Below are 72,089 nucleotides of genomic sequence, written 5' to 3' on the forward strand. Positions count from 1 at the left end.
CATCTCGAATGAAAGAGTGATAACCACTTTATTTTCTGTATACAATATTTGGTGTCCACCTTAATTTCTACACATAATCGTGAATACATAAACTTGCAATCAAGAGCTACCATTAAATTTGTTTCATGCAATTACGTAAAAAACATTTGAATTCGCTATTTAGCTCTCTTGCAAAATAACAATTTGTACCTCACGAAAATACAGTGGTTAGTTTGTCGCCACAAAAATCACAAAGATATCCAAAACAATAATCACCACTTTTATTTCATTCTCTCGTAACATTTTAGTTCCTTACCCCTCCATGTAATACAATTACTGTTCTGAATATTCCCAATTACAAGTCATGATTTAATAAATTTTAAAGTATTAAATTCTCAGATAGCATAAACATATCTAAAAATAGCATCTTAATTTAATTTTGATGCTCAATATAGATCTTATAACCTTTAACTTAATGTTTCATCTAAGATTTTTTTTCATCTAACATAAATTTTGAAAACTCTGAAAAACTCATGATAAACAACTGATGTTAAACAACTGAGAAGTATTAAAAGTGAAATAAGGAGTATTACGTTGTACATGATGAATAACATCTGATTATCAGATATTTTTGTTTTATTATTTTCTATAGTAATTTTAATTTTTTAAATAAAAAAACCAAATGTCATTCAAATTTAAAATGAATGAATATCCATAACTGAAAAATACTGGTATTTGATAATTTCTTAATCATACATCACACACACATATATTAACACATATGATAAAAAAACACAGTAAACTCGGGTACCCCTGTCAATAAAAGCCGAGCTTATAACAAAATTAACACACCAATTTAACAAACACTTGGGTCATTAAATGATAATAGTTACAACAAGTAATTAAAGCATGGAGTCAATGTTAGGTGAGCTTTATTGGTCTCCCAGACTAATACTTAGTTTTGGCCTGAAGAAAGATTTTCTGATTGATCCCGATATACTAGTACCTGTAATAATTTAAATAAGACTCCTCAAGTACATGTGCCTCCTTCTTGTTTTAATAAAGTCAGTTTTTCGTTAATAACAAATCTACTTATAAGTATGTTTAAATCATATTATATCTCAAACATACAACCTTGTCTAAAATGTTCACAATAACACGGGTTGGGATGTTCAATATTGATATGTGTAAATGCTTTGTATTTTGTACAGATTCAATAATCAGAATTCTAATAACACTTGTGTCCTTAGACTAACAGATCTGTATCTTATAAGGTTTTAGTGTCCCAGTAAATGCACTGCCAGTATATAGAAAAAACAAATTGAGATTGTGATTAATAATCAAACACAGATAGGAGACCGAATACTGTGTTCTTACCAATAAGCACTGATGTCCCTTTAGGTACTTCCTCCTTTTCTCTATATTTTGGACCAGGTACATATGTTAGGAAACCTAGAAGTGCTTCTAGCTTCTACCCATAAGGAGTTTAAGCTACCAGTAGATGATAATAAAAAAGAGGTTTTAATTTCAAAGCATTTTTATAAATTTTAGAAATATATTCATCAGTTAAACTGTCTAATGCTCTAAAGTTTCTGTGAGTTACTTGCACTGACAAAAGACCAATGCCTCCACTGCTTTCAATCTTGTGAATAAAGTGTAAAATGAACGAGTTTCTCCCAGAAATAATACTCCAGTAACTATTCTAAATTTTCTTACGTGCCCTGTGTGCTTATAAGGTTGAACATGGTAAATATTCCAATCCCTTAGACTGGTGGGTTATTAAAATGAGATTATTCTCTCAAAGTGTCGGAGTAGTAGTTAAAAACTGTAAATAAATAAATTATATCTTGGCGGGGGCTGTTAGTACTGTAAAAGTCATCAGGTCACTCAACATTTCATGCTGAAATCATACTTAAAAATCTAGCTTTATAAATAGCTTATAACATACAGGTTATATGTGGTTGTCTTGTCTCCAGACAACAAAAGCTTCAGACATAGAATATACAACACCTTTACTGAATGATTTAGGGCACAAACAAAACAGTTTAGATAATCTAACAAATACCTCATTATAATGGACATTCAAAACAACAGAATTCATTGTTGATAGTAAAAACTTTGGGCATTATCAACAACAGCTTCAGACACCCATAACAGCATACCTAGTAGGATATTGTAGCTAAGGATGACCTCATCCACAAATTAACTAAACAAGCTAAGGTTGACCTCGTCCACAAAATAACTAAACGAAGTATTTAATCATGTATATCCGAGGGAAATTCTCATGGATTACGTAGAGATGCATGAGATAACAGAAAGAATTCTGATGTAGTAAATAGCGTAACTTTGTAGTTATTGGAAAGGTTTTCCGACATTTCTCCCAATACTATCCATGTACAGTGTTTACATTCACCTACAGACATTCCTATACCATACAGTACCAGCAAGCTAATGAAAAGTCAAAATCCATCATAGACTTGGGATCCTTACTACACTGTCATTCTATGAGTCAGGAAATATAGTGAAATGTTTATCAGAAAGAGTACATGTCATTAGTTTGAAGAAAGTTGTTGCAGTTTGTTAACATTAATATAATGTTGCATAGACTAGGATATAAGTTTGTATGACGAAACACTGAACACTCTTCATCTGTACGTCCTGTTAATGTTTCTTAGTCTTGTGTTTCTGTGGAAATCATAAAAAAGCTCATTAACATTTCCCAGTAAATGTTGACTAATAAAAAGAAGAAGAATAAAACCTCTCATCATTTGAATATATTATCAATCTAGTAACTATGCTACATCACAATCTTGATGTGTTTATAATTATGAAATACCTATTATTGAAATAACAATAAGTCTACTTTTCATGACCATAATTTCATTGTCTTTCTCATTTTATTGTTCTACAGATCATCGTTAATCTTTCAAATTTCAACCAAATATTTGAATTTCTCATTTAGTAAAGCATTATTTATTAATATTTCTATCCAAGAGAATGTGTCGATTTTGGATAATCTACAAAGACTAAGCAATGAACCAATCATTCTAAATTCAAACAAAGAAATGCATACAGGGTCCATGCATTCAAACCAAGCAAAGTAAAGTAAAATCTGTGACGACCGACTCCTACAATATTGCTATGGAATGGTTAATTTGTTGAAACCCCAGATTCAAGCTTACCTCTAGGGCCCGAGTACTAACAGGTTCAAGATTGCCTCATCAAGAACCATAAGTATAGTTGTATAAAGATGATGGAATCGCAAGTCTAATTCCTGGTCTTTTACGCCTACCTTATACATAAATATGCAAATGCCCTTTGTCACTCTGTTTATAACAAAACTAGTTAGTGTTTGTTGAATAATAGTTAACTTTTTTTTTTTTTTTTTTTTTTTGCATTTCATTACGATCAGCCAAGGGTCATTAAAGGACACGCCAGGTTTAAGAGGTGCAGGAATATACCAGAGAACCCATAGAAAGTCAACACCTGCCAATGCCTTATGTGGTTTTTTATTCACTAGCCAGAGATGAAGAATGCTGGTACCACCAGCATTCTTCTTAGTCCAATAACTTACAGTAACAAATAAAACAGATTTATAATGTAATCAAAGATTATTTGATGTGATTGAGAGAAAAAAAATCTGCATCTTGATTAATTTTCATTTTCAGCACAGTACTACTTATATTACCGGTATCAGAATATATATAACTACATTACTGCAAATTACACAACAGCCATTTATAAACTTTATGTTGCAATGTTATTATTTTTCTTTTTAATTACCAGTGATATTATAGAAAGTTATTTCCTCATGGATGGAGCTTTTAATTGTTTCATCATTAGTTTTCGAGAAAACATTCATAGGAACAAAAATCCACATGGACACAAGTGATCAAACAATCAAGAGCTGATACTAAGGAGAGATAACTCTGTCAGAAAAAAAAATATCCATTGAAACTAATTACCAGGTACAAACTATTTGCAAAAATGAAAAAAAATAATCAAAGCAAAATTATTAAAATCACAGCTGCCATGGCACACTCAAAATGAATGGCAGAACTACTGGAAAAGCTTTCAATTATATATCCATATTTCATTCAAAATCCTTATATCAGGCTCTGCTCTCTAAATATTGTCGCTCACACTCAGCCATATTGCAATACTACAAGTATATTGTCATACATACATATAATTTATACTGGTAGATGCTTTAATATACAAAAATATTTTCAAAATATTAAATTTCTTAAATTTTACTACACCATTATGCCAAAAATATTATTAATGTATCCATATATCTATAAACTCGGTTATATTAATTTTCCTTATTATTCAAACAAAATTCATTTCAAAATTGTATGACTATCAGTTTCTTATGAATATAAAAGTGCTTGATACAAAACAAAGCTTTCGAGATACATGTTTCTACAAATACCAAAGCAAGCAAACTAAGACAAGTCTCTAGTTTGTGCTCAATATGAACATTGATTGAAATCCAAACTAAGGAATGAACATAAGGGATCTATGAAAACAACATGCTCATCATATCAACAAAGAAATAGGAATACTTGACAACAGGTGGTTGATGTGAAAATTCCATTTACAAATATTTCTGAAGTTTAAATAGTGTAAAATTATCTTGTTTTACCAAATCAGTATTTAAAACGAGAATCTGTGAACATTTTTCTTCCTGAATAAGTCATCCATGAAGAGATAAAATCAAACAAATCTTTGGGAAAAAAAACACCTATGTTAGCTTTTGGTTGATACCACTAAACTAGAATTACAGTTCAAATTTTATTGACAACTGGTTACCCAACTACAGGTTGTCAAGGCAACAGGTTACCCAACAACAGGTTGTCGATGCAACGGGTTACCCAACCACAGGTTGTCAAGGCAACCGGTTACCTAACCACAGGCTGTCGAGGCAACAGATTACGCAACCACAGGTTGTCGAGGAAGTGAACATATTACAATTAGTAAATAAAGTAAATCACTTGTATTTCTATATTGATATATTTTTAACATGTAACTTTGGGATTTATAGATAATTTTTGCAAATTTTAAAATATCTGCTGTAATACAAATGACAGGTCTAATGACTAGAATGCTAGACAAAATGAGAAGAGAGAGGGGTGTGTTATCTGGAAGTCATTCTTACAATACACCGTACAGAATTATTGGCTTTGAAGTAAAAATGGATGATACAGTATTCCTAAATGTACTCTCCTCCAACTGTATTTCCTAAAATTTTATGCTTGGGGAAGCAGTTTATTTATTTCCTTATAAACACTATACATAGTTCTGACCTGAATCGTGTAGACATTCAGATCTAGCTGAGATCCCCTGACTAGACCCGTGTTTCCTACAGATTGGAAAGGGAGGATATACTAGAATTACTGACAGAGAAATAGGAGTGATTTACTTTGTAGTACTGTTAGTGTGGATAAGAGAGCAGTGAAAGAGATATCAGTCTTCCATGCCTATATTTCGGAACAGATAAGACATGGATTCATTGTTGTGTATCCGACGGATCGCCTCCACTAGCATCACACTGATGTCCACAGTACGAATCTTATGACATTGCATCTTCTGGACCTCATGAGGAACCGTATTGGTCACAACCACCTGTTAACAGATAGAATTCATATCAAACAGATATAATTCATATCACATGTAAAATACACCATTAGAAAAATGAAACAGATAGAATTCATATCAAATGTAAAACATATCATGTGAAAATGTAACAGATAAAATTCATATCACATGTAAAATACATCATGTAAAAATGTAACAGATATAATTCATATCAAATGTAAAACATATCATGTGAAAATGAAACAGATAGAATTCATATCACATGTAAAATACACCATTAGAAAAATGAAACAGATAGAATTCATATCAAATGTAAAACATATCATGTGAAAATGTAACAGATAAAATTCATATCACATGTAAAATACATCATGTAAAAATGTAACAGATAAAATTCATATCAAATGTAAAACATATCATGTGAAAATGAAACAGATAGAATTCATATCACATGTAAAATACATCATGTGAAAATGTAACATGTAATTCATATCAAATGTAAAACATATCATGTGAAAATGAAACAGATAGAATTCATATCACATGTAAAATACACCATGTGAAAATGTAACAGATAGAATTTATATCAAATGTAAAACATACCATGTGAAAATGTAACAGATAGAATTTATATCAAATGTAAAACATATCATGTGAAAATGTAACAGATAGAATTCATATCACATGTAAAATACACCATGGGAAAATGTAACAGATAGAATTTACATCACATGTAAAACATATCATGTGAAAATGTAACAGATAGAATTCATATCACATGTAAAATACACCATGGGAAAATGTAACAGATAGAATTTATATCACATGTAAAATACATCTCATATCACATGTAAAATACATCATGTGAAAATGTAATTATCACAACCACCTCTTAACGTCTACAAGGACATATTCATTCAGATCCCCCGCCAATGGAGATATCAAAGCTGAAGTAAGTTTGATTGTGGAGACTTATGTGTATGAAAAAAAACCCAGGAAAAAGGAAGTTGAGCTAAAGAAAGATGGAGTATAATTCAAGTAGAGCGGGGCTGCAATTGTTGAATCAGGTATACAGCCTTGACATTTATATTAGACTATATACACAAAGATGGGTGGAGTTTTGCAAAGTAACATTTACCATTTACCATGATATTTTCAGCAATGTTTCCATGATAACGGAAAAAGTGCAAAAAATGAAAACCTAAAAATAGCAAAAGGTACTACTAGACCATAAAAAGAATGTGTCTATGAAGTTTCGTGGAAATATCTCTGCTGGTTTTTGAGTTATGCTCCGGAAATGAACCTGCTACAAAAATATGATATTTTCAGCAAAGTTTCTATGGTTACAGAAAAAAGCACAAAAAGTGAAAACCTAAAAATAGCAAAAGGCACTACTAGACCATAAGAACAATGTGTCTATGAAGTTTCATGGAATATCTCTGCTGGTTTTAGAGTTGTGCTCCAGAAACGATTCTTACACAAAAATCTGCCATTTTCAACAATGTTTCCATGGTTACAGAAAAAAGTACAAAAAGTGAAAACCTTAAAATAGCAAAAGGCACTACTAGACCATAAGACTAATGTGCCTATGGAGTTCCGTGCATATATCTCAACCGGTTTTCCAGTTATGCTGCGGAAACGAACCTGGTACAAAAATATGATATTTTCAGCAATGTTTCCATGGTTACAGAAAAAAGTACAAAAAGTGAAAACCTTAAAATAGCAAAAGGCACTACTAGACCATAAGACCAATATGTCTATGAAGTTATGAAATATCTCTTCTGGTTTTAGAGTTATGCTCTGGAAACGAACCTGGTACAAAAATATGATATTTTCAGCAATGTTTCCATGGTTACGGAAAAAATGCAAAAAATGAAAACCTAAAATAGCAAAAGGCACTACTAGACCATAAGACCAATATGTGTGTATGAAGTTTCCTGGAAACATCTCTACTGGTTTTAGAGTTATGCTCCGGAAACCATTCGTACGGACGGACAGACGGACGGACGGACGGACGAATGGACGGAACCCATTTGTATATCCTTTGCCAACTTCGTTAGGCGGGGGATAATAATATACAGCACAAATGTTTTGGACCGCTAGAGGAACTGCATTCAAAAATGAAACAACAAAGATTTGTTGGTTTTGTTCAGCAGGGACTGGAATTCCTTGTGAACATTGACTAGATAATGTCACATATGAGAAATCATTTACATGTATAGCAAGTTTGCAGACAATCAGTAACTACAAATTATCAGAGGATAAAACCAGTGAGGAATAGAGAAAAAATAATCAATGTTCACTGAGGAATACTGATTGACAGAAAATATATTGAAACCAGTACAATGACAAAATGTAAATAGTGACCACATTAGATGTAAGCAAATGATGTAGCATCAACAAGAGGCCCAGAGGGCCTGTATTGCTCACCTGTTTTTGTTTTTTGTAATTATCACTAAGACTCGCGCGGATCGTACAATTAGGAAAATGAGTAAAATTGACTACAAAATTTGTTTAATTTTGAGACACAACCATATGATGATGCTATAGATACCATACAAATATGCTATCCAATACAAAGGTTCAGAGAGGAAGTAATTTATATGAAAAAAATAGCCTAATTGACCTTTTTGGCCCCACGTCTAAGGCCCCAGGGAGTCAGCCCTATACTTTTTGTACAATTTTAAATCCCCATCCTATAAGGATGCTACTATTGCATTATGAGTGCTCTTCCATGCTGAGTTGCAGAGAAGAAGTCGTTTATATATATGACAACAGCATAAATTGCTCCCTTTCGACCCTGCCCCTTAGCCCCTGGGGGGATCAGTCCCATCATTTGTACAATTTTGAATCCCCACCCTATAAGGATGCTACCATTGCATTATGAGCGTAATCCCATGTTTAGTTACAGAGAAGAAGTCGTTTATACGGAAATAGTCATATTGACCACTTTTGACCCCACCCCTCAAGCCCCCGGGGGGTCAGCCCTATCATTTGCACAATTTTGAAACCTCACCCTCTAAGGATGCTACCATTGCATTATGGGTGCTATATATATATATCCCATGCTTAGTTGCAGAGAAGAAGTCATTTATATGGAAATAGCCAAATTGACCCCTTTTGACCTCGCCCCTCAGGCCCCTAGGGGGTCAGCCCCATCATTTGTACAATTTTGAATCCCCACCCTATAAGGATGCTACCATTGCATTTTGGGTGCTATCCCATGCTTAGTTTCAGAGAAGAAGTCGTTTATATGGAAAAGCCAAATTGACCCCTTTTGACCCCGCCCCTCAGGCCCCCGGGGGGTCAGCCCCATCATTTGTACAATTTTGAATCCCCACCCTATAAGGATGCTACCATTGCATTTTGGGTGCTATCCCATGCTTAGTTTCAGAGAAGAAGTCGTATAAATGGAAATACAGTAAAACCCCTCTAACTCGAACCCGGATTCCTCGAATACCCCCTATTCATCGAACTGGTCGTACGGTCCCGACCGTCTCTCTATATAATCTAAGTAACAAAACCCCGGATAGCTCGAACAGCTATTCGTCGAATACCCCTTATTCCTCGAACAGAAATATGTCCCTGTTGCATCAAATACATAGTATTTACCCATGTATTCGTCGAACAGGTGTTCGGCCCTTGAGATTTTTTTACCTGTGTCACACCTGACTGCACCGACCAACATGGATAATTGCTCACGATCTTGTGTTTATACAATTGGCGTGTCAAGCCTTTAGGTAATTAAGGGATTAACGGTGTCATTATTACCTACCTACACGATCGCAAGCCGTTGTTTAATGCTAACTTTATTTAAATATTTCAGAAAAGGCATTAAGTTATTAATGTTTCTCTCGTAATAATTTTCGTTGTAAATACGGAAGTTGTTGATCTGTGTCAATAGAAAGTACGCATTGTGAAATGACAAAAGAGGCGGAAGATATTGCTGACGTCCGCCTAATTATAAAAGTTTTTTTTTTTTTAATTTCTTCGTTGGTTTCATTCGACAGGCTAACACAATGTTATTTGCCGAAAGATGTAAACGATATCAAACGATATATGCTAAGTACATTTTATCAGTGCGTTCCGTATCTTTTCATGTAAATTGTATTTTGTAACTTTACTCGTAAATACTAAATAGACATCTATAGATATCATTCCTTATGTCCGTAAATATGCTGGTTAATAACTTTATTGTGAGTATGTATTTTGTAAATGTTTTAAATAATTTGTGATAATTAAATAATAGAAAATACTCCTTGTTGACCAATATGGATATTGTACATTAACCTAGATGACGAGCGCTTACTCTGATGTGAATGACATTTGATTTAGGGCTTTCTCATTAGCTTTTCCAAACGCTAAATTTATGTTATACATTTTTTCAACTTGATATTGCTATCAATACAACACTTAAATAAAGAAATCCAAAATGCTGAAAGATAGGGTAATTAAAATGTCATTGCCGTGCATTGTTTGTCATAGTTTGAAACCGGACATTTTAACTGTCGATCTTGACCAACCTCGGATGAGTCGAATACCCCGTATTCCTCGAACTATTGACCTGGTCCCCTGCAGTTCGAGTTATAGGGGTTTTACTGTAGTCAAATTGACCCCTTTTGACCCCGCCCCTCAGGCCCCAAGGGTGTCAGCCCCATCATTTGCACAATTTTGAATCCCCACCCTATAAGGATGCTACCATTGCATTTTGGGTGCTATCCCATGCTTAGTTTCAGAGAAGAAGTCGTTTAAATGGTAATAGCCAAATTGACCCCTTTAGGCCCCGCCCCTCAGGCCCCTGGGGGGTCAGCCCCATCATTTGTACAATTTTCAGTTAGTAGCCCATAAGGATGCTACCAGTCAAATTTTGTTGAAATCCGACCAGCGGTTATGGAGAAGAAGTCGATTGTTGACGGACGGACGGACGGACGGACGGACAGACGGACGCCGGACGCCGGACGCCACGGTATGGCATAAGCTCACCTTGGTCCTTCGTACCAGATGAGCTAACAATAGCAAATCTTTTGTTAATTCACTGGAGCTTTGTACATAGGCCTGTTGGTTTTACCTCGTCTATACAGGAGTCGTCAAGTAATCGGGGAGCGTCTGACGACAGTAGTCCGTGTGTAGCCATTACGTACACTTTGTAGGCCCCACGGTCCTTTAACACCTCCGCAATATTGACATAGGATTTCACATCATCTATCATGTCGTCCTGTAACCAGATAAATGTTGTTCAAGATGTATGATTGGTAGGTGTCTCAGGAACTCACAGCAATAATAAAGACTTGCCTCTCTGTCAACTATTGGATATCAACCCCTAACCCTCTGCCCTGACCCCTAATCTCTAACCCTAACTTTAACCCCTAACCCTAACCTGACAGGGTCAGTCAGTATTTTCCTCAGACCATAATTTGTTAGAATCAATTCAGTACTTATATGATTTCACTGTACCAAATGAAAAGATAATGTTGGTGATTTATGCAAAATCTGTTTCACTGCCATTTTGACTAAATTTTGTTAAAATTCAATTAGTAATTTAAGTCCAAAACCAATTTTTTGCCATTTAAAAAAGTATCTAAAACATTTGAATTTTTACATTTCATTAAATCAGCTGATTAGGATTGACTGGGACAAAATTATTTCAAGTAAAACATGATCAGTCTACACCTAACAAAGGTAAATACAGACAGGCAAGCTTTCTGTAGGGATATCATACAACACATTAAGTGGAGTTCCCCAAGGCAGTGTTTTGGGGCCCATCTTGTTTCTCATCTATGTTAATAACCTTCCAGAAGAAGAAATCAACAACAACATCAAAATGTTTTGCTGACAGAAAAATCTCAATAAGGTCAATAACAGGACCATTAAGTGGCAAATGTCACTTAATAAGGAAAAATGTAAATATATGCAAATTCATCAGGGGAATAATACATCTGACCATCTCTATTCAATCCCAGGATAGCAAGACAATAATCCAGAAAGTAAACTTGGAAAAGGACCTCGGTGTGAACTTTGACAACAAGTTGAAATTTACAGACCATATCAACATACAGGCGAAGAAAGCAAACAGAATTGTCAGTCTCATTTTTAAAACATTCCTCTATATGAACAAGGAGATCTTTCTAAATTTGTACAAATCCCTAGTAAGACCACATCTGGAATACTGTGCTTCAGTCTGGTTTCTGATGTTTAAGAAAGACGGAATAACCCTCAAAAACGTACAACGCTGTGCCACAAGACTAGTGCCTGAACTAAGAGATATGAAGAACGTCTAAAAAGCCCCGGTTTACCATCTTTGGAGTACAGACGTGATAGAGCTGACATGATAAATCTATACAAGATCTGCAATGGATCAGTTGACACTAAACCAGATAACCTCACTATCATGTTAGGTCAAAACGACCAAACTACTAGAGAGCACAGTAGTAAACTGTATAAAAAGAGGATCAGAACGAAGCTTTGTGAAAACTCTTTCTCAAACCGTGTCACAGACAACTGGAAAAAATTATCAAAAACAGTTGTAACTGCCCAAACCCTAAATTCTTTCAAATCACGTCTGAATAAAGCCTAGAAACAACACCCTTCAAAGTTCAGTCCATCATGCTACAATGAAGGAACTATCCGAGCAGCCATACAAGTACAACCAGTAGTTGAAGAAGATACATCAATAGTAGTCCCAGACTAATATATGGACGTCAACAACGGTGAGTTAAGGAACGGTGAGTTAATAATTTAGTTGGATTAAAGATGCTCCACCGCTGACAAGTGATACTTTTTCTCTATCAAAAACAGGAGCAGAAAAATTAGTATTTGTCTTCAGTTTACACCCTTACCACCATCGAAAAGTTTGAGCTACTTATTTTACTTTAAGATAAAAATATTCAAAAATAATTAATTGCTTCCCGAAAAAAGTCAATGGCACTATGTCCTATGTGGAATGAAATTCACTAAAAGTAAAACAAGTTATTCAATATTATTTTTTGTGTTAATTAGGCATATATGTATATGATTAATATGATTAAACACCAATTGTTGTTCAAATGATGAGTTTTGTTTATGCTTTGTCGGCTGTGGAGCATCTTTAAACTCTTTTCTATTTCATGGTGCAGAATCTACTGAGAACCACTTACCACTATTATAGCTATCCTCCCGCCTACATCACCAACAACATTTAACGGGGGCTTCTCCTTCGGCAACAACACTGTCAACAAAATCATAGAGATTATATTACTGACAACACACCTACCAAAATTTAGACAAAGCCTAGTAATAGGATATGTACAAGAGACCCATAGGGCCTGTATTGCTCACCTGGTTTGTGATGGCAAGAAATGTTCTGAATACAGATTCATTATTTCTTTTTTGAAGGAATTTACCTCTTAATTTCCCTATTGGGACCCCACTTTTTCTGCTCCAGGGGGTCAGACCCAAAATTTATACTAATTCTGTTTCCTATCCCCAGACAATATTTCTGGCCAAATTTGGTTAAAATCCATGCAGAACTAGTTGCAATTTTAAGAATTTACTTCTATCTATTTCCCATATTGGGCCCCACCCCTCCTGCCCCCCCGGGGGTCATAGCCAAAATTTATACAAACTCTGTTCCCCTTCCCCCAAAAATGTTTCTGGCCAAATTTAGTTACAATCCATGCAGAACTCTATGACAAGTAGCGATTTACAGGATTTGCCTCAAGTTCTCCTATAAGGCCCCACCAATCCTGCCCCCGAGGGTCAGAGTCAAAATTAATACAAACTCGGTTTCCCTTCCTCCAAGGATGTTTCTGGTCAAATTTGGTTACAATCCATGCAGAACTCTATGACTAGTAGCAATTTTAAAGATTTGCCTCAATTTCCCCTATTAGGCCCCACTCCTCCTGCCCATGGGCGTTCAGAGCCAAAATTTATACAAACCCTGTTCCCATTACCTCAAAGATATTTCTGGCCAAATTTGGTTACAATCCATGCAGAACAATTGCCTTGATTTCCCCTATTGGGCCCCATCCCTTCTGCTCCCAGGGGTTCAGAGCAAAATTTTATATAAACCCTGTTTCCCTTCCCCCAAAGATGTTTCTGGCCAAATTTGGCCTAGTTACATCAGGCGAATATCCGACTGACTCAAATCGTAAAGAAATCGAACGTAAATTTAGAGGACTTATTTGAAATAGGTTAAGTACAAGCCATTTCTTAGTTATAAAACAATGTTAAATATCGACAATGAATAACGGAACACATTAAATAAATCAGCATGTTTTATTTTGCCTACCGTAGCATACGAGTTGTGGCTTCAAAACCACTCTTTACGAGTTATCTTTTTGTGCACATGACGTTCGCGACCAAACATTATTTCAGTCTTCGATAGGCATAAACGGTCTTTAAAACTTCCATCCTCAAGTCGGCAACCATATTTGTACCTTAAGTGTTACGACCGCTATGTTATAAACCATACAGTGGTGTATAAACAATTCATAGCTTGGGCTTCAGTTACAGCTGCCATTTGCTTACTTAGGGAGTTAATTACCGGAAGTAGGTCAAAGGGACGCTACTACACACACACACACACTGTACTCGGTACTCGAAAAGTCTATCTCGGCGACCGGTCGTTAGACAACTTTGACGGGACTAAAATGACCGGTCGTTAGCCACATTAGACAGGTGGTCGTTATGCACAGTGCCATTATATAGTAAAAATGCACTAGGAGTCTAAAAACCGGTCGTTATAGACAGGCGGTCGTTATATACAGGCGGTCGTTGGAGCAGGTTTGACTGTAGTTGAATTCTATAAGGCAATAGTAGCCCAACATTCTTGCACTCAAATTTCTGGTATAAATTTACACCTAAGTTTAACCTAGCTTTTTATACACATTGGAAACCTTTATGATATGTAAGCCAGACTTACCCGGTAAAATCTCGAGACCAAATTCCATTTTATGGTGTGCCTGTCTTTGTAATGGTGGTGAATTACGTCCGTCTTCGGAGTCTGTTTCTGTGATCTTATCATCCCCATGTATCACGGCGATCCCCAGGTGTAGCCGCTCAGCATACGAGGTAGCTCTCTTTACTGAGTTTGGATTTCTAGCTACTATTATGGCATTTCTGTAATCTGGTATCTGAAAAAATTCATCTTACATATACATTACTTATAATACATAAATGAATTTTGCAACCACACCAATGTCTAATAAATCATGAACATATCATTCCAAGACCTGTAAAAACTTTCAGCTTTACATGACAGTAATAGCCTAGATCCTTTGGTAAGCAATGATATTCAACCATAACAGCTCAGACCAGTACATTTCTCAGTTTTTAACATATACATGAAATACTACAGATAGTCACCTAGGATATACAGGCCAATGTTCAAAATGAGGTTATAACCTGGGACAATTAGGTACCACTTACAGACTGCTCAATGTAGTCTATTAGAAAGGGTGAGGCCCTGAGATTCTCAACTGGGATGTCAAAAAAACCCTGGATTTCCTTCTGGTGCAGATCCATGGTGATGATATGTGTCAACCCTGAGAGGAAAATACGGAAAGTTAACATGTGTCAACCCTGAGAGGAAAATACGGTACGTAAACATGTGTCAACCCTGAGAGGAAGATACGGTACGTAAACATGTGTCAACCCTGAGAGGAAAATACGGTACGTAAACATGTGTCAACCCTGAGAGAAAAATACGGTACGTAAACATGTGTCAACCCTGAGAGGAAAATACGGTACGTAAACATGTGTCAACCCTGAGAGGAAAATACGGTACGTAAACATGTGTCAACCCTGAGAGGAAAATACGGTACGTAAACATGTGTCAACCCTGAGAGGAAAATACGGTACGTAAACATGTGTCAACCCTGAGAAAAAAACCGGTACGTAAACAGATTGTTCAATATACACTTAGTGATAAAATCTGTGACTTTAATACCATAAATTGGATCCTAGATATTCCAAATATTTGAGTCTACAGCCCAAATCATCTGGATTGTGAATTTTTTCGACTGCCGTATTCCGTTTAGTTTAATCAAATCTGTTGCCAGACATTTCTGTCAGGATTATGATTTTTCTGAATTATCTGTATCAGGATGATCACAGGTCCACTGTATACAGTAATACCAAATGCAACACAAATTCTCTACACACAGAAAATACATCACAGACTTGGCAGTAAACAAAAACTAAATTATATTAATTTATTGATGTTTAAGCTTATGTTGAGCAACTTTTCTCAGACTGATTCAACAAGCAGATTAGAGGCAGTTGTTAAAACAAAATGAAAATCTTCGATAATTATGTACCTGCTTTTCCAAACATGGTGGCCATGAGTTTGCACACTACTGATCCTCGTTTCCTCATTTTGCTCTGTTTAGAGTATGGTATGTAGGGGACGACCCCCACAATGGTGCTAGCACAGCTAGTCTTACAGGCATAGGAAATAATTAGCAGCTCCATCACATCGTTGTTTACATCCCTGTAACATACATATTTAGTCAAACACCCTGTAACATACATACTTAGTCAAACATCATGTAACATACATTCTTAGTCAAGCACCCTGTAACATACATACTTAGTCAAACATCATGTAACATACATTCTTAGTCAAGCACCCTGTACGATACATTCTTAAACAAGCCTGTCTATAAAGACCACCTAAAGGACAGTGGAATAATGGTCTTTATAGCCAGATGTTCTTTATTACACAGTCTATAGGGATAATGTATCTTATTTTTTTTTTTTTTTTTTTTGTATATTTTATTTAAGGCAATTTAAGTTGTTAGTGGTGAAATTGGTTATTTGGGATACTATAAAAGTGGTCTTATTAAGCAGTAAGTCTTTCAACAAAAGTAGTCACTAAGGCAATTTAAGTTTTACTGCATCACACTTTTCTTCAAATAATACATAACAAGAAATTTGAGTTTGATATAGTCTACTTTTGTAATGACATATGTATCCAAAAAAGCAACCTCGATACTCCAGGAGTTTACCTGCAGAGGTTTCCTATGACTATTACAGAGAGCGCAGTCGACATTGAAAGTCCCTTAGATGTGAGAAATTGGGTTGTTCCCCTTGTTTTCTATTTTTGTGTTAATTTTAGGTGAGGGTTAAATCTACTGGCATTTTTAATTTCATTAAATATATCTTACAAGCTACATGCTTTTGTAGTGGCTTGTTTGAAAATATCAAAAATATAGAAGTTAAATTTGATTAGTTTAAACAATTGAAACTACTCTACTTACTTGGTGCCAGTTTGAATGATGTACACATCTTTTCCTCTCACTGATTCCTTAATTTCGACATTTGTTTCTAAAGAATAAAAGGAAAACAATCATCATTCATTATAAAACTATTTATATTATCCTGAAAAGAAAATCAATAACTTAGTAGCATGTTTGACAGTAGAGGACTAGTCCCTCACATTGACTAATTTCACATCATGATTTAGAAGTAAGCTGGCAAAAACAGTAATCATTGATGTAACTTCACTTTCAGCACTTGATAAAGGGTAATCCAAATTCAATATTCAGCATTCAGCAGGGGTCACACAGTACAGCCACCCTGACCTAAAATGTTTTTTTGTTTTTATCAATAATTTAACTAAATATACTTGTTGCAATCTAAATTAAATTATGTTATAATACGTGTTGTACACAATATGTAAACAATCACTTTTGTACTGATGGGTCATTGACCCAAAGTCAATAAAAGAGTTGAAATAGCTGGATTGTTCACCCCTAAGACAAATTTGGACTCTTTTTATTCTAAAGCTGGAACAGTTCATAGTGAACTAAAGCAATAACTGTGCCACGTACTGTATGCTTACTTCATAATTCATTTTATTGGCTTGTTATGAAACACTGGAATAAATACCTCTGTTAGATTTATGGTAAACTGTCATGTCCCCAAGTCGAATTCCCATCCGGCTGAAACAAATGGAAAATAAACAAGGAGTTTCTGGATAAATAATTACCAAGCTAGTTCTTACAATGACCCGTTGTTTTAATTGTTTTGGTATGGTTAGTTTTACATCCGTCTGACAGCCAGATTTGGTGGTGGAGATGGGATTTAAACTTGCGACCCAGAGGTGGAGGGCTTGTGGTAATGTATTGGACATATCAACTTCTCAGCCACCGCTCCAAACCCTATCCCCTCTGCCACCCCCCCCCCCCCATTTATTTTAATAATGTTTCAATCATAATTTGATTTAAAAGAATATAAGATTATAAATATAATATACAGAATATTTTCTACTATCACAAAAAGACATAGAAATACTGCTGTCTCCTAAACACCATCCTAAATATTCCGGGGGTTATAATCGCTGACGTTATATCCACCCCTGGACTATCTCATAGTAATTATGGAGGCAACGGAAAGTTTACATCCGGGTCCTTAAAGGTACAAACACAGTATGGCGGCTAAAGAAAAATACACTTTCATACTTGCAAATTCTGATTTTAAATTGGTTTGTTATTGTTTCAGAGGTTACAGACATTTATATTTTTATATTTACAATTGTTTATTGCTAAATAATGTGTAGATTTAGTGTTGAAGCAAGCTTGCGGAACGGTGTCGACCCGTCACGCGCATCCGTTTTTTCCTCACATGTAAAAATCCATGTTGTGCAAAACTTATGAATAGATAATTGATTTTATTGTGTCATGTTTCTGTTATACATAAAAAAAGCTGTTCACAACACTATTTAATATAACGAAATGTGAACCACCTGGAACACGGCCGCTCGTGCATGGCTTCGACCTTGCTGGTAGATCACCTCAGACCACAGTCCATTGTTGGGGAAGTAATATTATTAATACGTAATTACCAACACATATCTCAATAAGTACTTGTAATATATATATATATTTTGTTCTTAACCATGTGTATCTTGTTTTACAGGAATGCTATAAACCGCTGTGTTACACATACATGCAGATCTACACAATGTATATGTGTACATACACATTTGGCTGCCGATATCTCAAAAATCAAATGGTGAAATCGTTCAGTTTTCATGCTGTAGAGTTTACTTTTTTTATTTTCAATCGCTTTTATTCCATGAGCTGCTGTGTGAATTCTCAAATTGAAGTGATATTACATCTAAATAATTTGAATACATGTCAGATAGACCTCAGATTTATAAATACAGATCGTAATACATGTACTGTAAATGCCAATCAGGACACATTGCGCACGACTTCGAGAATTCTAAAATACTCAAAGTTTTATTTAAAAATATGATAAAAAATAACTATAAACTGACTTATTTGCATGTCATCAACTATATTCCACAATTTCTGACAAAAAATTCATCTGGAATATGTGATTTTGTGACTCTGAAAAAAGGACGAAATTCGAGAGTTCGGCAGTACTATATATACAATACTGTACGTAATGGCTGCCGTGCGCTTGGGGTAATCTACGAAAGCAAATTTTAATTTGGTCATAATCACACATCGTAAGCTGTTTTACCAAGTAAGACTTTGAAAGCAGTAATCGGTTATTAAAATGTCAGTATGATATTTTGGGGGACTTGGAATTTAATCTATAATTTCAAGCTGAAATTTGCAATATTCTGTCAATGTTTAATGGGCGACCGTGTTTTTTCCCCGTGGAGGTCGAAAATGGAGTATAAACATAGTAAAATATATGAATACCATATCTTTATTTAAGGAATGATTTTCATTTTTTGTTGTTTACTGGTGTGTAAACTGCATTTTTTGTACAGATATTTTAAATGACGCGCGTCAGCGCGTCATGTTGAAATATCTGTACAAAAAATGCAGTTTACACACCAGTAAACAACAAAAAATTAAAAACATTCCTTATATTTACATTTCGACCGACCATTTCATTTAAATTTAGTGTTCCGGTGAAATAAAACTTCGTTTTTTCAACGTTATATGATTGATGGATTAGTTGAGTAATTGATGGAATCGCGAAACAGCTGGCTCCAATTTGGCGGGAAAATGTTTAAAGTTCCGGGAGTAAATAAAATATAGTTCCACAATAACTTTAGCGTTTTTAATCCATTTATTCCATATGTTTTCATTTTTTATGTTTTTGATATTAACACAATGCTTTCCATTGCATTCAAACTGATGTTGATATCGAACCTTTGTCATGGCATATATTTTGGTCTAACCGGATGCGCATTCACATAAGGGCGGAAGTCAGTGTTTCGGTTTGTGTTCTTGTGCAGCAGCCCCTCTGCGTTTACGCAAGTGTAAACGATTGCCCGGTTAGTAAGGTTATATAGGAAGGTGAAAAAGGAAATGTAAATATATCTATATGTTATTGTTACATATTTTTATTTACACTTTTTGAAATGAAAATAAAGCAACAATTCTCGAATTGCCGTACTATTTATTACAATAAAATGTAAACAAACATCGCAAGCGGCTGTGTTCCCACTATGTTAGTGTACAGATATACGGAGTTGTACCTTTGAGCACCCGGATGTACCTTTGTGTGACGTCATCGCCATCTTTCCTGAAATCTCTTATATCACCTGTTATAGAAAATTGTGTGAAATATGTTGTGACTTTCAAATTATTATTTTGCACATTTATTTTACAAGTGCAGTAGCTACAAATATTTATTTTATCAACGAAGAAGAAGCATATAACGTTAAACGGTTTTAACAATAAGCACATGCATATTGCTCATTACTCACCTTGCGATTAGCTGTGCTAGCTCTGGGTGTGAATTCCCAGCCAAGATAACCATTGGACATTTCTTTCCTGCCGAGGCCGCCATGCTGCTTGTTTGTGTGTGGTCAGGTGGCCTTCACCCTCAACATTCAGGATCCTCAAAACCAATATCACGTAGTTGGTAAACTGACTGCTCCTAAACAATTATGAGTTGATTTTAAGTGGAATTTGAGACGACACTTAAGTCTATATTTAATCAATTGATAAATAGGAACACAGTATAAAAAAAGATCTGCAGTCCAAAACGAAAGTAGAAAGTAGATATATTTAAATTTCAAGTCTCCAAAACGTTTGCAATGAACGAAAAAATCAAACTGAAAACGAAAGTAGGATTCGGAACTCCTCTAATATTTCGCGGGAAATAATCTGTTACGTAAACAAGTTATAGAACTCAGCGTGTTTGATGACCAGAGTCGCTTTTCTTGTTAACAAGAAGACAGTATGTCGAGATTTAACTGATACATACAAACGACTGGCTTCTGTTACACTTGGATCGTCGAAAATGGCAGATCATACTAATTCTCCATATTTTCAACAAGGGCGGGTAACGAGATCAAAACTGTTACAGAGCAAATCAACGGCTTGTAACCCTAAATTGAAATCGTCATTACCACATGATATCATGTTAAATATTAAACAAGAGCCTCAGGACCAGGACTATGATCAATCATCCGGTACTTTTACTATAGAGGCTAGTGAAATGAAACAAGAACCACCAACTGATCTACACAATGACAATGTATGTAGTGCTGTTGTAACTAAGACTGAACGTGCTGTTGTAACTAAGACTGAATGCAAGTCAAGGAAACGGGGTAAACAGACTATAGGGTATGAACAATTACAGATTAAGTCTGAAGAAACGGACTCAGATTTTCACATCAAACTAGAAAATGGCCAAAAGAAAACGAAGTGGGAGCCATCAAACTGGAGAACCCAACTTGATAATATTATTGAAATGAGAAAAGACAGAAGTGCACCAGTAGACACCATGGGTTGTGATGAAATTAGTGACAGGGATTCAAAGCCGGAGGTTTGTATCTGTTTATGACTTGACATCATTGATATATAAAGAGTCTATTGTCGAGGACTTTATTAATTTTGATGCATTGAGGCGTCTGTGATGTTGACACTATGAAAAAATATTAATGTATGGTAGAAAAATTATATTATTTATAATCAAACATGGGTCTATCAGGTGGACAGAGATAGCTCCAACCTGACCAGCCAAAATCTTTCACTCTGGTGGAGATATCCCTGTTCAGTTGACAGACCTGTGTAAGATTCTAATACAAATCTGTACATGGGTACTGGTGATTGACCAAGACTATACCAAGTTCATTTTTATGAAACAAATATCATAAAATGTAAAACTTCCAAATTTCATATTGATTTTGTAAATTGTCTTTATACTTTTATTATCCTTCATATTCCAGGTATATCGCTATCAAGTATTGCTATCATTGATGCTTTCGAGTCAAACAAAAGATCAGGTGACATCAGCAGCTATTTCCAGACTTAGGGCACATGGTTGTACCGTCGAGAACATCCTTAAAACATCTGATGAGCAGCTTGGAAAACTTATATACCCTGTAGGCTTCTGGAAGGTAAGAGTTTATACTGATTATATACCCTGTAGACTTCTGGAAGGTAAGAGTTTATACTGATTATATACTCTGTAGGCTTCTGGAAGGTAAGAGTTTATACTGATTATATACCCAGTAGACTTCTGGAAGATAAGAGTTTATACTGATTATATACCCTGTAGACTTCTGGAAGGTAAGAGTTTATACTGATTATATACCCTGTAGGCTTCTGGAAGGTAAGAGTTCATACTGATTATATACCCTGTAGGCTTCTGGAAGGTAAGAGTTTATACTGATTATATACCCTGTAGACTTCTGGAAGGTAAGAGTTCATACTGATTATATACCCTGTAGACTTCTGGAAGGTAAGAGTTTATACTGATTATATACCCTGTAGGCTTCTGGAAGGTAAGAGTTCATACTGATTATATACCCAGTAGACTTCTGGAAGGTAAGAGTTTATACTGATTATATACCCACTAGACTTCTGGAAGGTAAGAGTTTATACTGATTATATACCCAGTAGACTTCTGGAAGGTAAGAGGTTCATACTGATTATATACCCAGTAGACTTCTGGAAGGTAAGAGTTTATACTGATTATATACCCTGTAGACTTCTGGAAGGTAAGAGTTCATACTGATTATATACCCTGTAGACTTCTGGAAGGTAAGAGTTTATACTGATTATATACCCTGTAGACTTCTGGAAGGTATTTACGAGTTCATACTGATTATATACCCTGTAGACATCTGGAAGGTAAGAGTTTATACTGATTATATACCCAGTAGACTTCTGGAAGGTAAGAGTTTATACTGATTATATACCCACTAGACTTCTGGAAGGTAAGAGTTCATACTGATTATATACCCACTAGACTTCTGGAAGGTAAGAGTTCATACTGATTATATACCCTGTAGACATCTGGAAGGTAAGAGTTTATACTGATATATACCATACCCTGACGTTTATACATAGACTCTGGAAGGTAAGAGTTTATACTGATTATATACCCACTAGACTTCTGGAAGGTAAGAGTTCATACTGATTATATACCCTGTAGACTTCTGGAAGGTAAGAGTTTATACTGATTATATACTCTGTAGGCTTCTGGAAGGTAAGAGTTTATACTGATTATATACTCTGTAGGCTTCTGGAAGGTAAGAGTTTATACTGATTATATACCCAGTAGACTTCTGGAAGGTAAGAGTTCATACTGATTATATACCCTGTAGACTTCTGGAAGGTAAGAGTTTATACTGATTATATACCCTGTAGACTTCTGGAAGGTAAGAGTTTATACTGATTATATACTCTGTAGGCTTCTGGAAGGTAAGAGTTTATACTGATTATATACCCTGTAGACTTCTGGAAGGTAAGAGTTTATACTGATTATATACCCACTAGACTTCTGGAAGGTAAGAGTTTATACTGATTATATACCCAGTAGACTTCTGGAAGGTAAGAGTTTATACTGATTATATACCCAGTAGACTTCTGGAAGGTAAGAGTTTATACTGATTATATACCCTGTAGACTTCTGGAAGGTAAGAGTTTATACTGATTATATACCCACTAGACTTCTGGAAGATAAGAGTTTATACTGATTATATACCCTGTAGACTTCTGGAAGGTAAGAGTTTATACTGATTATATACCCACTAGACTTCTGGAAGGTAAGAGTTTATACTGATTATATACCCACTAGACTTCTGGAAGGTAAGAGTTTATACTGATTATATACCCAGTAGACTTCTGGAAGGTAAGAGTTTATACTGATTATATACCCTGTAGACTTCTGGAAGGTAAGAGTTCATACTGATTATATACCCAGTAGACTTCTGGAAGGTAAGAGTTTATACTGATTATATACCCTGTAGACTTCTGGAAGGTAAGAGTTTATACTGATTATATACCTAGATCGAAGGTAAGTTTACTGATTATATACCCTGTAGACTTCTGGAAGGTAAGAGTTTATACTGATTATATACCCTGTAGACTTCTGGAAGGTAAGAGTTTATACTGATTATATACCCACTAGACTTCTGGAAGGTAAGAGTTCATACTGATTATATACCCAGTAGACTTCTGGAAGGTAAGAGTTTATACTGATTATATACTCTGTAGACTTCTGGAAGGTAAGAGTTTATACTGATTATATACCCTGTAGACTTCTGGAAGGTAAGAGTTTATACTGATTATATACCCACTAGACTTCTGGAAGGTAAGAGTTCATACGGATTATATACCCTGTAGACTTCTGGAAGGTAAGAGTTCATACTGATTATATAGCTGTAGGCTTCTGGAAGGTAAGAGTTTATACTGATTATATACCCTGTAGACTTCTGGAAGGTAAGAGTTTATACTGATTATATAGCTGTAGGCTTCTGGAAGGTAAGAGTTTATACTGATTATATACCCAGTAGACTTCTGGAAGATAAGAGTTTATACTGATTATATACTCTGTAGACTTCTGGAAGGTAAGAGTTCATACTGATTAAAGAGTTTATACTGATTATATACCCAGTAGACTTCTGGAAGGTAAGAGTTTATACTGATTATATACCCTGTAGACTTCTGGAAGGTAAGAGTTTATACTGATTATATACCCACTAGACTTCTGGAAGGTAAGAGTTTATACTGATTATATACCCAGTAGACTTCTGGAAGGTAAGAGTTTATACTGATTATATACCCACTAGACTTCTGGAAGGTAAGAGTTTATACTGATTATATACCCAGTAGACTTCTGGAAGGTAAGAGTTTATACTGATTATATACCCTGTAGACTTCTGGAAGGTAAGAGTTTATACTGATTATATACCCACTAGACTTCTGGAAGGTAAGAGTTCATACTGATTATATACCCTGTAGACTTCTGGAAGGTAAGAGTTTATACGGATTATATACCCAGTAGACTTCTGGAAGGTAAGAGTTCATACTGATTATATACCCTGTAGACTTCTGGAAGATAAGAGTTTATACTGATTATATACCCTGTAGACTTCTGGAAGGTAAAGTTTATACTGATTATATACCCTGTAGGCTTCTGGAAGGTAAGAGTTCATACTGATTATATACCCACTAGACTTCTGGAAGGTAAGAGTTCATACGGATTATATACCCAGTAGACTTCTGGAAGGTAAGAGTTCATACTGATTATATACCCTGTAGACTTCTGGAAGGTAAGAGTTTATACTGATTATATACTCTGTAGACTTCTGGAAGGTAAGAGTTTATACTGATTATATACCCTGTAGACTTCTGGAAGGTAAGAGTTCATACTGATTATATAGCTGTAGGCTTCTGGAAGGTAAGAGTTTATACTGATTATATACCCAGTAGACTTCTGGAAGGTAAGAGTTTATACTGATTATGTAGCTGTAGGCTTCTGGAAGGTAAGAGTTTCTACTGATTATATAATAATATTTTATTTTATTAGAGTGTCACACATTTTTCAAACATACAATAAAATATATTTGAATTAAAATGTTCAGCCTAAAAGACTGACGAGACACTGTAGGCTCTCGAGGGGGTTATGCAAAGAGGCAAATAGGTAATTAAAATTATGTACATGTTAGGCTTCAGCAGTCAAAAGGATACAAACTTCTGAATCAGTGATTGAGGTATGAGACCACCCGGGCAACAATATAAGTACAGAACAGTAAAACAAATAAAAGATGTTTGATTAAAATGTGTCGGAAAAAGCTCTTTGATGATTAGTGGTTACGGTTGGACATGGATACAACTTCTAATTTTTAAGAAAAAGTAGAGTTATACTAAGGGGAAATAACTCTAAGAAAAGGTTCAGTTATAAAGTTTTTTCATTTGTTAGTTGATATTATACAGAATGTTAAATTTCTATTTTTTATTTTCAGAAAAAGGTTATTTACATAAAGAAAACCACTACTATTCTTCGAGATGATTATAACAGTGACATTCCTAAGACAGTGGAAGACTTGTGTAAACTACCAGGGGTGGGACCTAAGATGGCCTACCTTACAATGAAGAGTGCCTGGGATGAAGTGGTGGGAATAGGCGTCGATACACATGTTCATCGAATCAGTAACTGGTTAGGCTGGGTGAAAAAGCCTACCAAGACTCCAGAGGAGACACGAAAAGCTTTGGAGGACTGGTTACCCAGGTAACTCTTTTTCACATATTTTTAAAACGTTTATAACATCACAAAGAACTTGCTTTTTGTTCAAGCAAATAGATATTTTATGTCCATTATTTATATCTAATCTTTTTAAGTTTGAAATTCTCTTCAGCAGCACAGATCTGGGGTTGTCAACATTCTTTAAATAATAAGAAATATTCTTCCTCGGTATGCATACAACTGTGTTAAGAGTTAACAATTTACAGTTGTATGAGACCTTGTGAGTAAAGAAAAAAAAATTGAAATTTATCTGATTTACTTTGCGAAATAATCTTGTCGGATGAAACCAAATATCTATAAAATAATGTAAATACATGTAGAATGTGGTAACAAGGATAGGACAGCTTTGTGCTCACTTTGCTTTTATCTATCTGCAGGGAGTATTGGAAAACCATCAATCATCTACTTGTAGGCTTTGGCCAGAAGACATGTCTTCCTGTCAGGCCAAAATGTACTTCCTGTCTCAACCAACAGATCTGTGCTGTCGGCAGGGCAACAGTGAAAAAGATGGGGGTTAAGGTCAAAAAGGAAAATGAACTTAGAGTGAAAAAGGAAGAAATGTTGTAGTTGGTGATGTTTCCCACAAAAAATATGCAAAAATGTTTTTGGTTGTTTTTAGGTCATCAGAGACGAAGTCTCAAGTGACCTCATTCTAATCGCCTTTTGTCTGTCGTTGTGCGTAGTCCGTTGTGTGTTCGTAAATAATTTACGTTTTCGACGTCTTCTCAAAAACCGCCAAAGCAATTTCAATGAAATTTTGCACAAACCTTTTAAGGCATAAGGCCAATCAATATTGTGAATTATATGACCTCCACCCCCCCAGGGGGCTGTGGGAGGGGCAAAAAGGGATAAAATTGATTAAAATTTCAATAATCTTCTTCTCCACTCACAGATGTGGTAGAATCAAATACTCTTCATAGACAGAAAGGTCTCAAGGCCCTTTACAAAAATTGTGAATTATATGACCCTGGGGTCTCAGGTTTCCCCCTGGGGAGAGGGTTCAAGTTTACTATAGTTTATATAGGAGAGGGTTCAAGTTTACTATAGTTTATATAGGAAAAACACATTTATGAACGTTATTTGCTTATTTTTCATAAAAAATTAGTCAAACTGGGTTAGAAGTTTTAGCCTGAGATAGCATTTTATCGTCATATCCATATTGGTCCTGGCCAAAAGGGGTCAAATTGGCTAACTTTTCAAAAATCTTTCTTCTGAATTCACAGATTCGATAGAACCAAATACTCTTCATAGATTGAACGGTCTTAAGGCCCTTTACAAAATGTGTGAGTTTCATGGCCCTGGGATGGGATCTCAGATTTTCCCCTGGGGAGGGAGTCAAATTTACTATAGTTTATATAGGAAAAACACATTTATGAACATTATTTGCTTAGTTTTAATGGATGATGAGTCAAACTGGGTTAGAATTATTAGCCTGAAATAGCATTTTAACACCATATCCATATTGGTCCTATGGTCCTGGCTGACCCCCAGTGACCAGATGGGTGGGGCCAAAATGGGTCAAAATGGCTAAAATTTCAAAAAATTTATTATGAATTCGCAGGTTTGATGGAACCAAAAAATTTTCATAGATTTAAAAATGAAATTTATAAAATCACTGACACTGACTGACTTCTAGTTTGGTTTTGTTATTTAACGTTGGCAAAGCAAATTGGAATTTTAAGCATAAGGTTTGGTAACATAATACACAAACTATCAAAATGAAAAATAAAAAAAAGAATTTTGATACGAAGGTTCAACTTTAAAGGTTATTCTAAAACGTAAATACTTTTTACATTTGAGCCTCCTTTGCAATGCTCTTTCTGTATCAGCACTCAGGTGACAGTCAAGGCCTCTTGGGTCTCTTGTTAAGATTTGAATGAAACAAAAATTTCTTGTCATCAGATGTTGTTTTATGGTAAATCTAGCATTTATATCAATAAATATATATTATGTAAACATGATTTTATCAATTTTTAATGCAAAAACATTCTTTTAGTACTTTCAACCCATATTTTATGAGCAACTAAGACAAATTTCTTGTTTTTTGGTTTTGCATGATATTTTAATTACTATACTGCTTTGTATATACAATGTACATGTATTGATATACCATACAAGATTGTTCTTTCATCAATTATTTTTACTTATTAATTAGTTGAGTAATTGTTGACTGATATATATTGTATATGAATTAGTTGAGTAATTGTTGACTGATATATATTGTATATGAATTAGTTGAGTAATTGTTGACTGATATATATTGTATATGAATTAGTTGAGTAATTGTTGACCGATATATATTGTATATGAATTAGTTGAGTAATTGTTGACTGATATATATTGTATATGAATTAGTTGAGTAATTGTTGACTGATATATATTGTATATGAATTAGTTGAGTAATTGTTGACTGATATATATTGTATATGAATTAGTTGAGTAATTGTTGACTGATATATATTGTGTATGAATTAGTTGAGTAATTGTTGACTGTTATATATTGTGTATGAATTAGTTGAGTAATTGTTGACTGATATATATTGTGTATGAATTAGTTGAGTAATTGTTGACTGATATATATTGTATATGAATTAGTTGAGTAATTGTTGACTGATATATATTGTGTTATGAATTAGTTGAGTAATTGTTGACTGATATATATTGTGTATATGAATTAGTTGAGTAATTGTTGACTGATATATATTGTGAATTAGTTGTAATTGACTGTTATAGTAATTGTTGAGTGATTGTTGACTGATATATATTGTGTATGAATTAGTTGAGTAATTGTTGACTGATATATATTGTATATGAATTAGTTGAGTAATTGTTGACTGATATATATTGTATGAATGAATTAGTTGAGTAATTGTTGACTGATATATATTGTATATGAATTAGTTGAGTAATTGTTGACTGATATATATTGTATATGAATTAGTTGAGTAATTGTTGACTGATATATATTGTATATGAATTAGTTGAGTAATTGTTGACTGATATATATTGTATATGAATTAGTTGAGTAATTGTTGACTGATATATATTGTATATGAATTAGTTGAGTAATTGTTGACTGATATATATTGTATATGAATTAGTTGAGTAATTGTTGACTGATATATATTGTATATGAATTAGTTGAGTAATTGTTGACTGATATATATTGTATATGAATTAGTTGAGTAATTGTTGACTGATATATATTGTATATGAATTAGTTGAGTAATTGTTGACTGATATATATTGTATATGAATTAGTTGAGTAATTGTTGACTGATATATATTGTATATGAATTAGTTGAGTAATTGTTGACTGATATATATTGTATATGAATTAGTTGAGTAATTGTTGACTGATATATATTGTATATGAATTAGTTGAGTAACTGTTGACTGATATATATTGTATATGAATTAGTTGAGTAATTGTTGACTGATATATATTGTATATGAATTAGTTGAGTAACTGTTGACTGATATATATTGTATATGAATTAGTTGAGTAATTGTTGACTGATATATATTGTATATGAATTAGTTGAGTAACTGTTGACATGATATATATTGTATATGAATTAGTTGAGTAATTGTTGACTGATATATATTGTATATGAATTAGTTGAGTAATTGTTGACTGATATATATTGTATATGAATTAGTTGAGTAATTGTTGACTGATATTTATTGTATATGAATTAGTTGAGTAATTGTTGACTGATATATATTGTATATGAATTAGTTGAGTAATTGTTGACTGATATATATTGTATATGAATTAGTTGAGTAATTGTTGACTGATATATATTGTGTATGAATTAGTTGAGTAATTGTTGACTGATATATATTGTATATAAATAAGTTGAGTAATTGTTGACTGATATATATTGTATATGAATTAGTTGAGTAATTGTTGACTGATATATATTGTATATGAATTAGTTGAGTAATTGTTTGACTGATATATATTGTATATGAATTAGTTGAGTAATTGTTGACTGATATATATTGTGTATGAATTAGTTGAGTAATTGTTGACTGATATATATTGTGTATGAATTAGTTGAATAATTGTTGACTGATATATATTGTGTATGAATTAGTTGAGTAATTGTTGACTGATATATATTGTATATGAATTAGTTGAGTAATTGTTGACTGATATATATTGTGTATGAATTAGTTGAGTAATTGTTGACTGATATATATTGTATATAAATAAGTTGAGTAATTGTTGACTGATATATATTGTATATGAATTAGTTGAGTAATTGTTGACTGATATATATTGTATATGAATTAGTTGAGTAATTGTTGACCGATATATATTGTATATGAATTAGTTGAGTAATTGTTGACTGATATATATTGTGTATGAATTAGTTGAGTAATTGTTGACTGTTATATATTGTGTATGAATTAGTTGAGTAATTGTTGACTGTTATATATTGTGTATGAATTAGTTGAGTAATTGTTGACTGATATATATTGTATATGAATTAGTTGAGTAATTGTTGACTGATATATATTGTATATGAATTAGTTGAGTAATTGTTGACTGATATATATTGTATATGAATTAGTTGAGTAATTGTTGACTGATATATATTGTATATGAATTAGTTGAGTAATTGTTGACTGATATATATTGTGTATGAATTAGTTGAGTAATTGTTGACTGATATATATTGTATATGAATTAGTTGAGTAATTGTTGACTGATATATATTGTATATGAATTAGTTGAGTAATTGTTGACTGATATATATTGTATATGAATTAGTTGAGTAATTGTTGACTGATATATATTGTGTATGAATTAGTTGAGTAATTGTTGACTGATATATATTGTGTATGAATTAGTTGAGTAATTGTTGACTGATATATATTGTGTATGAATTAGTTGAGTAATTGTTGACTGATATATATTGTGTATGAATTAGTTGAGTAATTGTTGACTGATATATATTGTGTATGAATTAGTTGAGTAATTGTTGACTGTTATATATTGTGTATGAATTAGTTGAGTAATTGTTGACTGTTATATATTGTGTATGAATTAGTTGAGTAATTGTTGACTGATATATATTGTATATGAATTAGTTGAGTAATTGTTGACTGATATATATTGTGTATGAATTAGTTGAGTAATTGTTGACTGATATATATTGTGTACTTTGACTTTGAAAAGTATGGATGAAAAGTTACATTTAAGTGTTACATTGTGTACCCTGTATTTGGTAACTTGAGAATTATTAATGAACTGTTATGTTGTGTGTTCTGTTGTAGGGAGTACTGGGATAAGATTGATCTCCCTTTGGTAGGTTTTGGCCAGACCATCTGTACTGCTGTGAAACCCAAGTGTGGTATCTGTCTCAACCAACAGATATGTTCTGTTGGCAGAGCAAATATGAAAATGTCAAAAGTCAAAATCAAACATGAAGGAATGAAGATAAAAGAGGAATCATGATTTCCATTTATGAATATCTATGAAAAGCACCATGTCATTTTATAGGCCGCTTCACATTGGGACCATTCCGTCTTAATTGTCAAGAGGTTGGATGGAGAAGGACCATTTAAAGAGCACCTGCATGCTGTGTTCCGATATTAATGTAATTGTGTTGATGTAAGCTGATACTTCAAATAACATTGCAATTGTTTATAGAGGAAATGTATCAGCTACCATCACTATTCATGATTTTTCTGTGTTTTTGTATGTATTATGATGTTTTAGTTGCATTTTAACAGTTTTAATATGTTGAATAAGACTTAATCCAAGTTCCAGTAATATTTTTCTCATATTTAGTCCTGACAGTATTGATTATAAGTTCCTTTAAGTGTACATCGGGTTAGAGCAACACTTCATCTGACACTGTTTCAGAACATGACACTATAGTGATATAGTTACATGCCTTTAGATAATTCTGGATTGAGGTGGACAGGTTATAGTCAACATGTACATTGTTATGGAGGTTTCCCACAATCACAATGATTTTTATCTGGAATCTTGGACTCCAACAGAAATATTGGGAAGTTAGCATTTTTAAATGTGTAAAAAAAATCCTCGGCTGAAAAAATAGCCAAAGATTACCTCAGTTATGTTTCATGTTTTAATTAGGAAGGTTTTAATAAAGACTGTTACGCACAAATAATTAGTTGTGTTTATGTTGATCAGCAGGATAACATCAAACCAGTGATGTGTCCACTAACTATTACATCAAACCAGTAATGTATCCACTGTCACATCAAACCAGTAATGTATCCACTGTCACATCAAACCAGTAATGTATCCACTAGCTGTTACATCAAACCAGTAATGTGTCCACTAGATGTAACATCAAACCAGTAATGTATCAACTGTCACATCAAACCAGTAATGTATCAACTGTTACATCAAACCAGTAATGTATCCACTGTTCCACCAAACCAGTAATGTATCCACTGTCACATCAAACCAGTAATGTATCCACTGTCACATCAAACCAGTAATGTATCCACTGTTACATCAAACCAGTAATGTATCCACTAATTGTTACATCAAACCAGTAATGTATCCACTGTCACATCAAACCAGTAATGTATCCACCTGTTACATCAAACCAGTAATGTATCCACTGTCACATCAAACCAGTAATGTATCCACTGTCACATCAAACCAGTAATGTATCCACTGTCACATCAAACCAGTAATGTATCCACTGTCACATCAAACCAGTAATGTATCCACTGTCACATCAAACCAGTAATGTATCCACTGTCACATCAAACCAGTAATGTATCCACTGTCACATCAAACCAGTAATGTATCCACTATTACATCAAACCACTGATGTATCCACTATTACATCAAACCAGTAATGTATCAACTAGATGTAACATCAAACCAGTGATGTATCCACTAATTGTTACATCAAACCAGTAATGTGTCCACTGTCACATCAAACCAGTTATGTATCCACTAGCTATTACACCAAACCAGTAATGTATCCACTAATTGTTACATCAAACCAGTAATGTATCCACTGTCACATCAAACCAGTAATGTATCCTCTAGCTATTACACCAAACCAGTACTGTATCCACTAATTGTTACATCAAACCAGTAATGTATCTACTATTACATCAAACCAGTAATGTATCCACTAATTGTTACATCAAACCAGTAATGTATCCACTAGCTGTTACATCAAACCAGTAATGTATCCACTAATTGTTACATCAAACCAGTAATGTATCCACTAATTGTTACATCAAACCAGTAATGTATCCACTGTTACATCAAACCAGTAATGTATCCACTAATTGTTACATCAAACCAGTAATGTATCCACTGTCACATCAAACCAGTAATGTATCTACTATCACATAAAACCAGTAATGTATCCACTAATTTTTACATCAAACCAGAAATGTATCCACTAATTCTTACATCAAACCAGTAATGTATCCACTGTCACATCAAACCAAGTAATGTATCTACTATTACATCAAACCAGTAATGTATCCACTAGCTGTTACATCAAACCAGTAATGTATCCACTAATTGTTACATCAAACCAGTAATGTATCCACTAATTGTTACATCAAACCAGTAATGTATCCACTAATTGTTACATCAAACCAGTAATGTATCCACTATTACATCAAACCAGTAATGTATCCACTGTTACATCAAACCAGTAATGTATCCACTGTTACATCAAACCAGTAATGTATCTACTATTACATCAAACCAGTAATGTATCCACTAATTGTTACATCAAACCAGTAATGTATCCACTGTTACATCAAACCAGTAATGTATCCACTATTACATCAAACCAGTAATATATCCACTATTACATCAAACCAGTAATGTATCCACTATTACATCAAACCAGTAATGTATCCACTATTACATCAAACCACTGATGTATCCACTATTACATCAAACCAGTAATGTGTCCACTAGATGTAACATCAAACCAGTAATTTATCCACTGTCACATCAAACCAGTTATGTATCCACTATTACATCAAACCAGTAATGTATCCACTATTACATCAAACCAGTAATATATCCACTATTACATCAAACCAGTAATGTATCCACTGTCACATCAAACCAGTAATGTTATCCACTGTCACATCAAACCAGTAATGTATCTACTATTACATCAAACCAGTAATGTATCCACTAATTGTTACATCAAACCAGTAATGTATCCACTAATTGTTACATCAAACCAGTAATGTATCCACTGTCACATCAAACCAGTAATGTATCTACTATTACATCAAACCAGTAATGTATCCACTAATTGTTACATCAAACCAGTAATGTATCCACTAATTGTTACATCAAACCAGTAATGTATCCACTGTCACATCAAACCAGTAATGTATCTACTATTACATCAAACCAGTAATGTATCCACTAGCTGTAACATCAAACCAGTAATGTATCCACTAATTGTTACATCAAACCAGTAATGTATCCACTAATTGTTACATCAAACCAGTAATGTATCCACTATTACATCAAACCAGTAATGTATCCACTAATTGTTACATCAAACCAGTAATGTATCCACTGTTACATCAAACCAGTAATGTATCTACTATTACATCAAACCAGTAATGTATCCACTAATTGTTACATCAAACCAGTAATGTATCCACTGTCACATCAAACCAGTAATGTATCTACTGTTACATCAAACCAGTAATGTATCCACTGTTACATCAAACCAGTAATGTATCCACTGTTACATCAAACCAGTAATGTATCCACTGTCACATCAAACCAGTAATGTATCCACTGTCACATCAAACCAGTAATGTATCCACTGTTACATCAAACCAGTAATGTATCTACTGTTACATCAAACCAGTAATGTATCCACTAATTGTTACATCAAACCAGTAATGTATCCACTGTCACATCAAACCAGTAATGTATCCACTGTCACATCAAACCAGTAATGTATCCACTTATTGTTACATCACACCAGTAATGTATCCACTAACTATTTCATCAAACCAGTAATGTATCCAATAACTTTTACATCAAACTAATAACGTATTGACTAATTGTTGCATCACACCAGTAATGTATCCACTAGCTATTACACCAAACCAGTAATGTATCCACTGTCACATCAAACCAGTAATGTATCCACTGTCACATCAAACCAGTAATGTATCCACTGTCACATCAAACCAGTAATGTATCCACTGTCACATCAAACCAGTAATGTATCCACTATTACATCAAACCAGTAATGTATCCACTAGCTGTTACATCAAACCAGTAATGTATCCACTAACTATTACATCAAACCAGTAATGTATCCACTAGCTATTACACCAAACCAGTACTGTATCCACTAGTTATTACACCAAACCAGTACTGTATCCACTATTACATCAAACCAGTAATGTATCCACTAGCTATTACACCAAACCAGTAATGTATCCACTATTACATCAAACCAGTAATGTATCCACTATTACATCAAACCAGTAATGTATCCACTAATTGTTACATCAAACCAGTAATGTATCCACTGTTACATCAAACCAGTAATGTGTCCACTAGATGTAACATCAAACCAGTAATTTATCCAACATCACATGTATCCACTGTCACATCAAACCAGTAATGTATCCACTGATACATCAAACCAGTAAAGTATCCACTAGCTGTTACATCAAACCAGTAATGTGTCCACTAACTATTACATCAAACCAGTAATGTATCCACTGTCACATCAAACCAGTAATGTATCCACTAGTTGTCACATCAAAGCAGTAATGTATCAACTAGATGTTACATCAAACCAGTAATGTATCCACTAGATGTTACATCAAACCAGTAATGTATCCACTAATTGTTACATCAAACCAGTTGTTATGTATGACACTAAATACATGTAGTTATGAGATAAGGGAGATAACTCCTATAGCTTTTTTTATCAATACATCCTATGAAGGTCATATCATTGATTTAGGTTATAGAACTTTCTAGAATTTAATCATGTATAAACAAATATGTTTGTAAACATGTTGATTTTAAGTAGAGATCTAGAATGATCTATTTCCAGAAAGTGATGTGTGTTTACTTGTTTACTGTTTTTAGTTAGATATTTCTAGAAGTAGAAAGTTCTCCAATATTCTTGAATTACGGTTTAGCTATATATACTCCAGCTGTCCAAGGCTAATCAGAACTGTAATGAGACCTGTAATAAGACATATCAAGAATTGTACAGCGCCATATAAGATTCTATTGGGAGAGCTATTGTGACTTTATCTGTGGATTATTACAACATTTTGTGTGGATTTATTCATATTGCCTGGAACGTTACAAATCATCGGTGGACATTCAATTTCCTTGTGGATTTGTGATTATTGTTAATTTGAAACCTGGAAGGATCAAGGATTATACCAGGACATTCGCATACAGATAAGTAACACTTTAAATCATCGTACTAGTCTTGTTCCACCACCAATTACTTTAGATATTGTAAACCATCTCTGTATAATATTTGTATATATAATTAAATTGTGTTTTGAATTTAGCTGCTGGTTTCTCCTTTCTGTTATTCGTTCATGTAACAGAATTGGGGGCTTGTCCGGGATCGATATTCAATTTGTGAAATCTAACTTTGAAAAATTAATTAAGAAATTTTCAAAATTTGTGTACAAACTTTGAGTTTACATTTGAAACCAACAGCTAGATAAATATGACTACTATGCAGGTAGAACAGTTTGTTAAAGCGCCATCCCTGGAAGTTCTTTTGCAAGTTAGTAAGAAGGATTTACTGTTATTGGGTAAACATTTAGGCCTTACTATCAAAACTAATTTGAGGAAAGCTGAAATTAGGAATGTAATTATAAGATATTTTGTTGACAATGACAAATTTGACTCTAGTGCATTAGATAGTATAGAGGAAACAGTCAGCTCAGAAATTCAAATTAGACAAATGGAACTTGAACATGAAATGAAACTAAGACAAATGGAAATAGAAAAAGAGTTAAGAGAAAAAGAAATTGAAAGAGAATTAAAAGAAAAAGAGATTGAGAGAGATCAGATGTTAGAGCTAGAGAAGCAGAAAATTCAAGCTGAAACAGAACTTAGAATGAAAGAATTAGAGCTAGCTTCTCAAGACAGTTCAAGTAATCTAACTTTTAGGGGTTTACAAGGAAACAGAGGTTTTGATGTTAGTAGAAACATTAGGTTAGTTCCACCTTTTCAAGAGAAAGAAAGTTGACAAGTATTTTCTGCATTTTGAGAAAATAGCTGACAGTATGAAATGGCCTGAAGATAAGCTTACAATGCTTCTTCAGAGTGTCTTGATTGGTAAAGCTAGAGACATTTATTCTTCTTTATCTGTAGATGAGATTTCAAATTACCAAGTAGTCAAGAAAGCTATTTTGAAAGCTTATGAGTTAGTTCCTGAGGCTTACCGCCAGAAATTTCGAAACTCGAGAAAGAGAGATGAACAAACTCATGTAGAATTTGCCAGAGAAAAAGAACAATTATTTAATAGGTGGTGTGATTCTAAAGAAATTGATGAGGATTTCGGTAAATTGAGGCAATTATTGTTGATAGAGGAGTTTAAACGTTGTGTCCACACAAACATAAAAAACTCATTTAGATGAGAGAAAAGTTGAAACCCTTAGTGAAGCAGCTACAATGGCTGATGATTACGCTCTCACACCCACAAAGGCTCATTTGTTAAAAACAGTTCTCAAGACAAAAACAGTACCACAGGTACTAGTAAATTTGGTCAGCCTAGGAACCCAACCTTTAGTGGCCCTTCTAACGACAAACCTAAATTAGGTGATAAAACTAAGTCTGCTTCTAAAACAGATGATAGGGTAGGTGTGGGGTCTCCTTCTGGTCCTGTTTGTAATTACTGCAAGAAAGTAGGGCATACTATGTCTGAATGTTATTCTCTCCAGCGTAAGGAGCAAAGGCGTAAACAGTCAGTTCCTTCTGTGTTAGCTATGTCAAAGCCTAGTCAGAAACTTAGTGATATTGTGGAAGATTCTAAAGTGTCTGTTGAAATTAAGAGCTCAGAGTCTGATAGTGTCTTGGAGAAGTACTCTCCCTTCATTTCTGAAGGTTTTGTTTCACTTACTAGTGATATTACCAACTTGAAACCTGTGAAGATTTTGCGAGATACTGGGGCTTCTCATTCTTTGATATTAGATGGCGTAGTGCCTTTGTCTGAGGAGACCTCATGTGGTAGTAGTGTTTTGCTTCAAGGTGTAGAGTTAGGTTTTGTTAATGTGCCTCTCCATTCTGTTTATTTAAAGTCAGACTTGGTTACTGGGCCTGTCACCATTGGTGTTAGACCGGAACTTCCCATAGAGGGCGTGTCGCTCATTTTAGGCAATGACTTGGCTGGAGAGAAAGTTAGGGTAGATCCCTTAGTGTCCAGTATCCCTGATAAAACAGATGATGCTGAGACTATTCAACAGGAATTTCCTGGTATTTTCCCTTCTTGTGCTGTAACTCGTTCAGTGAGTAAGAAGGTTTCTGATGTTGCAGTAGTTGAGGATCATTATAGTCCAGGGTTAGGTGACACTTTCTTGGCTCATGATATAGAGGATGTCGGGAGCAAGTGTGATCTTTTGAGCAATCCTGTAGACTTTGATAGTGATAGAGTTGTTCCTAACAAGGGTACTTCTTTGTCTGACATGATGAGTAAATCATCTTTGTCTAGAGAGGAGCTTATAGTAGAACAGGAGAAAGATCCTGAAATCTCCTTATTGTGTAATCGGGCTTTGAGTGAGGAAGAGGCTGAGAAAGTCCCAGTTTGTTACTTCCGTCAGTCAGGTGTGTTGATGCGCTAGTGGCGCCCCCCTGATGTGTCTCCCGAGGAAGACTGGAAGGTTGTCAATCAAATAGTTGTCCCACCGAGGTATAGGCAAGATATTCTGAGTTTGTCTCATGATGTACCTATGGCAGGGCATCTAGGTGTGACCAAGACTTATAACAGGATCTTAGATCACTTCTTTTGGCCCAAGTTGAAACGGGATGTGGCTGATTTTTGTAGGTCTTGTCATACTTGTCAGGTGGTAGGGAAACCTAATCAGAAAATCCCTGTTGCACCTTTGCACCCCATTCCAGCATTTGATGAACCATTTAGTAGAGTCATTATAGACTGTGTAGGTCCTCTACCCAAAACTAAGTCTGGGAATGAGTATCTTTTAACTATTATGTGTGCTTCCACACGCTTTCCTGAAGCCATTCCACTCAGGAATATTAAAGCCCCTAACATAGTCAAGGCTTTGGTTAAATTCTTTACATTGGTTGGTCTTCCAAAAGCTGTCCAATCGGACCAAGGTTCGAATTTCATGTCTGGTATTTTTCAACAAGTCATGTACCAGCTCCAGATCAAGCAGTATAAGTCTAGTGCTTATCATCCAGAGTCTCAGGGTGCTTTAGAACGTTTTCATCAGACATTGAAGAATATGATGAGATCTTATTGTTTTGAAAACAAAAGAGATTGGGACGAAGGTATACACATGTTGTTGTTTGGCGTTAGAGAATCTGTACAAGAATCTCTTGGCTTCAGTCCCTTTGAACTTGTGTTTGGACATACTGTACGTGGTCCTTTGAAAATTTTGAAAGACAAAATTTTGGACGAAGATTCTAAAGTTAATCTCTTAGAGTATGTGTCTAACTTTAAGCAAAGGTTGACAAGGGCATGTGAACTGGCAAAAGAAAATTTGGCCGTTACTCAAACCAAAATGAAAACATGGTATGATAAAGATGCCCGTGCAAGAAGTTTTGATCCAGGTGACAAAATTTTGGCTCTATTACCAATACCGGGTCAGCCTTTGCAAGCTAGATATTTTGGACCTTATGTTGTTGAGAAAAAGGGTCGATGATGTTAACTACATTGTACAAACTCCAGGGAGGCGCAAGAAAACTCAATTATGTCATGTTAATATGCTTAAGAAATATGTAGATAGAGAAGAGAGCAAGACCTCTCAACCTATTGCTACTTTGGCCTCTGTACCATCACAAAGTGAAAGTACAGCTGATATTTGTAAATTAGACTTAGATGGTGGTGTACAAGATGTAGGTTTAGACTGTGGTGTTAAGTTACGGAATTCAGATGTGCTCGCGAACTTGGACAAGAAACTATGTCATCTATCGGAAAAAGAACGCAATGAACTGAAAGATTTGATACTTGAGTTTAAACATTTGTTTCCGGATACACCAGGCAAAACAGATGCTATCTATCACGACGTGGATGTAGGCGATGCGCCACCTGTCAAGCAACATCCTTACCGTGTCAATCCTTTGAAAGAAGAACACTTAAAGAAAGAAATTCAATACATGTTGGACAATGATATTATTGAACCAAGCAAAAGTGAATGGAGCTCTCCATGTGTTCTGGTGCCAAAGCCAGACAAGACATACCGGTTCTATACTGACTTCAGAAAAGTAAACTCTGTCAGTAAAACAGACTCTTATCCAATTCCAAGGATTGACTCTTGCATTGACAAAGTTGGCAAAGCCAAGTACGTAAGCAAGTTTGACCTGTTGAAAGGATATTGGCAGGTGCCATTAACAGAAAGAGCCAAAGAAGTGTCGGCATTTGTAACCTCACAAGGTTTGTACCAGTACAAAGTTATGCCATTTGGTATGAAGAATGCCCCGGCAACATTTCAACGTCTTCTTAACAGCGTGATATCAGACCTGGAAGGCTGTGATGGATACATTGATGACGTCATCAACTACCACGACACGTGGGAAGACCATCTACGCGGGATTCGCGAATTCTTCGAGAGACTCACTACCATGAAATTGACTGTAAACTTATTGAAATGTGAATTTTGTCATGCAACTGTTGAATTTTTAGGCCATGTTGTAGGACAGGGGCAGGTTAAACCTGTTCAGGCCAAAGTAGAATCAATTATAGATTTTCCAACTCCTGGAGGCAAGAGAGAGCTGATGAGGTTTCTTGGTATGGCTGGATACTACAGAAAATTTTGTCAAAATTTCTCTGTTATAGCAGCTCCACTTACTGCTTTGTTAAAGAAAAATGTCAAATTTGTCTGGTCAGACGAATGTAAGTCTGCCTTTGAAAAATTGAAAGCCATACTATCAAACTCACCAGTTCTGACTGCTCCAGATTTTAATAAACTGTTTAAACTGTTTGTTGACGCCAGTGATGTAGGTGTTGGTGCTGTTTTGATGCAAGAAGGTACTGAACAAATTGACCATCCAATTTGTTACTTCTCGAAAAAATTTGACAAACACCAGAGAAATTATTCCACCATTGAGAAAGAATGTTTAGCATTGATTTTGGCCTTTAACCAATTTGATGTGTATCTCTGCACTACAGTTGTGCCTGTGTTGGTCTTCACCGACCACAACCCTTTGACATTCATTGGAAAAATGAAAAACAAAAATCAAAGAATTCTCAGGTGGAGTTTGACTTTGCAAGAGTACAATCTTGACATCAAACATATCAAAGGGAAAGACAATATTCTAGCTGATGCTTTATCAAGGATTTAAATATGACTTAATATGTCAAGAAAGTTTCCTTTTCAAGAAAACTTTCTTTTCTTTAAGGAGGGGTGTGTTATGTATGACACTTAATACATGTAGTTATGAGATAAGGGAGATAACTCCTATAGTTTTTTTTATCAATACATCCTATAAAGGTCATATCATTAATTTAGGTTATAGAACTTTCTAGAATTATAATCATGTATAAACAAATATGTTTGTAAACATGTTGATTTTAAGTAGAGATCTAGAATGATCTATTTCCAGAAAGTTATGTGTGTTTATTTGTTTACTGCTTTTAGTTAGATATTTCTAGAAGTAGAAAGTTCTCCAATATTCTTGAATTAGGGTTTAGCTATATATACTCCAGCTGTCCAAGGCTAATCAGAACTGTAATGAGACCTGTAATGAGACATATCAAGAATTGTACAGCGCCATATAAGATTCTATTGGGGAGCTATTGTGACTTTATCTGTGGATTATTACAACACTTTGTGTGGATTTATTCATATTGCCTGGAACTTTACAAATCATCTGTGGACATTCATTTTCCTCGTGGATTTTTGATTATTGTTAATTTGAAACCTGGAAGGATCAAGGATTATACCAGGACATTCGCATACAGATAAGTAACACTTTAAATCATCGTATTACTCTTGTACCACCACCAATTACTTTAGATATTGTAAACCATCTCTGTATAATATTGTATATATAATTAAATTGTGTTTTGAATTTAGCTGCTGGTTTCTCATTTCTGTTATTATTTCATGTAACAGTAATGACTGCGCATGCACCAAAAGCAAAATAAATTATCTTATACGTACTTTTGTGTTAATTAGACAAATATGTACATAATTAAACATCTGTTATTAGTATCGTTTATGCTCTGCTGGCGATGGAGCATCTTTAATAGACAGAACAGTAAGTACATCCGAGGAGTTCCGATGCTTAGAAGGCAGCGTGGACGAGGTGTTACGATTGAAACTAGACGAACACGACAAAAGGACGAACACAAAATGGCGTCAATCCAAATTGGTCAAATCGTAGTACGGGAAAAGGGACAAAGAACATGTGCCCATCACAGGGGACAGTTACTGATATTGTATTGTGAAACGTGTGATGACGTTATATGTGTCAAGTGTCTATCCAGCATTCACAAGAGCCACACCGTGTGTGAGTTAAGTGAAGTAATCCCGGCAAAGAAGACGGATCTTCAGAATCATCTCGACAAAAACAACAGAGCTCAAATCAAACAATATGTCGATTTTACTGAGATCGAAATGAAGAAGAATTCAAGCAGTTTTGACAGTCTCTGCCGTGACGTTAAAGCACAGAGCATAAAACTGAAACAGGCAATTGACACGAAAACAGAAGAGGTATTGTCGGCCTGTAAGGAAATGGAGGAAGGAAACATCAAGGCTCTGACGAATTTTAGACGGGAACTCCAGAGTAGGTTAGAATACTTCGATGACGATTTTCATGCCGAATGTGCGGCAGTCCTCAGGGATGGATCTGATCTCCAAGTCCACGACACACTGGAAGAGGTTCGGGCGAAAGCGAAAGTACCCCTGATTCCAATTCTAGGTACAGCGAGCTTCAGCCCTAACACAAACCCACACAGCTTCATGGACCGGTATTTCGGTACATTAACAACGTCTGCACATCGACCACCTGGACAGTACAAACTTCTACCTAAAGCTATAGAGCAGTCAAGTTATAAAAACAAGGAGATATCCAGGCAATTGCAACAACTTCTGCAAGTGAGGTTTGGGTGTGCTATAGAAAGAATCTTAAACTTTTGAATGTAAATGGTGTCGTACAACAAACTATTCCTTGGGAATTACCTATAGAAGACGCATGTGTTTCTTCAAAAACACAAAATTTGTGGGTCTGTACAAAGGACGCTGTCTATGAGCTGGACGTCAGCATGAAAAGTCCAGAATCGCTGCTCAGAACACGGCCATCCATTGAAGGAACCAGAGACACGCGCTGTATCTGTGTTACCATGGATGACCAGGTTTTAGTGGGAGGGATGAGTAAAATCACCAAATACACTAAAGATGGCCGAGCCTTGATCAGCACACAACCCAGGCAGTGCGGAGATCCCTTAGTGCCCAGTCCAAGAAAAATAGCGGAGTGTTGTGTTACACGAAATGTTGCAGCTATCAGTTCAGGTTCCAGGTCTGTAATAGTAATGAACACAAATCTAGAAAAAATATTCCAGAACAATGGAAATATTCCTGAAGGTCAAAGGAAGGAACTGGGTATTGGATCATGCAATAACATGTTCGCTATACAGTATGATACTACAGGGAACTTAATCATTTGTTGCGATTCATATTTCCATATACTAAGTGGAAGTGGAGAGTTTCTTAAGGCTATCACTTTGTCATGGCCTCCAAACACCATCAAAAGATATCTTCAGGTATTTGCACTAGATAACGATGGCTTGCTTTGGACATGGTGTTCATGGCAAGCGCGCACAAAATGGGACAATCTCAGTTACATAGACTCTGGTATAATTAAAAGACTACAATACAAAATGAAAAATGAGTCATGATTATGTCAAATAGATGATATAAAAACTCTTGTGATTGTTTTCAATTGTGACTCCAAATATATTTCTATTTTTGAACAATTTATCATAGTACACATAAAAAAGAAATGTGGCATTTTATCATCCAATTGATTGTTAAACACAATACATATATGGAATCAGTCCTTCCGGTTTAAACCTAGACATTTGTATAGGGAGGTATTATAAACCATTTCGTTTTGAATATATATATATATATATATATATATATATATATATATATATATATATTATTACATAGTCTGAGATACTCTGGCCCTGGCTCCAGAGTTATATAGATGTCTGGTGTAGACATCTATCTGTTATAATGTCTAGTGTTAGGGCCAGAGTATCTTGGGCTAATTGTTATGGTATAATGTATGAAGCTTGTATGATGTATGACAGACAAGTATGTTGATTATGTTTGGTGAAATGCAGTCCACATTGATATAACTCACTATAGTGCTATATATACTATACCAGTATGCCATCAGTATCTGGTAAAATGCATGAAATGAAATACTAGTTTTCTGGATAAGTAAATGTGATAAGAATAATATGAAATTCGATTGACTGATGATGATATTGTCATTGTTAATACTGGATAGAATCCTGTTTCCCTAATTCCCAGCCATCTTGCCCGGGATGATCGGGTGGTGTAGTGGTAAAGCAACTCGCCTTTCACCTAGCCGGCCGGGGTTCGATCCCCGGCACGGACGTGAAAAGGTTAGGGTCACCTGCCCGATAACGTGGGTTTCCTCCCACATTAAGATTCCTCGCGCGCTTACATGCGGGCCATCGAAGTGATTTACAGAAGTTGTATAACCTGTTTCGTAATCGATGTAAAATAAATAAAGTTTATATTATATATTCCTAGCCATTTTATTGTTAATTAAAGCCGTAATTAATGCTAGCATTATTTATAATATTATCATTATCCATGTAAAAATATCACAATTATATATATAATATATATAATTTAAGTACAACCCTTCATAACTTCTGTCATTAAATGTTGTTGATACGGTGGTGATAGCTGCAATATTGTAGTTCAAAAGACTTTTAGACAGATAATGGTTTCGTCTTTAGAGCTACAATTTGTGTGTATTACTGCTAATGGAGCAAAGTAATGATCATGCAAATCATTATTAAAACAATTTTATGCATTTTGTCGTCCCTGTTTTATATATCGCAGACCTACTAGGCAATAAAACCGTATAAAATATCAAATTCACAGAGACATTATTTTTTACATATGAATATGAATGTCTTTTCGAAGGAAAATCATACGACAACTTGATGTCTTATGAGCGATATGGTAGATATTTAGAATGGTTTTTTATGTTTATTTCGGTAAACTAACATACAAATGCATGTATAGACATATAATAATTGGAAACCTACAAAAAAGAATAGAAAAGTATAATCGAGTGACTTTCTGAGGCAGTGCTCCACTAAGACATATAGGGACCATTTCGTACCCAGCCGAAAGGTATAATAGGCCGGGTACGTATATTCGTTCTACGGTGGGGAAACTATATGAAATAATTCGCTTCAATTTAGAAGATGGTATGCTTTCAATTGTGTCATCAATAACGATAATTTCATTTATACAGTGAGTGCACAGTACTCCGACAGTGTTACATTAGTTTACGTTATAAATCGCTCAATTTCTTCAAATACAATCTAAAAACAGTGCAAGTACCTGCTATATATTATGAACGCAATCGTGCATGGCTTTGTAAACAATCCAAATGTCTGCATATTTCCTATAGGTCATGTGTACTATAATTATGTCGCATATGAAAACTCATTGCATTACGTATCAATTCTTATTGTAATCTCTACTTTTGATAATCTTTATGATTTCTTTTAAAATTATTTTATCCAGACGTAAATCTAAACACTAGAAATTGTCATTGGACAAATTGACGGACTTTTCACCAACAAGGAATTTCAGTCAAGGCCATTCATATTAACAAACTCGGTAGCCCGTTTTCTTAATATGCTACAGGTTCAATTTCGGGTCTCTAGACCTTCTAGAACTTCACAAAAGGTTAGGATTTTTTTTATCCATATGACCTTGAATGAATGTCAAAGTTATATATATTAGCAAACTTGCTACAAGCCTAATATTAGGTTTCAATGCCTTGTTGAACTTCACAAGAAGTCATTTGAAGAGTTCAGGTTTTTTGGCTCCCTGACCTTGAATGAAGTTCAAGGTCATTAACATTAACAAGCTTTGTATCCATTTATTTCGGCATGCTACAAACCTAATATTAGGTCTCTATAGGCTTTCTAGAACTAAACAATTGGTCATTTGAATATATCAGTTTTTCCCCCTGTGACCCTTAATATATAGGTCAAGGTCAATCATATTAACAAACTTAAATTTGCATTTATGTCAGCATGCTACAGACCTGATATTAGATAGCTATGCCTTCTAGAACTTCACAGGAAGTCATTTAAAGGTTTTAGGAATTTTGGCCCATTTTACCTTAAATGAAGGTTAAATCATTCATATTAACAAACTTCTTATCCATTTATGTCAGCATGCTACAGGCCTAATATTAAGTCTCTGGGCTTACTTGGACTTGAGAAGAAGATTTTTTAAAATTGCACTTTTGAACCTTGACCCTTATTTCCAACCGAAAGTTGACGTTTTACATAAAAGTGTTACATTGGTTATTTTCTCCATTTTTTTTATTCTGCATAACATATCCAAAACTGAAAGAAATTATTCACGCGGTTAACGAGACATCGACTTAAAAAGCGAAAATGGTGTCATAGCGGTCATATTAGATTTTTGACCAACACAAAAATGCTGCTGTCACACCTTCAACTCATGACCTACAATATGGTGACACGTTCATTGGCATATCTCTTACTATCTTTGTATACAACTTTCTGTGAATAATAATAATAAAAAAAAATACACCAGGACAAAAGCAATAGGTCTTTTCACCCATAAGTAGTGAAAAGCCCTATTTAGTAATTAAACGGTCACGACTACGAATAACAGGATTATGTAGGAAAATGGGGTAAAACCACAGGGATCTGAGAATAAGTTGTAGTTTATATCAATTTGAACCCCAAATTCAAATAAACTGTTACTAATTCCCAGAAATTAATCTACAAATTTCCTAAATGAAGGAATGATAATTCATATTTGTCATGATAATTTATAATTTTGTTTCGTAAAATTTTGAACATATTTACATTTATGAAATGAATGACTATACTTATAAAATATTCATCGTAAGCAATGATGTGTTACACATCCAGCCTGAGGGATACTTTTTACCAACATTCAAATGACATTATCAATCAGGAGTGTTCAGTAGCACAGGGACTTGGCACAAATTTCCAACCAGCGATCAGGTAAGAAATAAAAAACAATAACGACTGACTAGTGAGCGTTTCGCCCCATTCAAGAGAGCTCTTCCTGATGAGTACTGATTATACACCAAAAGCAAAAAAAAAATTATTTTATATGCATTTTTTTCATATGCAATTAGACACATATAAACACGATTTTTGCTACGCCGCTTAGTCATGCAGCAAGAACGCTTAAATCAAACGCTTGATCCGTTACAAACATTTGCCTGTCGAAGTAATATTAAAACGAATTACGGAAACAGATTTGAATTTGTGCGGATTCAGACGCCATCTTCGAATTCTTGATAAATTATTGTCACAGGTCGCTTGCATCCGTTGAAATTTAAGCGTTAAACAACCATTCGTGGTAGACACCTTTCGTAATCTGCTTTCCTGCTCGGAAAAAGTTGACAAACAATTTCATATTCCTTCTTTAGCTTCTTCCTGTTCTTCTCTAATGCAAGGACAGATAACACTGTGTTTTGACGCCATGTATATCGTCCATCCGCCAACGCAGCTGAGCATGAATACAGGATGTGCTCTATATTTGCTAGTTTGCCATTGGGTTCCTCTGATATCCCCCGTGTTACAAAGTTTTTTGGTGAGGGCATTACGTCATATACTGACTTTGACAGCCGGAACTGCAGTTTCTGTACGTCCATAGACCAGATACAAACTCTGTACAAGCTGTCTATTCTCATCCGTAACTGCTCTAGTTGTTCCACCGAGTCCTTGCCTGTCCATTGCCACACTCCATGTTTCAGACGTAATTCTACTTCATTCACTGTCCTCTTTGCAGACCATTTTTGCCCAGATCTGACGACCACTTTTGCTCCTCCCACCTTACCATCTTTGGCATCAGTAGCTGTCTGACTTTGGTGGCCTTGTACTCCTCTATTAGTGATATCAGGGGAAGTTGTAACTTTGTCCCCGAACTGCAAGCCATCTTCTCAGCCATTGACTGTCGACATTGGCACTTCGTACACTAGAAGGGCCAAAGGCTTTGAGGTAGCACGCCGTGTTGATAAATCCATGCCTGATATTCCCCAGGTAGACCGCTTCTGTCCATAGTGTCCATCAATTATTTCATTTTCAACATCTGAAAATGCTAAGGAATATTATCATATTATTACCCTGGTCAATACTAGTCGCAATATACAGCTCGGCTGGAGAGAACTTCTCTTTGGCTCGATCGGGTGAGCTTCAGACTAGTAATCCAGAGGTCCCGAGTTCGATCCCTAGCAGAGACAGTGATTAAATTTATTGAAAATCCTGCATCCTGTTACAATATCATTGTTTAATTTCCATTTTCTTTCCAAACAAAGGGTTAAGCTACTGCTTAGCCCATAAACATCAGTTAATATTCAAATGATGTGTATCGTCCATGCTCTGTCGGCGGTGGAGCATATCTAAAGACCCACTACTTTTCCGAAACGGCTTTAATTTTTTTTTTTAATGTAAAAGTAGGTCGATGATTTAGTAGAGTCGCAAAAATGTATAAACTTACCGTTAATACTACACTTATCATCACCTTCTGATCAATTTGATTGAAATAAATAAAAAGTTTTATTTTCCATAACTCGGGCCGTCTAATGTTTCCCGCCGTCGTCTTATTTACCGCGTCAGACGGCAAAACAGCAAAATGCCTCTCCACTGTGTTATCATATACAACAATGTATTACGCAGGAAATAAGGCCTATTGCATATGTTTGGTGTTGTAACCTCATCTTAGGCCATTGGTATATATTTTCTGGTGTTATTAAGGATTTTAAGAAACCTTTATGTTTTGGTCCGGAAAGGTATTTATGTCCTTAAAATGAACGGCTCTAGACATTCTATATATATATTAGCGAGGCATATTTTACTTTAAAGAGAAATATTTCATCTTTCCTATGAGTGCTTGATGAATGAAATTGGCCAAGCATATCAATCCATATGTAAGAACTTCACAGGTCAGAATAGGACGTGAAGATGGGTAGTCTCTAGCCGCCGCAAATCGGTTTAAAAAGAAAGTGCAAACCAAAGCTCACAACCAAATAAAGCTCTAGATAGACTTATAAAGTTTTAAATTTGTTAGAGGGTTAATCCCTGTGCCAAGTAACGTGCACTGTACGTATAAGCGCAAAGGTTTGTCCACGCAACTTATGCACAATTTCGTCCATTTCTGGACGACCAGGACGAAACTTGTCCATGTAAATACTGTAGTAGATATACAAGGATTTAATTTAGATTTGGTATGACATATTTTTGAGGAACAAAAACGTATTTCATCATGGAGAACATTTGATTTATTTATACTGTGAGACAATTCTAGAGGAAGAATATACGTACTGGATTATACGCGGGATATCATAGCTTCGTGTTTAACTTACCTTTCATACCAAACCGCCATCGATAACTTATTTATGTATCATTAATTACCAGCGAGTGTGAAGCTGCCTGTAAACCGGAAGTGAGTTGCCGACTGGAATGTTATACAGAGCTAGCAAATTGTAAAGTATTTCTTTATCCATTTATAACTTAGAGGATTATATTATAAGATTTATATCAGAATTCTAGTATTAATTACTTGTTCTATTATACAATAGATTTCATCAGTAGTATGTTTTAATGATAATTTACGGAACTATATCTTTCTGATCAATTTGCTATGTTTACTAGTTTCATTACGCACGTCGTCTGCTATTACTACGAGACGGCTCAGGATTTAAATACTTGTCCTTTTTATGGATATAGTAGTTTAACTTGTCCTTTATAGCTAAATGGTTTTTAAATATGTAATTATAACTAAGGACAGTCACAGGACATAATGTTAGGGTTCACAATAGTATAAATCACTAGATTTATAATATGGAACGAGAGAAACTTTTTGTGAGAGTGAATGTACTTGGCGAGTTTTGATTGGACGAGAGGGATCATGTGATCCAGTGAGAAAAGTATAAAAGGGAGCGCGAAACAAGTTCATGTCATTAACATATATAGGGATAATTCAAACATCACAACAAATGGCATCGGGAGTTCTTCCAGGCTCGTCCCCATTGCTGGGGCACTCTAGTAACACCAGGAGTGAGAACTGAAGTAAACAACCAGCCAACACATCACACACCACACACATCCAAATGTTATCCATCGACAACCACCCACTCCCCCCCCCCCCCCAACCCCGTATACAATCCCCATTCCTGCCCTCATGTTTTTATCTCCCACTCTGTTGTCCACTATCGTAGAAATATTTATCTATAATGGTTTTTTTTCTTCCAAATCATCCATACATGCACTTTCGGCTCAACACCGTCTTTCTATAATAACTTCCTATAGTCGTCCTACTAAAATTCTCTATTCCCTCACAAAAACTAATGTCACAATATGCACAATCATACTTTAAAAACGTCGGAATGTACAGTATTATTTGTCGAAAGATAGGTATGGCAATACAGAAAGCAGAGACATTGACAAGATGAACAGTTTTTGTAAGGAATCAGTCTTGGTTTGTGTTTAAATGTAGGGACACCAAAAAATTCACAAGCACACGCACGACAACCACTAACTACTAACACTTAGTCCGTCGAATGGGACTTAAAGACGGTGTCCCGTGTGAGGATGCTCAGCCTTGCACGATAAAAACCCCTCTGCGGTCTTTCGATGAAGAGTAGGTGTGATAACGCCGGCCCAGAGGTTAGGGATAGGTACAGGTCATAGCTTAGATATTTTCACATAGATAAATTAGAAGGGCTTCAAAATTATAGAATCTATATACCAAATTGATAGATTAGGTTCCTTTCTTTCCCTCTGCTCTTGATGAGTTCATGTCAGACAATCCCTGTGTTCGCACGGTGTTCACGCTATACTAGTGAGCTCATATCCCGTATTACAGCATCTCTACCAAGGGAGATAATTGATTAATTTAGGTATGCTAAATTCTAGCTACATATCACTTATTTATCATAAAATATATAGAAAGTGTTATTAGTATTATAGTAATTGTATTATCGGTAGTAAATGTAGTAGAAACGTATAGTAATAGGCCTAGTTCTAAATAGCTTATTTAGAACTTTATAATATTTGAAGGTTAGAGTTTTAATATAAAGTAATTTATATATTTTTCTCAACTACACTATTTGTATATAATATTTATAATGATAGCGGCACATTATTGTCTCCCACCACCCTGACTTCTGACAGTATGAGAGTGAAACGATAGTTGATGAGTGGCAGCACCTTTGTAAAATACAAATGATGGCGAATGTTAATAAAAACTCCATTTGAACTGTGTTTACGATGTTTGTCAACTATCTATATGAAGACCATATGATGACCAACGAGGATTGAGGCCAGGCCTGATACAATACCAACATGTGTAGTATTAGAGGACTCTAGTACCTCTTTTGGCCCAAGGAACCACTTACGTTTATTATTTACAAAAGCACTTCTTTTTTTTTCATTAAAATTTCTAAAAAGGGCCGCGGTGGCCGAGTGGTTAAGATGTCCCGACATATTACCACAAGCCCTCCACCTCTGGGATGCGGGTTCGAATCCCATGTGGGGCAGTTGCCAGGTACTGACCGCTGACCGGTGGTTTTTTCTCCGGGTACTCCGGCTTTCCTCCACCAACAAAACCTGGCACGTCCTTACATGACTCTGGCTGTTAATAGGACGTAAAACTAAACAAACAAACAAATTTCATTAAAAACAATAACAATGACGTAACGCGCGATGTTGGTGACGTAACACATGAATGACGTCGTTTTGACGGTGCTTTTCTGACGAATTATTATTATACTGCATGTTTTACCGTTATCCAATATATATATGTACCATTAATAAAAAAGAATGATACATTATCATAAATAACGAACATTTACAGGCTGGACTATGCATATAGGAGTGAATTTCAATTTCCTCATGACTATGTTCACTATTTTTATTGAGGCTTACTGGAACTTACGGAGCCGCGATGGCCGAGTGGTTAAAATAATGCAATATCATCGCGTCGTCGTCGCGGATTTGACAGCACTTTTCCTATGACCGATGTTGATCAATTTTCTTTCAATTTTAGCACAGATCGATTTCTAATCACGCTTTTTAAATTGCGTGTCTAAAGTTACTAGATCTATTGAGAATCACAGGGGTCTGAAAATTAGTACAGTGTACAGTGATTATCAATTTGGACATAACAGAGTGCCCGTATATTATTTTTAGACGCTTTATGGATCTAGATAAAATTAATCGGTAATATTCGTATTCTACATGTACACTGTACTCGTATAATACACCACGGAGAGAGTGAAATTTCCTGATTTTTTTTATTATCTAGACTCCTACACATCTCAAAAGGGTGTGCGGACACTCTGGTGTGTCTAAATATATGTATGTATTAACTGTAACAATATATCAGATCCCTGTTTTATGCATTGGACACTAAAATATACTCTTTTTGTTCCAGTCTTTCTTTAGAGTTTAACACATTTCTAGATTTCAAGTCCAGGTTCTCAGGTTTATCTTCTTCTCAACGGCCACTTACATTCGGAAAAATCAAAAATAATTTTTACGTTAAATTGAATAAATGTTTAAGTGAGTTTATTTTTTTCAATGACAAAGTACACCGTTAGGTCGCACCAGATATGCAGTCACAAGGACATTTTCCAGCATGCATCACGCACTTCTCAATTTTGTATATATTCTAGATCTCTTTACAAGTGAAATGACTGTGTATAGAAGAAACATGTACCTGTATGACAACGAATATGTCTTCTACAAATCTAATAGCCTGGCTTTAAATGTTAAGTAATTGTTTTTATGAAACCCAGTTTTAGCTAGGCATAGACCTATAGATGTAATTTGACATGTTTCAAGCTGACGTTACGGAACGCGTCGTCGTGACGTTTGGTCTTACGTCGTTTTATAAGTGGACAAATTACGGAATTTTTAAAATACGCAGTTATTTTTTTATTATTGATCGCAGAATCAAAATAAAAAGTGTTATAAAATTTTCAGTAAGGACACATTGCGAATACGATTTTATATCGATATTCAATATTTCCTAATATGCTGATGAATGTCACTAAAATCGCTATAGTTTCAAAAAGTAATAGAAAATCACTGGGTGGACAAATTTACGGATTTTTTTATTTTCTGTGTTTTAAGTGAAAGCGTCCTTATAACAGGGCTATATCATATGTATGTATGATAAATTCAATAAAAACACATTTCGTACATTATTTCAAATACTTGAAATAACTTACAGTTTTCTCTCGATATTGCTATGAAAGTGAGCATCGTTTTCTCTGGGTTAAGCGTTACATTTTGGTAAAGGCGAAAAATGACGGTTTTACAACATCGTACATCATCTAACACAATTGAAAGATCATGAATGTCATTTGACATATAATAACGCATCTTTGAATCATGTTCATTTATTTTTGCGTATGTTTAGTGCGATTAAAGATCATTTTTAGAAACGAACACTCCGGTAAATGTTACGCGTTTACATGCCGTTATCTTGGTGTTTTGGAGAAATTAAACGCGATTAAAATGTTTTTTATGATTTGCTTTTCCGCATTTATTACCCTTAAAATCAAAGTGCATTAAAACCGTTTTCAGTGATATATAATACGATGCAGGTATATGAAAAGAAAAGAAAAACAACGCTTTAAGTAGAGCATATATGTATTTTGAGACGACGTCACCAATATCGCGCGCTACGTCAAATTTAGATTTTAAGCATTGTATTCAAATCTCCAATTATAACTATATATATATATAACAAGTATACATTAAATTGTCAAGATCATGTTTAGATAGTGAAAGAAAAACTATATCGTCTGCTTGAGTAGGACAAGTGACGTTAACGTCTTGAATGAAAAAAGAAGACTTAGAAGAACATAATTCATTTAACAAATCATTAATGTACACAGAATAAAGTCAAGGAGAGAGAATACTCCCTTGCCGTGTTCCCTGACATAAAGGAAACCATTTTGAAATAAAACCTTGATAAAAAATTGCACTTTACATATCATTATATAATGAGACAATGACATTAATAAAATCACGATTAAAACCAAGGGATATAAGTGACAAACAGACCCTTATGCCAAACGCAATCGAAGGCTTTGGCAGCATCCAAAAAACAAGATTTACTATTGTTTTACACCACAGTAAATAACAGATTCATGTACAAGATATGACGTCATAGTGCTACTGACATTTTTCTGAAACCCATTTTGTAAAGGGTAAACGTGAAATACGTTTTCTCTCACTAGTATATCTAGAATCAACTTCGCTAGCCAAGGGTATTAGTCCGATTCTCTTTTTGTAATAGAAAGAGAATCGGACTAATACCCTTGGCTAGCGAAGTTGATCTAGAATAGGCTTTTGAATATACTTTTAAAATAATAATTGATAATTGTAAGGATCAGATTTTGGTTTATTATGACCTTCATACATTTTTTGTATGTAAACTAACTGTCTAACATAATACAATAATAAGTTTGTTACGGCAATATTGTGTAGCATCCATTTTTTTACCAACCATGTTACATCCAGGGTTGTAAATTGGTGACCTCCACTGGATTTTTGCAACACATTTTACGTGAAATTCTTATTTTTAAGCATCTGTTTATTTGCATTATTATCACAAATAGACAATCTATACAGAGATCATCCTCGATATTCCAGGGGTTCCGATCACTTACGATCTCTACACCCCTGGACTATCTCATAGTAAAACTGGAGGCAACAGAATAGAACAGGTAACTTAGTCATTTGATGTACATCAAAAGAGCCGTATAACGATACACTGTGGTTGACTCTGTGGCTTTGATGTTAGGCGTCGCTCTCTCTGTAGTCTTCATATGAAATATTTGCTAGCCTGTGATTGGTCAAATGTTTTTCCGCTGAGCTGCCTTCAATTTCACTATGAGATAGTCCAGGGGTGTAGAGATCGTAAGTGATCGGAAGCCCTGGAGTATCGAGGATGTTCTTTAATAAAGATCAGCTAAATCATTCAATAGAAAGACGTGATTTTGTGGATTATACTTCTTATAAATAATCAGCTGAACCGAATATAATATTCTTATATTTCAAAACGGTCTCGGATTTTTTTCCCAATAAACCATAACGAAATTTTGTGGAATTTTATGGTAAAAGCATCCAAAAAGAGAAACTGTCGCTGGTCATAATTTTATCTAGAAATTTATTGGCTGTCTATGTTAGTAAATATTATTTACTGTCACTTCTGTTAGTACATGTATACTACTGTACACAAAAGGTGGATGTTCAAATTACTGTCTGATGCCAAATGTTTTTGGTCCGTAAGAGTTATCTCCCTTGTGATGAAGTAATGCAATAGAACCCGTATAAGGAAGTGACGTGATTCGAGGCGACTGATGAAGTCTGCCGATTATTGATCTGATATAATACCCAGAAATAGATATTAGACTGTCATTTTACACAGATTGACTTAGGAAATGACAGAGATTCGAGGACTGTCGAAGTTTAAGTAGAGGAGGCTCAGAGGAAAGAGTAATCTTCTTGCTCTTATTTAATCGGACTCCGCCATTTTGTGTTATATTTGAAAAGCCTTGAGATGGCCAAAAAGACATATGATCTGTTGTTCAAATTGCTTCTGATCGGAGATTCTGGCGTAGGCAAAACTTGTCTCCTTTTTCGTTTTTCTGATGATGCTTTTAATACAACATTTATCTCCACGATAGGTAAGTCACGGACCGTCGTCTTCTTGACACCAGGTGCCCCCTCCCTATTATTTTTAAATGACCACTTCATGATACGACTCTTCGGTTGTTGAGTCATAGTCACGTATCCGTTTTAATATGATAATTGTGACCACACAAGATGACAATGGATGCATCGTGGGCATGCAATCAGCATCAAAATAATTCCAAACAATGTGTATTTGGTGGAGATTGAAAATGAATGCATGTGATAGTAACGCGATAGATCAAAATATTCAATATAATATTACCGACTGTTAGAGTGAGTGGTAACTTGGGGATGCAAATGAAACGATACTCTATACTGGGACCTAGCTACCAGTGTAGTCGTGAAGGAACATTAGTTTATGATTTGGGAAAATAATAATTGTTTGCATCTCATGATACACATTATTTCCACACAAACAAAACAACGTTAACACCGTCATGAAGTTTTCGTCAGTAGCTCCAGACATCAGAAATCTGGGCGCATAGTAGAATATGAACACAATCACGACTAATGTTCCGTCATGACTAATGGTTGGGTCCCATTACATGGTTATAAATAACAATGTGTCAAATAACATTTACAGACCCATATAGACAGGGGTTTCAATATCAGGCGGTACCTGTTACTTTTTGCCGGTCGAACCTGCATGGCTGTGTACCGCCTGATTTGTGTTAAATTACATAAGATAGCATACAGATAGTATAAAAAAAGTACCCCTTGAAATTGCAATTGTACTGCATGCCTGTCATGAAAGATAATGAAACCCCTACATAGATCTAGAGTCTAGTTATATTTTAAGACAAGCTTGAATTTCTGCTGAGGTCTAAATCTACCTACAGACACAAAAATATGAAGTGGGATGAAACAAAAAAAAAACATCTGTGGTACACAAAGATATTGGCATCATTGCATTTGTAACAGGAGAGGAGAAAATGTAGCAGCCAGACATTTGAACCTGGGACCCTCCAAACACTAGCCGAGTGCTCTTTGACTGAGCTACCTGATCACCGATGATCGACCCAGTCCAATCCCGCTACACTCCTCTCTCATTTCTCGAAGTCTTTGCCCTCAAAGACATAAGAGAGTAACAAGACCCTTCCAAACAACACTATACTGTAGATTATTTAGTTGGGCACCAATTCTGTAACAGGAGGGAAGAAAATGTAGTGGCCCGACCGGGATTCAAACCCGGGACCCTCCGAACACTAGCCGAGTGTTCTAATGACTGATGAGCTACCTGGTCACCGATGATCGACCCAGTCGAATGCTGTTACACATTTTTACACAGTTGAAAAAAAAAAAATATTATTACAGTGGGTTTTTTAGGTACATTTGGGGCCGAATAAAGACCCCTTCCCCTAGAGAAATTTTGCTGTGTTTTTCCAATTTTATGTAATTATTTTCCCTAATAAAGAAAAACTCTTTAGAATTTACATATTTCAAGAAAAATACACTGTAAATTTTTATCCAATTGAAAAGGTACAGGCCCCTGAAATTATTGAATAAGAAAATCACTGTATTATTATATACTTAGGTATGCAAAACTTTAAACGCAACATTTTTATCTTTATATATTGTACTGGAGTTCATGTTTTACCAAAAATATACACTGTAGTAGCATAAATAAATAATTATAAATTTTAAAATACATGCAAGCTTATATGATAACCTCTATATACTATTATAAATATACTGTGAACACCTGAACAAATATGATATATTCTAAAAATCAAAAACTCTCTCATGGACAGTAAATGCAGACTGCTTCTCAAAATACAAATTTTATGTATAAGTGCAATGTGTCTACTAGGATGAAAGTACTAAACATGTACCCTGTATGACATATCAATCATTCAAAATTTAATAATTCATCAAATTATAACACAAATCGTCTGAAATTGGTATTTCAGATTGCGCACAGAGTCAACGTCACTGGCTGTTATAATGATGTGTGGAGTATTCGTACACATTAAACTTCCTGTTGGTGATAAATGCAGAGTCAGGATTATGTAGGATAGACCTGGTATACAATATATATGTTTACACAGTGTTAAATTGATAATAATATGAATCATGATTTTGTACTATATATGTATATATAGATATCAATTTTAATGTCCTTTCTTATTTCCTTCCAGGTATTGACTTTAAAATTAAGACAGTAGAATTAGGAGGCAAGAAAATAGAAACTACAAATATGGTAAGTACTGATTTTTGTTAGATCCCATTATCAATCTGATTCTACAACCTAGATAATATAAAAGATCTGTATATTGAATAAATAACCAGTTCACCTGACTTACTGGCTAGGAATTAGATATATAAACCATTCCTGTATCATCAAAATTAAACAATAAAATAGTCATTAGTCCACGTCACTGTTGAACCAGAGTAATACAGCCTTTAACCAACATCTATCCATAGAACACTTGGTTTATCCTGTAAACAACAAAATCTTATTTGCAGAGAATAGAATCATGTCCTTTACCCTAGAGTGGTGTTGACAAACAAAATAACAAAACGAGGAGGTAACTAAAGAACTGTCCAACCTGAAGGCTTGCCGAGGGTTTTGACATCTCAGGAATTTCGCCCGTGGGTTGTGATCTCTTTGGCACACCCTCATAGGTAGGGTAATTATTCTTAATCTCTCCATTTACCAAAGAAAAATGAAGTATTATGTCACTGCGACGATGGAACTTGGTTTTATCCATCGTCTTGCACATCAAAATTGATGACGTCATCGATAAAGCAAACGCTCACGGTCAAACACCTGCCATGAAGGCCCCCATGACGTCATGTAAGTTGTCCTTCAGGATCAAAAGGGTAAGGTGCGCGCAATCTGTCATACCCTAGGGATTTCGGAGTCATTCTACCATGGCTAAAACCAGGTGACAGTATCCATATAATATATAGTGCCCCAAAATCACTTGCTGATTTATGCCACTAAACCCTTGACACAATGTGCCAACTTTAAACCTTTTAAAAATTATAAAAAGAACACCCTTCTGGTTATCAAAAGTAAGGTAACAGTGTATGTGTGGCAACCCAAGTAATTGAAAATTTAAAGTCAGAAATCATTGGGCTTTTTGTTTCAGCATGATTTGGTGTCGAAAACGGACCCCTCATTTCCCCATGACAAAACGTCTATAATTGTTTTCCAAAACAAACCCTAAAATTTTTCCGAAAAAAACAAAAATTTCTTGAAAACTATCCCAAAATATTGCATGACCTTAGTTGGTTATAGAGGCTTTACATATTTGTGAATTACCTTTCAAAAAAGTATATAAACTACACTGGGAAATAAAAAATCTGCAATTGTTAAGCTTTATTTTCATATTTTCATGAATTTTCCTCAAAATCTTGGTTTTGACGCTCCAATTTCCCAAATTCAAAGCCACAGGCCCCATTCCCAAAGCAGTGAGAAAAAGCCCTGGAAATATATGAATTACAAATTTGGCTATTAGATTATATATGTTTGTCTCATATTGTGTTTTTTAAGTTTCAAACTAGGTGGAAGAGAGTATTATAATCGTATTAATAGTATTATTATAACTCTACTGAGAAAGATCTTCCTAACCAACATATGGTCTGGTGATCATCAGTCTACATTAAATTGCTCTTTGTATTAATGCGCTCGTCATATCAGCAGTTAAGGGAGTGGGATGACTGTTTCGTACCGATTGTCAGAATAATGTGATCGGGATTGGGGTGTGTTGCTTGTTGTCCTAGTTGGGCGGCATGCTTCAGTGATATAGCACTATAAAGAGGACAGATGTAATTCACTATACCTCAAGAAGACACATGACAACACGAATATACCGCTAGACCTCCCAAAACACACATCCGTTATTTCATACACGTCAACACACTGCGTAAATGGGAGTCTGTCCTTACACTGCACCTTATGGCTGTTTAATTATAATAGGACATTATAATTTCATCAAACAACACAAATATGTATAAATTCGACATTTATACAGCTACATATAGACTGGCCACCAGTCTCTAGAATATTGAAAAAAAAAATCACTTTAAATTTGGCTTGATTATTTTTGTCTCTACTACTTGCATATGTCTGATTCTAGAGTTTCAAACTAGGGGGAGATAATCTATTAAAGAACTGCTGAGAAAGTCTTATCATTAACCTAGGGCCAGGTGGCCAGTATAAGCTACATACATTGATTAAGTGATTCCAATGTTGAAATGTTTTGTGTGTGTACTACAGGGATACAGCTGGACAGGAGCGTTTCCACACCATCACCACATCCTACTACCGCGGCGCCATGGGCATCATGCTGGTCTATGATATCACAAACACAAAGTCTTTCGAAAATATATCCAAGTGGTTAAGGAACATTGATGAGGTATGGCCACTCACCTTAATTACTGAATTTTAATTTACTGTCTCACTGCTGTTCTTATTCATTAGTGATCGACAGGACTCGTCTAGACAAGTTCTGGACTCAAGATTTTCCTGTGGGACTCGCCAAAATTTTGAGAACCTTTTTTTGTGCCGAGACTTATCAAAATTGGAAAATTATTTACTGTTCTAGCTATATAGACTTGCCTGTAAAAATCCTATATATTAAATTTCTGTTCATATGTGCATGTCCAGCTATAGAAGTAGTATATCATAATGGAGCATGATCTTATAATCTGTAGGAATTATTTTGATAAGTCAAAGTTGAACACGATTTATCCATAATTGGAACTCTGATATTTAAGTCCTTCCTAGCTATTATAATGGGACTTGACATTTTTAAAGACACTTCTTTAGGTTTAATAAAAAAGAACTGCTGAGTCTGACTTTAGTAGAGCGTTGATTTGAAAACATTCTAAGATATTGTTGTTGTTTTTCCAGCATGCCAATGAAGATGTAGAAAAAATGATTTTAGGTAATAAGTGTGACATGGAGAACAAACGTCAGGTGTCGAAGGACCGTGGAGAGTCTGTAAGTTTTATCCAGCTAGGTCTTTCTGTCATTACAATACATGTTGGAATATTTCCTTTGAATTCCTATATTAAAAGCCCATTACCTTTCCATAAAAGTCGGAAACAAAATTTTTTTTTTTCCAAACAATTTTAAGTTAAGAAATATATATTGATTGCTTAGATAACGGTTACAAAACCAAATAACTGCTAAATGTACCTACAATATATATGTTAACAGGGTGCAGGATTTACAATAAATTTTAATACCTGCCTCTGCCAGGGATCGAACTCGGGACCCTCTGGATTAACTAGTCAGACGCTCAAACCGATCGAGCTAAGAGAGAAGTTCTCTCTAGCCGAGCGATATATTGCGGCTAGTAATTGACCAGGGTTACATACTCCCCCTCCAGGAATGAACTCGTCCGCGAGTTCCAGGGGTCACAACGATTCCTTCGCAGGTATCGTGAAGTTATCATTTCCCGAGTCCCTACATGGGCGCCAATGTGACAGGGTGCAGGATTTAACAATAAATTTAATACCTGCCTCTGCCAGGGATCGACACTCGGACCTCTGTGATTACTAGTCTTGACGCATTCCAACCGATCGAGCTAAAGAGAGATTCTCTCTAGCCGAGCGATATATTGCGGCTAGTATTGACCAGGGTTACATATATGTTTAACATGAAGAGTTTATTGAGTTGGAAGTCTGGCGTAGTGATAGTAAAAACCAACACATGTGGAACAGGAATTAGAGGACGACAGGCTAGTAAACATGACCTTCATTATGAATAATTAACATTTAAATTTATTTGATAAAATAGTTCAGAAGCGTGATGTTGAACTGCAGTATCTAACGATATTAGTGCTAATATGCAAAATTCCGAATCTCTACCAAAAATTTTCAATCACGTTTTACATTCCCATTTCAAAAATTAAAAGCTGCATATTGAAGTATTTAGTGGGCCATTAACATTACAAATTATAATTAATGCAACTATAATTGTTGCTATCTAAATGTATAACCCTTTCACCACTGGTAGGCCATAATGGGACCTCATCCAAATCAAAATGGATGGTAGAGTCCAACTAAAACTAAAGTTACGTACGGGTGAAAGAGATAAGGATCACCTGAGTAGTTTGAAACATATACTTTACAGTTTTTGAAATGTTTCCTTTTATGGTTTGTTTTTGAAACGTTATTAGTTGGTGATTTAATTACTACATCCAGGAAAAAAGTGAATAAGTTGTGTGAACACTATGGTAATACACTATTGTGTAATATTTCCATTTATAAGAATATAGATATTTGCTGAAGCATTGTCCTGGATGGTCAAAATAGGACCTACATTTACCAAACAAATTTCCGTTTTTTTTTTCCCCCAGATTGCAAAGAGAACCACTCATTACCCTTTTAAAAAAAGAGTGCTAAAGCCTAATATAAATGTGGGAAAAGGCATTTATGGATTTTAGCCAATGCCAATATTATTGAAAGGTTAAGTTGCTGTGCTTAGTGATGTATGATTTATTGTTAGTTTGTAAAGAAATATTTTTTGTTGATGGTTATAGGATCTCTCTAATATGTTTTGTAACAGAACTAAAGAAACTTCTGTGCGTTGTACAATGTTTAAAGCTTCTTTAAATGAATCGCATGATCTCACTTTATTACACAGGAGGAATCATGAAACCTTTCATAATGATCCAAATAAAGATGACCCTTTTGTGTTAGACCAATGAGAATTTACTTCCTTCCAAAGTCTTGGAAGTAAAATAATAAGTGAGAAGAAGTTCATTTTGCAGGATCTTATTTGTGTTCCTTTTTGCCAAGGAAAACTTAAAATTAGATATATGAACATGTTATGTTAAAAATTCTTACTCAATTAGACATAGATCTGAGAGTCAGTCTTGAAAGTAAATTAAAGAACATGTACATGTGGGCCCGTTTTCACGAACAATCCTTGAATCTTTATATAAGGAATTCCTCAACTTAAATTTCCGTATAGAAAAGTCATTAAAAAAATTAAGAAAAAATATGTTCAATTAAGGAGTCATGCTTAAAATCTGTAAAGCATTTATAAAGGAGATTTTTAAACTAACGGGATATCCTTACGGCATGAATCTTTTATATAGTGTAAATGAGTTGTGGTGAAACTGGGACCAATTATGTGGAACTGTTAAGGGCAAGTATACAAGAATGTGAATGGGGTTAATGAGATGAATTCCAGACACCTGTAATGTCCTACGAATGGGAAATAAGGAGCTGGTACACAAGTTTAATAGGAAAAAGGGCTTCTCATAAGTAGGAAAGTGGATACCCTTGTGCGCAATCCTGTTGTATACTTAGTATTACATTAGAATAGGTTATTTAAATCGTTCAAAAGGGATTCAGTATATTTGTTATAATAGATCCTGCATATTGATGGATTGAGAGTAAGGATATGTAAACATTATGTTATATCAGACTGTAATCTGTTATTAAATCTTGTGTCCTAAACCGTTATATGTATTTCATTTTAAAACATATACAGTGGAACTCGGTTAATACGAACTCGAAGGGACCGATATAAAACTTCGAGTTATTCCGAGTGTTCGAATGTTTAAGCGAGTTCTCATGTCTAATGAGATCTCTTTACTTGTTATATACAGACAGTTCCATGTGTAAAATGATGTGAACAAGTGATGATGTATAAATAGCGATTGTAGTTGCGAAATTATAACATAGTAATACAGGCTGATATATATTTTGAAATGCTTTTCGACAGCAGATTTTTGAGGAAAAAATCAGGCATTTTCGGCGGCTCGTTGTCATAAAAAATCTCATTTCGAGTTATAAGAAAACATTGTTATGTATGATTTTTGTAATTCGGACCAAAAATTTACTTCGTATTATACGGAGTTGTTCGTGGTTTTCCGAATTCGAAATTTCCGAGGTTCCTTAAACAAGATAATGAGGGAATTCGGCCGGGGAACGGCAAATTACTTCGTATTAAGCCGGTGGTTGTCGATTTATCCGAGTTCGGTATCAACCAAGTTCCACTGTAGTACTTTTTCTGTCAATTTCATCATGGCCTCTACTTCTTGTTCAGGACACCATGGTCGAAGATTCAGAACCCAAGGGAGAGACCCTTACTAGTGGTTCAAAACAAGATAAGAAAAAATTGCTGTTCAACATAATGATTATGTTGTTCAGCCTTCCAAAGACAATATCCTTGGCTGACTCTTGGTCCCCTCCTTCTCCCTCCCCTGTAGATGGGCGTGGGGAGCGGGAGTGATAGATGGAGCCTCTGTTGGCTCTTCCGATCCTTCCTCCTCTGTAGATGGGAGTGACATATGGACCTGGGACTTCGTGCATCCGCCACAGAAACACAGATTCATATTGCTGCCACCTCACATTGACGCAGATCTAGTCCGTGCATTTGTTTAGGCCGCGGAGGTGTTCTGCACCTGACCGTAATTCACTTGTATTTCCATATCTACAGTTAATATTCATTTTTTAAACAACCGTCAGAACAAGAATGCTTTTGATAATGTGATTTCATATCTCAAGATTCATGCAAATTATAGTTTGTTTTTTTATTTCACAAATTGAAAATTTTTACATTCTATATTCTAAGGAAATCAGACATTAAATTTTGATATTAAGATGTCTATATCTTACTGAACCATGACAAAAAAAAACCAATAATGCCATCAAAATACAAACCTGGTATCAAAACAGAAATTTTTTTTATCTACAAAAATTTATTCTGGAAGTTCATAATAGCATAACATCTTTCAACAAATGTAATGTTTTGTTACAAAGTGTAAAAACCCGCCACAGCAAAAATTAATGATTATATTAGGTTTATTCATAATTGCCAACATGAAGTAGCATGATATATATAATCATCTCCTGCGTCTTTTCGAAGTGTATAGAATTTGGGCTGACCATTAATAATTGTTATTTGCAACCATTGCAGGACTGAATATCACCTTTAACAATAGTGTATGTACAATCAAAAAGTAAGGTTTAAATTATACCGCGAATAGCGCTACAGACAAAGTCCCTCAAGTGGAATACAATGATTATCTGTCCATTAATTTTCGATGTTTCTACATAATCTGAATCATGAACTTTATTGTGTAAAATCCTTGACAATTCACAAAAAACATTCTGGAATCTCATACTTTAAAAAAACATTCAGTTTCCTAATAAAATTATATGTGCTGAGGGTCATTTCTAGTGGATTGCCTGGGACGAAAATTTAACAATCAACAATATACAATAGATATATGTTATATCCCATCAGACTACTGGAGAAAAACAGTTTTTCTCAAGAGTTTATTTCAGTTCCAAACTTTTATAGAGTATCAGTTCAATCTTTGTATTATTTTCACGTTAGTATTACAAAATTTGATCCTACCAGACGATTTTCTCAGTTATTTAGTACTATATGATTTGTTCTCAGCATACCACAGTAGATAACTAAATGCACCTGTGAAAGTTACTACTAAAGCTTTTGCACATGTTTAAAAAATCTCTTGAAAAAAAATGAGTATTGTTGCAAAACCTAAGAAAGGCCATCCATAAAATAGTCCTCGTTGGAATTGGGAATTCTACCAACCACCCATTGCATTGAATGAGGGCCGGTAGCTATTGGGTTGGAAAAAGATTTTATTTTATTTTACATTGCCACATTTTGACAACCCATTTAATGTATGTACTCTTGGACATGGCTCTTTTAAAATGTCCTTCAAAAAAGCTTTCCCGAAGTGAGCTCTGATTTATTTTTAATCTAGAACTATCATTGGCATTAACATTTTTATTTGGTAAACCCAAAGTTTTTTGAAAAAGTTCGAATAAAATTAAATTGTAATTTCAGAGGAGCCAAAAAAACTATTTGAGTAGGTCCTTTTCGATTGGGTTGTTCGGTTTAATCCCAAACAAACAATCATTTTAATTTTTAGACCTAAAAACTGCTTTTATACAAACGATGGTGAGTTCAGTCTTGTAGGTTTCTGATGATAAAGTAATTGTAAGCTTTTACATTTTTTCCCGCATACTGTGTATTCAATACACAAGTTTTTCACTGAAAAGGTGGTTTCAATAAGTTCATTAAAAACGTCTATGATAATACCACAAATTTGTTACATGTGAAGTGACACAGCTGCAGCTATATATAGTGATTGTGAAAATTACAGATTATACAATATGCTTACTATTATAATAAAGTATTGATCAAATCTTTGCCAAGTGTTACTTTTAACACTCTAGAGGGGGGGGGGGGGGGGGGGGGGGGCATCTTAAATTTTGGTCTCGCTATCTCAATTTAATTGGAGACAGCATCAGTAAAAAATGTAAATTTCTCTCTATGTTTACCATGTTTTGGCTTGCTGTATCCGTGTAATGGGTGTTCAAATATTTTATGGAACAGCGATTATAACGTTATACATCCATGTTTTGCCATAACAACAGTGGAATTATGCTTTTCAGGTCCAGCTTAGAGATACATGTAATAAGTAAGTTTTTGTGAATGTACAACATAATTTAACAAATTTATAGTGGAAAACATTTTTGGATATGCAGAGTCATGTTTTAACCAAGGACGTATATGAGAACGGATAAGTCACACTGGTTTTTTGGGTGAAGTCCAAGGCAGGCGCTTTTGTGTTTTGTTGCACTGACCGTTGACGTTGGGCGAACGGGGACAGCTTTTTCCTTTGATATCCGTCGGCGCAGCCTTTGATGTAGCTAGCGGGTGCGTAGAAAACAGTCTTACTTTCAGAAGTGGGGTCGTACATACCATGAGCTGTCGATTTTTTTAAACGAAAATTTAAGACATATTCTTTTTAAATTTACACCAACTAATACTAGACAAAACGTTCTTAAAGTAAGCTAATAAACGTCTGTTGAAATTTAATAATCTTATACACGTGTGTGATTCGTTTGGACTTGGATATGACAAGTAATATTTGAGATAAGTGGTGTTTATTCCCTGGTACATAGGCGTGTCTCGGCGTGGTGTTTTAGGACAGTCCCGAATCTCTTTCTCACTTATAAATCCTTGTTCTTAACACATGGTCCTAAGAGAAAAAATTCAGAATTGTAAAGATTTTGTTGGTTGTATGACTTGATATGGTATGCTTTAAATTGCCTTCTACTAAAAATTATTCATGAAAATAACCGCCGGAACACAGTTCCCTTGGGAAGGTTTGTACCATTGGGTTTCAAACCTAGTCTCAGAGTTAGCTATTCAGTCCTAGGGACCTTAGACAGACCTGGTGAAGTTCTTAACATATGGGTCGATTATATCCAGGTCTGTCAAAATTCCAATATTAGACTATGGACTTTGTATGTTAGTAAGTCTATTCATGCTATGCCTAAATATTTGAGATAGGAGTAGCTTATTGGCATCATCGCAATCGGTTAACCACCGTCGATCAGCCTACGAGCTGATGTGTTTGGTGAGGCGCAGTTTAGGTTAGACCACAGGGTTTCCGGAGGGTGGCTAATTGGTTCCAATTTGCAAGGAAGCTGCACCATAAATGATCTTAATTAAAACAAATTAATGTCCCTCAAATAGTAAGTAAAGAACGGCTGTACTTGTTTCTCTTGCAATTTAACCAAAATGCAAGTATTGTCCCATGAAAAATGAAGACAAAAACATATTTTGAGAGTTGTCGTCCCCTTTCTGAAGAAGATTAATAGAGAGAGAGAGAGTTGTATCTTGTGTACTGTTTATGAAGGCATACAACCATATGGCTCTTATTCTTCAACAGTATTTATATTCATTTCTGTTAAAAGTATGATTTTTTTTGTGTCAAATGTATCTACGTTTTTATTGCGGGTTCTGAGTTTATTGTGTGTTTTGTTCACTCTCATATAAAACTCCTGGTATGATTGATTAAGAAGGGAACTCCTGGTATGACACATGCATAACAAGATGAAAGAAGTAGTTCAATCTGTTATATTATTGTTTTTAACCTGTATTGTATATCTCACTTTTAATTGTACACAATGTTAGTTATTTTGACTGTAGAACTAATCGCATGCAGTAGTAATCAGTGTAATCAATGGCACGGTACGTCCTGAGTGGTCCAAGAGGATGAATTTAAACAGCAAAATTTTGTAATGTATACCAGCTACTATATATATTTATAATGATTCTCTACTTTTGAATATGTAGATGGTACATGTATCCGAGTGCAATTTCTTTGGGTAAATTGACAGTGTGGATTTACCATTTCAGTAACGAATCCAATTTCTTATATAATTCAATCATATCATTTCGAATCGAATATCAAGGACATTAATTTCTTTAATTGGCAATTCCATTCATGATAATTCCCTTATTAACTAAATGTGGTTCAATATGTATATTTTGGGGGCTCGATTACCCGGTATATAATCCTTATTATGAAGTCTGTTGATTGAAATTCTCTCAAAATTGCATAACAGAATGTACACATACAATGGCAGAGAAATAATATTTAGAGTTTTATTTCAGTTTTCTAGTGCTGTTTAGTGCTATGATAAGTTTTTTACATTTTCCCAAAGATTTTGGTAGATAATCCTGGATATAATGTAGATACATTTCCTGTATTTAATTTATTTTTAAGTCTGAAGATCCGTCTATATATAAGTTCTTATCAATATTAGCCTACTATGTATCAACTCAAATATATTTGTACATGTGCATCATACTCAAAAAGCTGTTTATATACAATAATAAACCGAAGTTTAGGGAAACAACTTTAAAGAAATAAATTATTTTATTGAGTACATATTGGTTTTTTTATCTGGCAAACTCCATTAGCTTTATTTACTCTCTTTATGAATGAAGCAAATTTTCAAACACAGTAGATTGCAAATGGATTGATACCGATCAGTGTTGAAATTAAAAATTGTATCCATGCAATGATATAAACCTGATTGTTATAGTCAAAGTTGATTGTACATTGTACATGGTTGGTTTCCAACAAGTTGATTGTCCTCATACAAAACCTATAAAGCTTTGTAGAAATGTATATATAGAATCTGATGTGAACGATTAAAACTTTTAATGAAGTTTGACTTTACAATTAGATGGATAGGTTAATTATACAGTATCTTGTTTCAATCATGTACGACTTGAAAGCACTGGCCATTGATTTACTCGTGCTTTTAATTTAGAATCACAATGTCGGCCAGTGTGCGTTATTCATGGTGACTGAATGTATTGTATGCTGGCTGTGTACCCCCTTAGTATTACTGCATATAGGTATACCAGGGTGACAGTGTGTGTGTGGAGGTGTGTGTGTGTGTGGAGGTGCAGAGTGTTAGACGCTTTTAAAAGTTCCCCTTCATTATATTAATGTCCCATTTTTTCAACAAAGCTGGTTTGGTGGATGCTGTCCGGGGATATGGTGTTTTGTTTGTGCTTAAATGATAAAGGTAAGGTTCCTCTTATAGAATTTAGAATGCAACAGAAGACTTTGTACAAAAACTTTTTGTTTTCATTTGTTATTTATATACAGGTACATGTATTCACTATTTTGTTGGTATAAATTATCCACCCCTTGTAAGTCTATGAAAGAAGAAAACCACAGCGCTGATTTATATATAGCTACCACCTCATGTAGGAAGGAAATACACTGATGAAAGTCCCAATAAATATAGTATTTTTATGAACAATATTAAACAATAATACTGTATTCGCCTTAATTAGTGCCCATGGTGCTTATTAGGGAACCGAAATGTAAGTACGTTGTGGACAAAAAATTTATAAAAAAAAGTTGACCATATAATGAATTTCGGTAGTCATGGGACAAAATTAATCTCTTAGTCACAGTAAACATGCATAATGAAGTTATAACAATTTACTTTTTGAGACCTTTCCAGCTGATCTTTATTATTATAAATATAGATGACGCCGTACGTGGTTCACAAAAGGCCTTTTTTACGAAAGAAAAAAACGATTCATCTCCAAGGTTCACATAACTAAATAACTAATATGGGAAACAATACCAATGTAAAGCATCACACGGTTATAAAAACATCTTTAAATTCATGAGATGGGGGCATTTATATAACTTAAAGGATGTTTACCTAACTTTCCAGAAGAGGGGAGGGGGATGTATAAGGTGAGGGGTGCTAATTACGGCGAATAGAGTATTATATTATTTAACCAGTTAATCTAAAACTCCCACAATGGAGAGAAGCTGATGCGTGACCAGGCATAGGCTTACTCATAAATTGTATTTTCACTGTCGGGGAGTAGCCTAAAAATCAAGAGGAGTTGGTTTGTCATGACCTGTTGTATATGATCAGCAGGCCTATACTTGTACATTTGCTTTAGCCTTCCTGATATAACAATGAAATAGTATCGTGTTGGTTCCTGTAAGTATGATATAAAATTAAATGGCTTTTGATTATTGTTCTTATCCATAAAACAACAAAGAAGAGTATTGTTATAGTTTTTTATATTTAAATTCGACAAAAGAAAAAAATTATGGGGATCAATAGTTCCTGGTAAATTAACATATGATTAGAACTGGTATCATCATATTACATATATGTTGTGCATTATACGAACTAACATTTATAGTTTTATTGATTGCTTGTTTATATATAAGTTAATGATAATCACCAACAAACTTTTGTTCTGTGGGGATCAACATACTGTGTTTTCGCAGACTGAATAGACCAATATATTTAAATATAACCGTTTTATCATTATGTATATATATCCATTGGATTGATGACTGGCTATGTGTGTGTGGACCCTATATAGAGGCACTGCATGGCCCGATATGTGTTTGCTCGTCGGATGTGTTACAAGGCGTCTAGATCATAATGGATCTGTCCACAGCTAACTTTACATGATGTAGCTTCTAATCAGTTTAGATTAAACGAATCATTATTATTTAAGTGTACAACAAGTATCAGCCTATATCATGCATTCACGCATAAGTTCAGTATGTATACACCGAGTCATAACTAAGAGGAATAAAGGAAATTCTAATTCTTACAATACTGACTTGTGTCTATTTTTTTGTTCCATAAAGCATTTGGACTTTATGCATGGCACATGGATCCATCTAATAGGCAAGATCAATCTGGTGCGAAACAAAATCAGGTCGCTGTGACCTACTACATTTGTATTTTGTAAAAAGCTTGCTAGTGCTCTTATTTCTACTATTATTAAGAAAGCACCAAAACTTTTCAAACTGTGACCTTTCACCTCTAACAAAATAACAAAAAAATTTGTCCCCTCTAAATACAACCTCATAGCATATACAATCAAGTGACTTAATTCCCTCAGTAGTCTTGTTTCAGCCCGAATTTTCACATAGTATCAATATGTACTATGTATCATCAACAGAGCAAATTACATATTTAATCAAGTCCAAGTACCATTCAGAACATCTTGATAAAAAGATTATTACCTGTTTTGTTCTGTTGCTTCTATTTTACTAAATGGCGATATAACAACAGTGATAGTAACCCTTCGAGTTATCGAGGAGGTACAGTGATAGTCAACCCTTTGAATCTGAGGTAGTGATAATATAATGAAGACAGACATTAAATGTACTATGTGTACACTCACTACACTAAATCTATGGTCATCTGTCAACTCAATGATAGATTGAAGTGATGAGACACTGTCAAGTTGATTCTTTAATTCCTTTTTAGGACCTGTATTACTTATTTTTGTATATATCTTACTAAAGTTAAGGTTATGATTAATGGTAACTAAGAAACTTAGTAAAAGGGCTGGCGCCTGTTCTTTATACATATATACACTCCTATAGGAGGCCAAGTGGCTGAGATGTGCAGAGATCAACCTCTATGTTGCAAGTTCGAATCCCTTGTTGGGCAGTTTGTTGCCATGTATCTGACATTTGATCGTGATTTTCCTCCCACCATCAAATCTGACACTCTTTACATGAGCCTGTCTGTGAAAAGGACGTAAAACTA

General features: G+C 34.8%; 3 protein-coding genes and 1 pseudogene across 5 annotated transcripts; 3 read left to right on the top strand and 1 right to left on the bottom strand.

Annotated features, from left to right (window-relative positions):
- Positions 1–243: 243 nt before the first annotated feature.
- LOC138322700 (phosphoribosyl pyrophosphate synthase-associated protein 2-like) lies at positions 244–20,482 on the bottom strand. 2 transcript variants are annotated; one of them, XM_069266739.1, is made up of 10 exons: positions 20,255–20,482; positions 17,449–17,501; positions 16,818–16,884; positions 15,876–16,048; positions 14,986–15,101; positions 14,480–14,690; positions 12,714–12,784; positions 10,649–10,795; positions 5,463–5,607; positions 244–2,664 (listed from the first exon to the last, which is right to left on the bottom strand). In XM_069266739.1, the coding sequence occupies exons 1-10, from the start codon at positions 20,335–20,337 to the stop codon at positions 2,651–2,653; spliced, it is 1,080 nt and encodes a 359-aa protein (XP_069122840.1). In that variant the 5' UTR covers positions 20,338–20,482; the 3' UTR covers positions 244–2,650. The 2 variants fall into 2 exon arrangements, with proteins under 2 accessions (XP_069122840.1, XP_069122839.1); XM_069266738.1 differs by having other exon boundaries at positions 244–5,607.
- Positions 20,483–20,512: 30 nt separating this feature from the next.
- LOC138322699 (endonuclease III-like protein 1) lies at positions 20,513–31,504 on the top strand. 2 transcript variants are annotated; one of them, XM_069266735.1, is made up of 4 exons: positions 20,513–21,321; positions 21,725–21,895; positions 25,751–26,016; positions 26,409–27,057. In XM_069266735.1, exons 1-4 carry the CDS (start codon positions 20,695–20,697, stop codon positions 26,596–26,598), a joined length of 1,254 nt encoding a protein of 417 aa, XP_069122836.1. In that variant the 5' UTR covers positions 20,513–20,694; the 3' UTR covers positions 26,599–27,057. The 2 variants fall into 2 exon arrangements, with proteins under 2 accessions (XP_069122836.1, XP_069122838.1); XM_069266737.1 differs by lacking the exon at positions 26,409–27,057 and adding an exon at positions 31,321–31,504 and having other exon boundaries at positions 20,514–21,321.
- An 11,063-nt stretch (positions 31,505–42,567) lies between these two features.
- LOC138324213 (uncharacterized) lies at positions 42,568–44,111 on the top strand. The gene is made up of 2 exons (XM_069269295.1): positions 42,568–43,311; positions 43,452–44,111. The coding sequence occupies exons 1-2, from the start codon at positions 42,568–42,570 to the stop codon at positions 44,109–44,111; spliced, it is 1,404 nt and encodes a 467-aa protein (XP_069125396.1).
- An 11,741-nt stretch (positions 44,112–55,852) lies between these two features.
- On the top strand, positions 55,853–61,783 carry LOC138324216 (ras-related protein Rab-10-like; annotated as a pseudogene).
- Positions 61,784–72,089: the final 10,306 nt, after the last annotated feature.

This window comes from Argopecten irradians, chromosome 5 (genome assembly GCF_041381155.1).
Source record: "Argopecten irradians isolate NY chromosome 5, Ai_NY, whole genome shotgun sequence".
Lineage (NCBI taxonomy): Eukaryota > Metazoa > Mollusca > Bivalvia > Pectinida > Pectinidae > Argopecten > Argopecten irradians.

Bases quoted from the DNA above. Each gene is read 5' to 3' on its own strand.
- LOC138324213 (XM_069269295.1), top strand. From the start codon at position 42,568: ATGGCGTCAATCCAAATTGGTCAAATCGTAGTACGGGAAAAGGGACAA. The intron at 43,312-43,451 runs GTGAGGTTTGGG...GTCTGTACAAAG, and splicing joins AATTGCAACAACTTCTGCAA to GACGCTGTCTATGAGCTGGA.
- LOC138322700 (XM_069266739.1), bottom strand. From the start codon at position 20,337: ATGGCGGCCTCGGCAGGAAAGAAATGTCCAATGGTTATCTTGGCTGGG. The intron at 16,885-17,448 runs GTATTTATTCCA...TTTATTCTTTAG, and splicing joins TTACCATAAATCTAACAGAG to AAACAAATGTCGAAATTAAG. The intron at 16,049-16,817 runs GTAAGTAGAGTA...TGTATGTTACAG, and splicing joins ATCATTCAAACTGGCACCAA to GGATGTAAACAACGATGTGA.
- LOC138322699 (XM_069266735.1), top strand. From the start codon at position 20,695: ATGACCAGAGTCGCTTTTCTTGTTAACAAGAAGACAGTATGTCGAGAT. The intron at 21,896-25,750 runs GTAAGAGTTTAT...TTTTATTTTCAG, and splicing joins ACCCTGTAGGCTTCTGGAAG to AAAAAGGTTATTTACATAAA. The intron at 26,017-26,408 runs GTAACTCTTTTT...ATCTATCTGCAG, and splicing joins TTGGAGGACTGGTTACCCAG to GGAGTATTGGAAAACCATCA.